General features: G+C 33.2%; 1 non-coding gene across 1 annotated transcript; it reads right to left on the reverse strand.

The window, feature by feature from the left end:
• Positions 1 to 71,257: 71,257 nt before the first annotated feature.
• Positions 71,258 to 71,330, reverse strand: LOC149537438 (small nucleolar RNA SNORD36). The gene has a single exon (XR_016356609.1). It is a non-coding gene; the product is annotated as a small nucleolar RNA SNORD36 (small nucleolar RNA).
• Between the last annotated feature and the right edge of the window lie 759 nt (positions 71,331 to 72,089).

Consider the following 72,089-nt stretch of genomic DNA (forward strand, 5'->3'; position numbering starts at 1 on the left):
GGTTTTCTTTTCTAGTTCAGCTTGACCTAGGGTTTTGGTCATTTTAGCTTTGGCTAAAATTGAGGGACTAGTGATTCAATGAATCATCTTCTTTTTGAGTGATAAACATAATCTATTTTACTTGGAATTCATGGGGCATGTGAGTGATGTGAGTTAACCCTTTAGTTTCTAGGTGTTGGTGCTTGAGTTTCAAGACTCTATTTACCCATTGTTTACATAGGGCATCATCCATTTCCAAAGTTCCAATCTCTTAAATAACACATTTAAAGTGACTCCAAATATCATTGATCAATTATACCTTTGGAGGGATTTGAGATTGCGCTCCACTCGGATCTAGGGTCTTGACGATTACAAGGGTGAGCTTGAAGTCTGGTGCCTTCCATTCACCACAAACCAAAATATCTAATGCTTGCTTTGCCTTGCTACTCATAGATGCCATCTTCACTTGGTAGGGTTTGAGAGAATTTGAAATCTTTCACTAACAATTTGCTCAAATTGCTTGGATGCTTTGAAGATTGCACTTTGCAATAGCTCTCAAGAATTTCATGGTAAGAAAATGACTTTGATTCCATTCCTTTTATCAAAATTTTCCATAAATTCTTAGTATGAAAGGTAGATTGATTCACATCACATTGATAGTCTGTCATCCACTTCTTTGAATTGAACACTCATCAAAGTCTTCATGACTTGGTAACCATATGCATCTTTATTTCTCTTGACCTCGCTCGGTAAAGTCTATGACTTGACCTCAATTAGTAAGGAAAGTAACTCAGTAGACACTAGTACCCCTTTTCACTTAGTGATCCCTTTGTATCTTGAATACATATATGGATCTTTTTGACTTTTCAACTGGAACTGATTTGGATGTCTTCTTTGATAGCTTAGTTCTAGTTCTCCTTTATGAACTTAAGTAGAAATGGTAGAGTCATCCAATTCTTGAGTGACTTGATCACCATTGGTTAGACTTGTATTCTTCGTAGACTTTGGAACCCATTGCTGTCTTATTTGTTTTTAGATGTTATTAGCTTTTGCCTTCTTTTCATCTTCTATTATACTAATATTCATACAGTTCTTGGCAAGATGACCAAGTCTTGAACAAATGAAACATCTTTTAGTAGTTTCTCTTTTCTTCAAATGATGCTTTACACAATTCATTCCTATGTGTCCAAATTATCCACAATAATGACATCTACACTAGGTGTTGTAGTCCCAACCAAATATGGCTTTCACAATCTGCTCTACTAGATTCAATATCTTGGTTTTGCATTCTGATGACTTGTGTCCATGTTTCTTACATTTGTGACATTTGCCTTTAAATCTTGGTTTCTTTTTACATACATTAGCCTTATGACCATGCTGATTGCAATTGTAGCATTTTCCATTGATTTTTTTTTTCCATTGCTCCAACTTTTTTTGATGTATGACCTATCTTACCAGAGTGATTGCAAGTAGGTCTTTGATTCTTTTGAGCTCCTTGCTTCAATGATTCTCCTTCTTTTTTATATCCAATTCTTTCTTTTCCCTTTTTTCTATAGAGATTTTTCTCATTCAATTGATTCATGGTGGCTTGGGATTTCATCTTTCTTTCATTGACTTGCCTTTCAAAGTTTAGATCATTTTGAAATCTTTCATTTTTAGATCTTAGGCTCATGATTTCTTCATTTGCATTAGAGAGCTGATCAATGAGGTCTACTTGATGAAGGGATTGGTACTAGATTTTATTGTTCTTTCCTTCTATTTCTTCTTTTATCTTGTTCTTCTGCTCCATGACTTCATACAACCTTACTAAATTTCCTATTCTCTTCTTAGTTTTCTTACTTCTTCTTGAAAGGAACCATTATTTTCTAGGAGTTCCTTGATTGCTTCATTGGCTTCATCTTGATTTCTTGAGTGAAGATCTTCAATTCTTTCTTCAATGTAGAGCTGATCATTCATTTGAATTACAAGTTCTTTTCTTCTTTTTAGGGATTGAGAGAGTTTCTCCTTTGCTTTCTTGATTTGAGAAATAGCTATTTCCAAATCTAACTTTTTTAAAGAACCACATTACTTTGATACCAATTGTTGGAAATATTCAGAAAGGCTAGGTTACTGGGAGGTGGGGGGGGGGGGGGGGGGGTGTAAATCAGTAACCCTACAAAACTTTTAACTTCAATTATCCAATTAGCATTTAATCCTTCTCATAAAATCTGATCTAATTACATGTATAAGAAACTAAAAATATGAAAGCATTTATAACACTTTGACACATATATTTGGTGACCCAGAAGCCTTCCAAATAGAAAGTAAAACTGGGGTGGGGATGATACCCACAAGCTTTAGTAATACACTATAAATTTTTCCTATTAAGCCTTACATTGATCACTTTTGATGATCTACCCTATTAGAAGCAATAAGTACTATGAGGTCCACCTTGTGAGAGGATTTACAAATATACAATGAAGTATGCACTTAGTAAAGAGATTTACAAAAGACTGTTAGGTCTACCTTGTTAAAGGATTTGACTGATCCATCTATTAGAATGAAGCAATAGCTAATCTCTAATCTACAACTTGGTTTGCTGTATGAGATTCCTTTATGTACTAATCACCTTGCTGTGATACATATGTCTTTGCTGCTCCTTATACTATTGTAGACTTTGTAATTAACTTTTTTCTACTCCTCTATGATTATATTCTATTATATTGAATTCACATTCATACACTTGGATATGATGGTATACATTATGTATACACTAATCCAATTGTACAATTGCAAAGTTAGCCACTATACAACTTTACACAAATATTACAAAGTTTGCTTAAGTGTAGACACTCAGGCTCTGAAGACTGACTCGATGAAGTTTTGATACTTGGCATCCACTATCAATGGTTGGCATCATCATGCACTCAGTAGACATAGAAGCTTGGTCTATACTGATCATTTTAAATAGTCTTGAACTTGGTCTACAATGGTGACTCAGTAGAAACTGTGAAACTTGTCATAAAAATTGAGTCTCTTGTTTTACATTGTATGACTCAGTAAACACTATCTCATCGAGTTTGGTATAAACTAAGTCACTTGGTTTACACTGAGTAGCTCAGTTAACACTAGACTTGCATCACATAAACTGTGAGCTCGATAAGCACTGAATAACTTAGTTTGTAATGCTAAACTTGGCATACAATTAGATGCATGGTTTATACTACTGATCTTCATGGTAACTATAACTACTCAGTAAACACTAGAATTTGTCCAAAGGACTCGGTAGCAACTATAGAACTTGGCAACAACTAAAATTCTTGGAAAACACTATTAACTATGCAATAAGCTTAGTAGCTATTTATAATTTGAATAAGTGTATGCCACTAGTAACAAATTTGACTGATATGTCAACAAACAAATCGCTAATAGTGAGGTCGTTACACTAGGACCATGGTTTGGGCTATGTGTATAGATAGATTGCCAACTGTGAAGTATTTTGCACTAGGGTTTCAATGGATTCATGAAGATACCTCAACAAAGAGAGAATGATGAAAGAGTTATAAGTTTTTTTAGACCTAAGGGTTTTAGAGCCCTCTAAAGGAAAATACAAGCATTACAAGAATAAATGAGTAGAGGAATGAATCTTTCCATAGGAGATATGAAAGTGAGGATGAAAGAGAAGAAGAAGGAAATGCTAATCAAGTGGTAGTAGATCAAGTTCTTAACTAAGAGGAGGAAAATATTTTTACAGCCATTTTCAAGATTGGATAAAGACCTAAGTTTGATGTTCCCACATTTTTGGGAAATCTTAACCCAAAGGAATTGATCAATTCGATCAATGAATTGGAAGAGTACTTTGAATATGAAGATATTTAAGATCTAGATAGGGCCAAGTTTTTAAAGGATAAATTGAAGGGACATACAAGGATATAGTGGTAAGAGATTTAGTTCGAGTAAAATAGAAGAGGGAAGGAAAAAATCACTAGATAGGATAAGATGATAGCTAAATTGAAGTGACAATTCATTCCCATGGATTATAAGCTTGATCTAATAAAGAAAATGCAAGAATTGAAGCAAGCAGGAAGATATGTCTAGGAGTATACCAAGGATTTATACCAAGTTCTCCTTAGAACTGACCATGCTGAAGATGATAAGGAGAAAGTTTTAGGTTATGTTAATGGGTTAAGGCCAAGCTTTTAGGAGGAGCTAAGTTTGCATGACTAGTATTGAAGAGGCATACTAGTTTACCCTAAGAGTTGAGGAGAAGCTAAGGCAAAATTTTGATAACAAAAATTGTGGTAGAGATCACAGTGGAAGATTTGGTGGACAATCTTACAAAGGCCAACACTTGTAGTTAGAACCAAAGCGGAAATAATTCCAATTGTTTCCATGATCAAATCAATAGACATTAGAGAGGAAGAGGTAGAGGGCAAGGATATAGAAGAGGAGATTTTCATGGGAAATATTTTCACTATGGAGAAGAAAGGCAGAGAATTTGAATATTCCCAACACCAAGGAAGGATAGATCAAATAACTAAAGGCTAGGCCAGAGTTGTGCATGTTGACAAAGATGCCAAATCATCCCATTCTAAAGATGCTAAAAGAGGAGATGTCCTAGTTAGTTGAAGAGTTCTTGAGTGGTGAGAATGAACCTGATCAAAGGAGGAGCTTGTTTTTAACAAGGTAAAAATATGGAGATGAATAATGTGATGTGATCATTAATGGTGGAAAAATTGAATATATGGTGTTAAGAAAGATGGTCATGAAGTTAAATCTCAAGAGCTAGAAACACCTATGTCCATACCCTATTGCCTAGGTGCAAGCTGAACACAAGGTCATGCTTAATGAGTAGTGCCTAGTGAAGTTCAAGATTGGAAGCTATCATGATGAGATGCTTTGTGATATTATAGCTATGGACACATGTCATATGTTTTTAGGTAGACTATGGAATTTTGACATGCATGTTGTACATGATGGGAGGGAAAATACCTACACTCTAACAAAGGATAGAGTGAGCATAAGTTTAAGCCATTGAAGGAGAAAGAAGAAAAGGTATGTATTGCTACTAGAATATGTTTTATTGATGGAAACAAATTTATCAAAGGTATGAAATTGGAGCATATGTTTTTTTTTTCTGTAATCCCAAAATATGGTAAAGAAGAAGTAGAGGAAGTACTTGTAGAAGTTGTAGATTTTCTGGGAGAGTTTCCTAACATTATGCCAAATAATGTACTTGATGGATTACCCCTAGTGAGGAAGACTAGTCACTAGATGGAATTGATTCTAGGAGCCAGTTTTCCAAAAAAGGAAGTGTAAAGAATGACACAAAGAGAAAGTGATGAGTTGAATAGACAAGTGCATGAGTTGTTGTAGAAGGGGTTGATTCAAGATAGTTTGAGTCCATGTGCCTTACTACCAGTATAAGCACCAAAGAAAAAAGGAGAATGGAGGATGTGTACAGATTCTCAAGCTATCAATAAGATAAAAATCAAGTACAGGTTTCCATTTCTATAGACAGATGATATTATGGAATGCTTGAGTGGAGATGTGTATTTTACAAAGATAGATCTAAAGAGTGGTTACCATCATATTCACATTAGAGAAGGAGATGAGTGGAGGACCATATTCAAGGCAAGTGAAGGATTGTACAAGTGGTTAGTCAAGCCTCTTGGGCTAACCAATGGACTAAGAAATTTCACAAGGCTCATGAATGAGGTACTAAAGGAGTTTCTAGCTAAGTTTGTCATTGTTTACCTAGATGATATATTGCTATTTAGTAAGACATTGGAGGAGCATTTGATGCATATTTATAAGGAATTTGATAAATTAAAGGAATAAAAGATGCTAATAAATCTAAATAAGTTTAGTTTTGTGAAGGATTTGGTGTATCAACAAAAGGTCTGAAAATGGACCCTGAGAAAGTGAAGGTTATCCTTGAATGGCCTACTACAAGGAGTGTGACTAAGGTAAGATCTTTCTATGAACTAACTAGTTTTAACAAAAATTTTAGCAGAGGTTTTAGCAGTATTTGCATACCATTGACTAAAACAATGAGAGGAGATAGGAAAGAATTTAAGTGGACTATAAGAGTAGATAATAGTTTTAATCTGTTAAAATAAAAAGTGATAGAGAAACTCATTTTAGCACTTCCACATTTTAACAAGGTGTTTCAAGTAGACTACAATGCTAGTGGTACTACAATAGGAGCTATTTTGAAACAAGAAGGTATACCTATTGCTTATTTTAGTGAGAAGTTGAATGACCCCAAAAGAAAATATTATGTTTATGATCAAGAATTTTGTGCTATAGTTTAGGCATTGAAGAAGTGGGGACACTATCTTCTTCTGAAGGAGTTTGTTTTGTATATTGATCATCAAGATTTGTAATATTTGAATAATCAAGGAAAATTGAACAAAGGCATTTGAAGCTGGGTTGAGCTTTTTTAGAGTTACACATTTTTTTTGAAACACATGAGTAGGAAATCCAACAGAGTTGTCAATGCTCTTAGTAGAAGATAACTTTTACTGATAGAGATGCATATTAAGGTTGTTGAGTTCAAGGAACTCAAGAATTTGTATCCGAAGGATCATAATTTTGGTGAATCTTGGAAGGCTTATACAAAACCTATTAAAATCTATAGGAAAAAGTGGTTGGATTTCATAATCTAAGATGGTATGGTTTTCAAAGGAAGTCAATTGTGAATTCCCAAAATTTTTATGAGAGAGAATCTTACCAAGGAGAAGCATAGTAGAGGGTTGAAAAGAAACTTTGGTAGAGATAAGACCATTGATTTGGTTGTGAAGAATTATTACTAGCCATAGTTGCAGCAATATGTAAAGAAGCTTGTGTAGAGTTAAAGATTATGTTAGATGGAAAAAGGAGTGAAGTAGAATACTAGGTTTTATTAGCCATTACTTGTACCAAAAAAGTTATGGGAGGATGTTAGCATGGATTTTGTTCTTGGCATCCAAGGACACAACGAGGGTATGATTCCATATTTGTGGTGGTTGATATATTTTTAAGAATGACACATATCATTCCTTGCAAGAATACTAGTAATATTCATGTGGCAGATTTATTTTTCATAGAAGTGGTGAGACTACATGGTATGCCAAAGAGTATAGTTTTTGATCAAGATACCAAGCTTGTTAGGTATTTTTGGTGTACATTTTGGAAGAAATTGAAGATAAATTTAAGGGTCGGTTTATCATATCATACACAGATTGATGGACAAACAAAAGTTGTGAATCATATTTTGAGAATTTTTTTAGGATGTTTGGTTTGAGATAAACCAAAAGGTTGGGATATGATTTTACCATAGGTGAAATTTTCATATAGCAATTCTATTAGTAGGAGTACTAGTAAATCGCTATTCTAGATTGTATATGGGAGTAGTTAGAGAAGTGCTTCTAAACTGAGTCAGTTGGATAAAGGAGAAATAAGTAGTGCTAAAGAAAAAGATTTTGTTGAACATTTAACGAACATCCATGAGGTGAGGAAGCACATTACATAGATGAATAAATGGTATAAGACTAAGGAAGATGTGAAAAGGAGGTATAAGGAATTTTATATTGGAGATGAAGTCATTGTTGAATTGAGAAAAGAGCATTTTCTAGTGGATACATATAATAAGCTAAAAATGAAGAAGTTTAGACCATGCAAGATTGTTCAACTATAAGGGAGATTGAGGAGATACTTAATAGTCAAGTTGGTAAAATTAAAAGGAATATAACTTATGAAGAGTACCTCTTCAAATGAAAATGGAGGCTAGTAGAAGATTCATAATGGCCAGAAAGTGAGGTGAGTATCTGGGTTTTCCTCTGAACACTAGAAATGTGATGGGGTCACTTCTCAAATTACCCTAAGTGTTTGATGCAGAAGTTGTTGACATATCAGTCAAGTTTTTTATTAGTGACACACACACTTATTTAGATTGTGTATAGCTACTAAGCTTATTGTTCAACTTATAATGTTTTCCATGTAATTTAGTAGCCACCGAGTTCTAGATCTTCTATTGAGCCCTTTGGACAAATCCCAGTGGTTACTGAGCAGATTCAGTCAGTATGAAGTCCACCAATTTAAATTGTGCATTTTTGTATACACCAATTTTATTAGTGGTTACCAAGCATTGCAATATCCACCGAGTTCGCAATTCATGTGATGTGAAGACAGTGTTAACTGAGCTACTCTATGCTAACCAAGTGTTTTAGCATTTGCTGAGTTGTGCAATATCTACCGAGTCACCAGTGCAAACTGAGTTCAAAACTACTTGAAAGTGATCAGTATGGACCAAGATTCTACATCTACTAAGTGCATGACAATGCTGAGCATTGATAGTGGATTCTGAGTATCAAAAACTCACCAAGTCAATCTTTAGAACCTGAGTGTCTTCATGTGGGCTGACTTTGTAATATTTGTGTTAACTTGTATCATGGACAACTTTGTAGTTATATAATTTGGATTGGTATATATATGTAATGTAATGTACCATATCATTGGTAGTTATGAATTATTGCAATAGAAAAGAGAAAATTGTAAAGGCCATAACAACAAAAGGTGTAATAGGGACATATCTATCACAGAAAGGTGATTAGTGCACAAAGGAATCTCTTTCAACAAACCTAGTTGCAAATCAGAGATGTACTATTGATTCATCCTAATAGGTGAACCAATCAAAATTATTTAACAAGGTATACCTAATAGTCTTTCATAAATCTCTTTACAAAGTGCATACTTCATTGTATATTTTTAAATCCTCTCACAAGGTGGGCCTAGTAGTCCTAATTACTCCTAATAGGACAGATCATGAGAAGTGATCAATATAAGCCTCAACAAGCCAACTTTATGCTGTAGTACTAAAGTTTGTGGGTATCATCCCAACCCCAGTTTTACTTTCTATTTGGAAGGTTTCTAGGTCACCAAATTAGGAGAAAGTTTAATAGTTTGAGAAAAGATCAAGAATATGGAGATATTTTGACTTGACAAAGCTATTAATAATAAAAAGCTGGATCTGGAAATGGCCATTGCATAACTCAAGAAAGCTAAGGAGCAACTTTCCCAATCCCTAAAAAGAATAAAGGAACTTGCAAATCAAATCAATGATCATCTCTACATTGAAGAAAGAATTGAATACTTTCACCCTTCAAGCACCTTAGATGAAGCAAATGATGCAATCAAAGAACTCTTAGAGAAAAATGGTTCCCTGCAAGAAGAAGTAAGAAATCTAAGAAGAGAGCAAGAGATTTAGTTAGTAAGGTTATGTGAAGTCTTTGAATAGAGAAACAAGATAAAAGAAGAAATGGATGGAATGAACAATGAAATCAAGAACCAATCCCTTCAGCAAGAAGACCTTATTGATTAGTCCTCCAATGTAAATGAGAAAATCATGAGTCTAAGATTTAAAAATGAAAGAATGAGGAATGATCTAAACTTTGAAAGGAAAATCAATGAAAGAATGAAAAATGATATGAAATCTACAAAGAAAATCAATGAAAGATTGTGGAATAATCTAAACTCTAAGAAGCAAATCAATGAGAGAATGATGAAATCTCAAGCAGGCACGAATCAATTGAATGAGAAAAACCTTTATAGGAAAAAAAGAAAAGTAGAAATTGGATAGAAAGAAGAAGGTGAATCCTCCAAACAAGGTGTTGAAAAGAATCAAAGACCTACTTGCAATTAGTATGGTAAGATAGGTCATACATCAAACAAATGTTGGAGCAATGGAAAAGAAAAAATCAATGGAAAATTCTACAATTGTAATCAACATGGTCAAAGGGCTAATGAATGCAAAGAGAAACCAAGATTTGAAGGCAATTGTCATAAATGTAAGAAACATGGACAGAAGGCATCATCATGCAAAACAATGCCATTAAATCTTGTAGAGCAAATTATGAATGCAATATTTGGTCGGGACTACAATACCTAGTGTAGATGTCATTACTATGCAGAATTTGGACACATTGGTATGAATTGTGTTAAACATCACATGAGGAAAAGAAATACAACCAAAAGATGTTTCATTTGTACATAATTTGGTCATCTTGCCAAGATTTGTATGAATACTGGTAGAATTGAAGATGAGAAGAAGGAGAACGCTGATAACATCTAATGGAAAATAAAACAACAATGGATTCCTAAGTCTACTAAGGATACTAGAGTGAGCAATGATGGTCAAGTCACTCAAGAATTGGGTGACTCTACAATTTGTAATTAAGTTCTCAAGGAAGAACTAGAACCAAGCTATCAAAGATGACATCCAAATTGGTTCCAGTTGAAAGGTGACAAAGATCCAAATCTATATACAAGATACAAAGGGATCACTAAGCAAGACTGGTATCAATTATTATTGAGTTACCTTCTCTATTGAGTAAGGTTGGGTCATAGACTCTACCGAGCAAGGTTAGGAATAACAAAGACACTTATGGTTACCAAGTCATAAAGATGTTACCGAGTATTCAGTGCCATATAGTGGATGATAGTCTGTCAACATATCTACCTTTTTACTGAGCATTAAAGGTGAAATTTTATCAAAAGGCATGGAATCAAATTGATTTCTTACCATGAATTTTCAAGTGCTATTATGAAGAGTGATTTTCAGTGCAATCAAAGCAACTTGAGAAAATTTCCAGCAAAATTTTTTCGAAGTTCTCTCATTCTACCAAGTGAAAATGACATCCAATAGTAGCAAGGTCAAGTGAGGATCTGACATGTTGGTTCAAGGAGTTGAATGAAAAATGCTAGATTTCAAACTCATTCCTGCAATTGTTGAAACCTTAGACCCAAGCAGAGCTCACTCCCAAATTCCCCTAAGGTACTTCTTGTTAATGACATTCATACTCATTTCAAATGTGCTATTCAATAAATTGGTACTCTATAAATGGATGATTCCCTAGGTCAATTATGTGTAAATGGAGCCCTAAAACCTGAGCATCAACATCTGGAAGCCAAAGGGTTGACACATATCCCTCATATGCCCTGAGAATTTAAAATTAAATGGATTAGGTTTATCCTTAGCCAGGTGCATAATAGGCAACAATGGTTAGAAAAACCAATTCTAATAACAAAGAAGATGATTCATTGAATCACTAGCCTCCCTATGCTAGCCAAAGCTAAAATGATGAAAATCATAGGTTGGACAACATTGGAAAAGAAAACCCTAGCTAAATGGGATGGCAGAGGTGTGAAAATTAGTAGTGTCACAAATGCAGAGTTGAAATTTGGAATTCATATTATTGTGTATAAGATATATAGCTCAAGCCTTCTTAATAGTGTGTCATGTGAAGTCATGGATTTGGCATTCAAAGTGGTTAAGAACAACTTGTCATATGACCTTGCTGACCTATTGTTGAGGTAGTTCAACAAAAACATGGAACTAGAACATCAAGGAGCAACCCGTGCAAGTTTGGTTTACTGTTAACCTACCTATTCTTTTATATACAAAATTTCTTCCCTTCTAAAGGCACTGTAGTCTAGAGAAAATATGTGCCTATGATTTACCAAATAAATGAGTATAATGCTGAAATGGGTGAAAACTACAACAACATCATGGAAAACTAATTTGATGTATTCAAGGAGAAAATGAACAATAGGTTTAGGATTCTGAAGAAGTTAGTTGAAGATTATAAGGATGATGTATGCTTCAAGGTGGGTAGTGACAAAGTGTATATCTAGGTAGTTAAGCCTAGAGCTATGCAGGTGAAACCTCTTGGTTATGAGGTGAAAATTGATGAGACAAAGGACATCATTGAAGCTCTTGCCAGTGAACCTGTTGATCCCAAGGCCCTAATTTTGAAACTTATGATGAAGCTAAGGCTAGAATTGAATTATAAATAAAGCTCCCATAGGTGGTTGACAAAGGAAAGAGAAGGATAACAAAGCTAAAATAAAGTGCACCTCTCTTGTTAATTGAGGGAAAAAGTGAGGATGTGGAGGAAGTAGAGGATGAGGAAGAATCTAAGAAAAAAGAAGAACCTTTGAAGAAAAAAGGCAAGGTGATCATCACCAAGCTTGAAAAGCCATCCATTGCAGTCTTCAGAAGGAGGTTACGAAAGAAAGGAGGTAACATTGTATTCAATAGACCTCCACCCACCTTCAAGGATAGGCTAAAGCAATTGGAAGAAGGAGCAGGGATAGCAATTTTTAAATCATTGAAATATGAGATTAGGATTGAGGCTGAGTAGAAGCAATTTGAAGACTTGGTGCTAAATAAAATAGGTAAATGGAAATACTCACAAGATCATATTGCTTATCAAGTTCCTAGTGAATTATTAGAGAAGATAAAGCCAAGATGGGATTTTTCTATGCAAACAGTCAAAGACATATATGAAAAAACCCTAAGGCAATTATTATTGAGCATATTAGATGCTGATGTGAAAGAGTCATTAAAGAAAAATGAAGAAAAATTGACTCTAAATTTTAATACTTCTTTGGTTTTGATCAAAGAGATAAAGCATGTTGTTAGGAATACTACAAATACTTGGAAAAAATGTCTATGATCTTCATAAACCAAGTGAATTTCTAGATGAAGTAAAGGATGATGATGATGAAGAAGAAGATAAGGAAAAAGATGAGGAAGAAAATGTTGAAGAAGTGACTCACTTTGATAATGAAGAAGATGAAGAGGATCAAGAGGCTACTAAGGAAGAAAAGTAAGATGATGAGGAGACTAACCCAGTCAAGATAGCTGCAACAATCATTGCCTCACTTCCTCACTCCCCGAGCAAGCCATTGACTACATTAAGTATGGAGACAACTTTAGCAAGGTTGATTGTGACTACTAGTAATACATCAAATGTCCAATCACTCTTTGCCCCAACTCAGGTCAACACAACACTAATAGAAGTGACTTTTACTACATCCACCAAGTTGCAGATTCCTTCTTCATCTACTGTGTTGAGTACTTTAGTTTTAACTTCGCCAATTTTGACTTCTTTAGTTTTGAGTATATTAGTGGTAAGCTCTCCAATTTTGACTACTTCTGTTTGGGTTCTACAATTTTGACTTCATCAATTTTGGATCCTTCAAATATTTCTATAAGTATTCTATTAGTTACTACAGTATTAGTTCTTACTACAAGCCCAAGTATGTCTACTATTGTTTCCATTCTGGGTACAAAAGCAATAAGGGCAAGGACATTTGAGCCTAAGGTTCCACCAAGCACAAAATTCTTGAGGAAAGGAAAAGAGATAGAGGAAGACATAGATTTAGATGAGGAAATAGTAATCCCCAATTGGGATATTTATAAGCTTACTCTAGACCAAATATAGATATTTGGTGAACTCCTCTAGAAAAAGGCTAAATAGCAAAGACTAAGAGAGGAAAGAGATAAGGAGTATAAGATAATTGAAGATGCTAAGAACATTTTGATAAAGGCAATAGGAATTAAGGTTAACTCTTCTCAACCTATTTTGTATCAGCTAGTAGAAGCAATCCAAAAATTCAAAGAGGGAATTAATGGTCAAGATAAGCTATTTGAAAAGGCTAAAAAGAAATTTAATAATAAAGTGCTAGAGCACATTGCTCAACAAATAGCCATTTATCAAGTTGAGCTTTTTAGAATTTTGGTTAATCTTGAAGCATCTTGTTCAAATGTGTCATCACTTTTTGGGAAGCTATGTGATGTCCCTAAGTATACAAAAGAACTAAAGGAAAAATTTTCCAAAATAGATATAGATCTGAAGGCTAGTGCTCAACAACTACAACTTGAACCTAGTTCAAGCTCTGTACATTTCAAGAAAATCAGATTTTTGTTAGACATGCAAGTTGAATTGCTATGAGACAAAGCAAGGATTTGATCAACATTGATTGACATACAAAATATGATCCTTCCAATCATGGATGTAATGTAAAAACATATTCTATATTCAAAAACTTTGATCCATGATAATAACTTCTCTATTGCGGACCATATGATTAAACTATCAATAGAGGTGCAAATTGCATTGCATACACATAACGTCCTACAAGAAAATTGTGATAAAACCTTTGCAATCAATCTTAAGGTATATTCTGAATTCTTATCCCATTTTGGTGTTTCTATGTAAATAAATTAGAATAAATCTTTGGCATTACTGTCAAAAAGGGGGAGAAAAGTTATATTGGAGAAAGCCATATGTTATGAGGAAGTAAGACATGTACATAGAAAGACAAATAGATGAGAAATATGCTATGGGGGAAAATTTGTAACAAGTGTGAAATGATTAGTAAGAGATGCTGTATATAGAAAAAGATGTATAGTATATTGTATATATCTTACAAAGATCAATTTTGAAAAATATCAAAAAAAATATAGTATACTATACCAAGCTAGTATCACGTGGTGATGAATACAAGGTATTCAATTTTGGATAATAAGTGTTTTTGTCACTAATGCCAAAGGGGGAGATTTTTGACATATTAGTCAAGTTTGTTATTAGTGACACACACTTATTTAAATTGTGTATAGCTATCGAGCTTATTGTTCATCTTATAGTGGTTCCCATGTAATTTAGTAGCCACTAAGTTCTATAGTTTCTACTGAGCCCTTTAGACAAATCCTAGTGGTTGCTGATTAGATTTAGTTAGTGTGAAGTCCAATAGTTTAAACTGTGCATTTCAATATATGCTAAGTTTATTAGTGGTTACTGAGCATTGCAATATCTACCAAGTTCACAGTTCATGTGATGCGAAGCTAGCATTAAATGAGCTACTCTATGCTAACCAAGGGTTTTAGTGTTTGCTGAGTTGCACAATATCCACTGAGTCACTAGTGTAGACTGAGTTCAAGACTACTTGAAAGTGATCAGTATGGACCGAGCTTCTACATCTACCGAGTGCATGATGATGCTAAGTATTGATAGTGGATGCTGAGTATCAGAACCTCATCGAGTTAGTCTTCAAAACTTGAGTGTCTTCATGTGGGCCAACTTTGTAATATTTGTGTTAACTTGTACCATGGCCAACTTTGTAATTATTTAATTTGGATTGGGATATATATGTAATGATTTGTACCATATCATTGTGTATGTATAGATGTAATATGAATGTCAATGTGAAAGTTGAAGTTATGAATGCAACAGAAAAGAGCAAATTGTAAAGGCCATAATAGCATAATGGCCAACAGAGACATATCTATCATAGAAAAGTGATCAATACATAAAGGAATCTCTTTTACCAAAACTAGTTGCACATCAAAGATCTACTACTACTTCATTCTAACAAGTGAACCAATCAAAATTCTTTAATAAGGTAGACCTAAAACTCTTTCATAAATTTCTTTACTGAGTGCATACTTCATTGTATGTTTGTAAATCCTCTCACAAGGTGGACCTAGCAGTCTTGATTGCTCCTAACATGGAAGATCATGAAAAGTGATCAATGTAAGCCTTAATAGGCCAACTTTATGTTGTAGTACTAAAGTTTGTGGGTATCATCCCCACCCTAGTTTTACTTTCTATTTGGAAGGTTTATGTGTCATCAAATCTTCATATCAATGTGTTATGGATGCTTTCTTGTTTTCAGTTTCTCATGCATGCAATTAGATCAGATGTGATGAATTAAGTGCTAATTGGATTATTGGATTAAGAATTGAAATTGCTAAAGCTTTAGAAGTTATTGATTCACCCCTCCCCTCTCAGTAACTTAGCATAGTCTTGAATATTTCCAACAGGAGTATCGTGGGTGTAAGAGCAATCTTATATCACTATAAAATATTTCCTTTTTATTTCTTGAATAAGGGTTTACTCAGTGCATAGTGGTTTTTTCTAGAGGCTTGCTACTTATTAAGTCAGCCATAAAATCTTGAAATATCCTAATTTCAAAGGTGGATGTTCATCTTGGATATATCAACCTACTAGTTGAGGCTCATTGCTATATCACAAGTATTCATGGATTTATTACAGATTTTTGGTGTACCATTTTTGTATAAAAACTTTAGGATCATCGTTGAACATCTTAGAGGCCATGGATTAGCTCCAAAATGGTGTTGACAAGAGCTTATGCAAGTCAAGCTTTGTAGATCAGAAACCAAGGTTTCTAAAATGTGGTTGTAATAACCAATTAGAGCAACATTTCGAAAGTTATGGTCTTCCAAAGTTGAACCAACCAATATTTCTAAAATAAGTTTCAAAGGTGTATCGGGCTGAATTTATATATAATTTTACAGTTAATTAATCTCAAGGGTTAGGGTTTGATGTCTGAAAACTTCTTGGGTAGTGGAAAAATTCCTATTTAAGAAATGCCTATGACTTGTCTAGGACAACTTTTGGTGATAGTTCACAACTATGTGTTGCAAATTATTGTAAGGAAGGAATGACTGTGGGTTTTCATATTGTATTTCAAAATTCTATAATTCTACATTTGCAATGACAATAAGAAGCTCATATTATGTTCTTGCAAATTATTGTTATTTCTTTGTTTTTTTTTATGTGTTTGTTGTATTAAGGGGAGCACGCTTCATCACATTTTCTCCACTTGGTGGGGGCTTAATAGGTTGCTCAATTTTAGGTTGGTGGTGCTCAATGAATTTTAGGTATTTAACTTGGTGCTCCTTCTTATACATAGATAAATCTTTGATAGTCTCAAGCTCTCTCTTACTTTCTTCATTTTTCTTGTATGCAAACTCTTCAACTCTTGCATTTGCACTTCCACCATTTGTTTAGTAACCTTGTTCAAACATTTATAAGCCTTGATAGTGGAATAATTTATGAATATACCTTCATCACCTTTATAATAAAATTTTATATTATTATCATTTTTTAGAATATAACATCCACTTCCTAATATTTTAGAGTAGCTAACATTTGGTGTATGCCCATACCAAAGTTCATAAGGTATTTTTTTTGTACCTTTCTTCAATTATACTTAGTTAAGGGTATAGATAGTAGTGTTGATATGCTCTCTCTAGTATATCTATGCAACCTCATTTTCAATCAATAGTGTTCTAGATTAATCAACAATTTATTTGTTTCTTCTTTCAACAATGTCATTCTATTATGGTATCCTTGGTGTAGAGAGTTGTCTCTTGATTCCATTCTCTTTGTGAAAGATAATAAACTCATTAGAAATGAATTCACCTTCTCTATTAGACCTTAAATGCTTTAATATCTTACCTATTTTTTTATCAACTCTTGTCTTATACCATTTGAACATTTGAAATGCATCATATTTTTCTTTCAATAACATCATAGACACCATTATTAAGAAATCATCATTAAATAAAATGAAGTATTCATCAGCATAATAAATTTGTACTTTCATAGGACTGCATATATTAGTATGAACCAATTCTAATAAATCATTAGAAAATTAAGCTTTTCTTTAGTCATTTTCCCAATCTTATGTTTCTTATACATAACTTTATTAAGTTTTCATAAGCTCGATAAACTGCTCACTCTTCTCTTTCTACTAACCTTGATTATGTTATCAAAATTTATATGACATAACCTTTTGTGCCATAACTAAACATCTTAAGTCCTTTCAATCAAACATATATTCTTAGTAGAATCCATATAGAATAGGTTTCTTCTTTTTTTTCTCTAGTACTGATCAAATTCCCAACATCATCATAGATCTTCACCTTCCAACTTGAAACTCTAGTCAGTGACCTATGTTATTCTGTTATCCACACTCAATAAATTGTATTTTAGTCCTTGTATCTAGTATGAATTATCACATATAATCTTATCATTTAACATAATAGATCCTTTTCCTTTCACAGAACATGGGGTATACTTTCCAAGTTGAAGAAATCCTCCATCATAATGTTCTATATTATCAAACTTTCCAATATCACCAGTCATCTGATGTGAATAACTACTATCAATAATCAATCTATCATTTTTACTAACTTGACAAATGAGATTTTTTCTTCTTCATACCTTTACTCTCCACTAGATTCATCCTTCATTACAACATAAGAAAACTTCCTCACTTTCTTCTCGATGATTAGTTTCATACTCAGTTTCATCTTCCTCTACTAGGTAACGAGCCTTCAAGCCTTCTTTCCTTTGTCTCTGTAGTCTCTATTTTTTCTGGTATCTATTCTCCCTTTTCTCATTCCTTTCAAACCTATTCCTATTATGATATCTATATGAAATATGACCAACCTTGTTACATTTAAAATAAATCAAAGTTAGTTTACCTTTTTACTTTCCCTTTGCTCTTGGTATCCTCTTTTCTAGTAGTGCTTCAAGCTCTTCTTGATCTTTGTCCTCTAATTCATAGTCACTATCATTCTAACTATAATGAGTGCTCTTTCATTTCCTCAAACTTCAAATAGTTAGAGATGACTTGTAAGAGTTTCAATCTTAGGTAAAAAATTACCAAGATTATTAACCTAAAAAGTAGTCAGCCTACTGACCAAAGCATCAAGAGTAATATTATTTCCATGTATAGATTTCAACTCCTTAAAAACATAAACTCTAAAAGGTACACATATATGTAATAGAGCTATAAGAACTTGCCACAACTTCTTCACTGATGACTCCATCAATGCCTTTGATATCATTAACCACTTCCTTGATTCTGTTACTATATTCTACAATATTCTCACCTTCTTTCATTCTCATGTCACTAAATTTTCCTCTAATAATTTTTGTTTTTCCCTTAGCACATTCTAATCTCCTCCATGAACAAGTTTAAGTTTGTCCCACATTTCCTTTGTAGTAGCACAATCTTTGATACCATCAAATTCAACTCTAGTCAAGGAAGAAGTTATTTCTATCATTAGGGAGTTGTGTATTAGACCCAACTGATAATGTTGTTAATGTATGTGAAAGAGTCATATAAGTTTTTATGTTGTCATTGATGTAAAGCCTTAATTGGTTAGATATTATGCGAATTTAGTAAAGTGTCATATCATTTTATTGATGAAGAGGATTCAAAGAAAGTATGTTGATATAAGTATATAATAACCAATGGGAAGTTGAATGAGTTTGATACTAATAGTTTAATGTTGGTTGAATTTTTTTACATGATTTGATCAAGTGTTGGAATCATGTATGTTCAAGTTATGTTATACCAAGCTAGTCAAGTTACACTGACCAAACATGGTGAATCAAAGGAATACAATATTAACCAAGATACTACAATTGTCACCAAACACCTGATAGAGAAGTGAATAAGATTACTGTTAACCAAGTAATTTTAGTGCTAATCATGTCAAGCATTGAACAAGAAAGTTGTTTTGTTCACTGAGCTTGAATAGGATGTTAGCTCTAACTGATAATGTTAATATTTGTAAAAGTTTCATATTAGTTGTTATCTTGTCATTGATGTCAAACCTTAACTAGTAATACATTATGCCAATTCAATAGAGTTCTATATCATTTAATTGATGAAGAGTATTTGACGAAAGTATGATAAGTTAGAGGGATGATAAGTATGGTATTCAATGGGAACTTGAATGAGTTGGATCTTGATAGTTTAATATCAATTTAATTATTTTAAAATCTTATAATTTTTGTAAGAAAGTATTAAATATAATTAATGTTCAAGTTACACCAATTGAACTACATAGTGAATGAAGAAACATTGTATTAAGTGAGGTACTGTAGTTATCACTGAGTGCATGGAAAAGAAGTGTTGAAGTTTAGTGTTAACCAATTGATGTATTTCTTGAGTAAAGTTGTAGTGTTTACTGAGCCTGAACAAGAAGAACAAGTTAAGAAATGATTAAATATGAGGTTGACATTTTTTGAAAATCAAGAATGTTTGAGAAGGAAAAAAGATAAGGAAATTTTTTTTTTATGAGATCAACATTTGGAATAATTCAAAGGAGATATAATGAAAGGGAATTACCAATCTAAAATAGAGAACAAATTTCAAGAAGGAACTCTATTGTCTGAGTGATTAAATGCAATGAATATGAGAACTATGATCATGGTTAAACAAAAAAAATGGAAGATTCTAGAAAGGTAGAAGTTAGCTATTTAAGGGGATGATCTAGATTCTTTTTGTTTCTCATCGTGTGCTGATCATTGGAGAATTGTTTTTGACATGGATTGAAGAAGATAGAAGGTGAACTAAGTAGATAAGAATTGAGAAGATCAAGCAAAAAGAAGTGTTAAGTGAAAGAGATAGTGTGTGAATTATCTAGAAAGAGATCAGAAAGAAGAGATAGAGAAAAGTAAAAATTTGAACAAGCAAGGTAGTGCTAAAACCTAATAGATAACTTGACTGCTACTTTATTACCATTGTAGTAGATAAAATCTCTTAACTGAGTGGACCTAACAAGTCTTTGAAATCTTATATGGTAGCATCCAATAGTGATGTTTTCAAAGTCCTTTAGAGAAAGCCACTCTTTATAAATTTTAAGGAGTGATAAGGTCTTGATGATCTTTGGTGAAAACCCTCTAATGAGGGCACACTAAAAATTTTCATGTAACCTTTAATAAGGTTGGCTCCTAATAGAGCTCACTTTAGAAGAGTGAAATTATTTGGGTTGTCAGTTCCTAGGTTTTTTTTCTCTTTACAAGTTTTCCACATTAAGTATCTCTGCCAAATGTGTGAATGCTATTGTATTGCAAGTTTATTTTCATGATAGTTACTTAATGTTGCAACATGGTATATTCCAAGAATAATTTGGTATATTATGGAACAATGGGATAAAATTTAGAAGTATAGTGCTACAAGATTGATTTGAGATGTTGGATGTGAGTACCGAGTTATAGATATGAAAATATATGAAGTTTGAATTAGTACTAAAGTGTTTTAAAGCTTGTAGGATAAATAGATATGATTTAATCCAAGGCTGACATTTGGTGAAAATTAAAAATATTTTTAGTTTCAAAGATAAGGAAAAAGTTATTTATGAGATCAATGGTCAAAAAATTCAAACTTGGTATAAGATAGATGATTCCTATGATACTCAATATAGTAAGAAACAATAAGATGACAATTCAATGCAAAGTTTTAAAAGTTTGAATTGTGATGATTTATCTAATGATCGAGTTATTAATCTAAAAGTTTAAGGATATTGAATTGGTACAAGAGTGTTTTAGGGCATGTAGGATAATTGGTTATAATTGATTTACCCTCCCCTCTCAGTTATCTAACAATTGGTATAAGAGTTGAGTGCTTAAAGGAAGAAGTTTGAAGGGACTTGAGCTAAAGATCCAAAAATTCTTAAGAGAGAGGTACCAAATCCAAATAAGGAGAATTTATCTTCATGGAATAACAAGATGAGGCTACATTTATCTAGGATTGGAGACAATTCCATATATTATGTGTACAACCACTAGAAATAACATAATAGATTGATGATTGACATTTCTTCTACATTCAATTATGTTGAATTTGATGATGTCAAAAAATGTGCTACTACTAAAGAAATGTGGGACAAGATGGTACTTGTTCATGGTGGAGATCAAAATATATTGAGAGCTAAAGCTAAAAGTTTGAGAGGCAAATATGATGACATGAGGATGAAAGAAGGAGAAACATAGTTTAGTATGTGAACCACATCAAAGAAATTGTGAGTGCTATCAAATATGCTAGAGGAGTCACCAATAATGAAGAATTTGCAAGTAAAGTCCTCATGACTCTCTTGCCTATTTATGTTATAAGAATGTTTGCAATTCAAGAATTCAAGCTATGCCTACTAGTGATCTTAGTCTTGATGGTTTAGTTGGTCATTTGACTATATTTGAATTAAGTATCTTTGATAATAGTGTGCCTATAATTGGGAATGTTTTCAATACTTGACTAGCCATTGTTAGTTTAAAGAAAGAAAATGTCAGTAAGGATGAAAGCGATTTAGATTTAGAGGATGATATAGATTAAATAGAAGCATTGCTTGCAAGTAGGTTCCCAATAGGTAAAGGTAAATTCAAAGGTAAACTACCTCTTATATGTTTTAAATGCAATGAGATTTGTAATATTGTTGCTAGATGCCCTAACAAGAATAGGAGTGACAAAAATGACAAAAAGGAGCACAAATACAAAAAGAAAAAGGACTACAATGAGAAAGGAAATAAATCATGCTACATTATTGAGGAGGAGCACACTAAGTCAAGCATTGATTATGCAAAAGTAGTAGAAGTGGTATCTATTGTAATTAAAGAAGACACTAAAGCAGAAAGGTACAAGGAAGGACAAGCTCTTATTTCTAATGTTAGTGAAAATGATGCATGGATTATTGATAGTGGATGTTCATATCACATTACTAGTGATATTAGTAAGTTTGATAAACTTGAGGAATATGGTGGTGGAACCGCTAAACTTGGAAATTATGTTCCATGTCCTGTGAAAGGTAAATGTTCATTAGTGTTGAATGATAAAATTAGATGTGAAGATGCATATTGGGTTCAAGGACTAAAGTGTAGTCTATTGAGTGTTGCTTAATTTAATATTAGAGTTCATAATTTGGAATTTTAGAATAGAAAAGTAAAGATCTATGATGATGATGAAGATCTTATTGGTACTGGAGAGCAAATAAAAGGTAATCTATATTACCTAGATCCTACAATTGATACATGTCTATTTACAAAATTAGAAGATATATGGTTGTGACATAAGAGACTGTGTCGTGTTAACTTTGAGAATATGCTCAAGATAAGTAGAAAGAAAAGAGTGAGAGACTTCCCAAAACTACATAAATCTAAGAATACTTTGTGTAAATAATGTCAACTTGGTAAGATGACCAACTCTAGTTTTTTGAGCAAGATTCATACTTCTAATGATATTATAGAATTAGTTTATACTAATTTGTGTGGACCAATGAGATTTTAAAGCTATTATGGAGATAGATATTTCATACTATTTGATGATGATTATTCTAGGATGATGATTGGTATGTTAATTAAGTTGAAGTCACATGTATTTGATATGTTCAAATGGCATAAAAATAGAGTTGAAAATGAAAGTGGCAAACAACTAAAATATTTGAGATCTTTTAGAGATGGTGAGTTAATGTTTGTTAGATTCACCAAATTTTGTATTGACAATGGAAATACGAGATAATTATCTATGTTGAGGACACCACAATATAATAGGATTACTAAGGGAAGAAGCATGTCAATTGTTTATTGTGCTAGCACATTGCTAATTAAAAAGGAAGTTGTAGAAATGTTGTGGCGAGAATCCATAAGTACTGTAGTATTTACTCTCAACCAAGTTTAGTTGAAGAAAGGAACCAACAAGACACCATATGAGCTCTTGTATGGCCATGCACTGAATGTAAATGATTTCAAAATAATTAGAAGTAGGTTTTATATTCATAAAGATGAAAGGAATGGGAAACTTGATTCTAAAGGCAATCAAGGTATATTCTTAGGGTAATCTACTCATAGAAAGGCTCACAAATGTTTGAAAAAAGTAATTGACAAAATCATTAAAAGTACCAATGTTAGAATTGATGAGTTTACAGATAAGAATGATGGGGGAGAGAAAAAAGGAAATTGATGATTATAAAAAGGTTTTTTTATGTATATGAAGATACACCTGGTGTAGTACATGAGTAATAGAATAAGGCTACCATGCAACAACATGTATTACCCAAGCCACAAATAGAATAACCCAAGCAAGATGTTGAGCCCTAACAAAGTGAATATGTTGCTCAAGATCACATAGAAGAACATGTCCTAGAAAAGTATGTGAGAAGCAACCATTCACCTTAAAAAATAATTGGATACAAAAGTGCTGGAGTGATGACAAAAAGTAAGTTGAAGGATAGCACATGTTTGATTGTTGTATTTGAGTCAAGAATTGTGAAAGATGCACTTTAAAATAAAGATTGGATAAATTATATAAATGGAGAGATAGATCAGATTGATAAGAACAATACATGGACAATGGTGTTGAGACTTGAAAACAAGAATGTAATTGAATCAAGTAGATTTTCACAATTTTTTTTAATGAGAATGGAAAATTTGTGAGAGAACAAGCTTGATTAGTCTCTAAAGGTTATGTCCAAGAGGAAGGAATTAATTATGGTGAGACCTGTGGACCTGTTGCAATATTTGAAGGAGTCAAAACTTTTCTATCATATGCAACTTATAAGAAATTCAAGGTATATCAAATGGATGTTAAGTCTACATTTATGAATTGAATAATGAAAGAATATGGTATATATGTGACTCAATCTAAATACATCAAGGATATTTTGAAGATATTTAGCATGGATGAGTCAAGGCTAGTTGATACACCAATGGTAACTAGATGCAAAGTACCTAAGGAGGATACTACTACTAAAGCGAATGAAACACTATATAGATCAATGATTGGGTAGTAACAATATTTTGTGCATAATAAACCTAATATTTCACATGTAGTTGGTATAGTTGCAAGGTTTTCCACTAACCCTAAGGAAACACACATGCTTGTTGTTAAAATGATATTCAAATACCTAAAAGAACATAAGTGATAGGAAGATATTTCTAGTTGAGCCCTACTCTCTTGAGGAATCCCATAAGGTGCTTATCTTGACCTTTCTAGGGTTCTCTCTAACACCCTACACTACAAGAACTCTTCTCCAACTCCTCTTTCCCTAAAGATCTCTCTACCAAGTAGATACTCTAACTCATTCACTCTCCTCCTTTGGACTTAACTCACAAAGTCCCACAATCAACACACCATGGACATGATTATAATAAATTTGGTTGGGTAGGCTTCTAAAATACACATTCAACTAGGTTTGATGTCAATTTGTTTCTACCTTTCATGGTTTCCTTTTCGATCTCTTGAAACCCTTTGAATTAGGACTAGTAGCCTTATTGGTCTAATTAGGCTTGTTGATTGAGTTTTTGAGAAATTTCCAAAAAAGGCCTCAAAAAAGTAACCATTCTTGATATTATTTTCAAATAAATCAAATATTTTTAGGGTTCTAGGGTTCCAATATGTCCATACACTTCCTTCCTAGACATATGCCTAAATTTAAGGGTTTCAAACTTGTTTGTGCTATATTGAACTTAAGGGTCCTAAACATCCCACAAATGGACTACTTGTTATTTTTCCTATTGCAAGAAGTTTATCTACACATCCCTCTATAATTACAAAAATTATATTGGTCCTACCAATCCATTAAGCCTTCCATCCTTGCTTTGCAACTTCCAAGAATCCTAGTTGGGTACACCTTATCTAACCTAGGGCCTAGTGTTAAAAATAGAAAACCTACAATTTATTACTAAAAAATCCATATGTAAAAAGTATATATAGTGTCCTAGTATATTCAAAGAGCTCATAGAGTTCTTACCATTGGAATGCATTCTAGGGCCATTTGAAGTCTTCTAGCTTTGTATTAATTTGTGAACTAGTCATAGCGGAAATATTTTTATTACACCTAAAAAAAAAAAAGATACAAACAAAAAATGCACAAAAAGTTATTATATTTAGTTCTTTATCTAACAATGAAAATAAGTATCTCTAGTCAATCCATTATCATGTGGATGCTCAAGCTGCAAAGTGATTGTGACTGAATATGCCATAAAATTGTTAGCTTTTATTACTCAACTTGATATTTACAAACTTCCAACCATGTTCTTAGACCTTAGATGGTATTATGTATCTTCTTGGATCATGTCTCAATTTTTCAACCTAACCCACAATCACTTCTTACCTTTAAAAATTCTTGTGAAATGCTCTCATGATAACATTGCAAAGTTGCAATGTTATTATTGATAACTTTTGCAAATTTTGCAAATTTACTTTTCTAACACTCATGAATACCTCAAATGAGCATGGAATAAATTAATAAGCATATTGAATCTTAGTTAATTTATTTCCACTCAAATCCATGCAATTTTGAGGTTAGTTTGACTTTTTACCAAAGTTGCATTATCTTGACAACTTATGGTAGCTTTTTAGCATACCTTGTAAATTTTTTTGCCAAAAAACTACTTGATCATGTAGGACTTGTTTGATACAATTGTTCAACTGTGTGTTGTCTTTAATGTTACAAAAATGTCATATCAGTTATTAGATAGAGTCTACCGAGCTTAGATGGCCAGCAAAGTGAATTACAGAGTCTACCAAGCTCACTCAGGCATTGAAGGATTTTGTGACAGAAGACAGAGTCTACCGAGCTCACATGAGCATCAAAGGATTTTGTGGAAAAAGTTAATTTCTACCAAGCTCACAAGGTTAGAAAAGGAAAGTTAGTGTCTACCAAATTCACTCAGTCTCCAAAGGATTTTGTAGAGTTCGCAATGTTTACTGAGCAGGGTCGGCCAATGAAGGATTTCTTTGTTTTGGGAAATAAAGTTTAATTGTTTCATGTAATGATTATTGGTAAATGTAACTTGTAAATGAGCTGACTTGATAATTTGTATGGTATAAATAAAAGGTCAAGTTGTGAATTTTAAATATGTGTATGAATGAGTGAGCATGCAAGTGAATTAATTGTGAAGAGGAAAGTGTGAGCAAATTTTGAAGAAGGATCTGATATCCTTGAGGAGTAGAAAAGGTGTATTTGATCAGAGAGGATCTAGTGAAGTAGAATAGAGATCTGTATTAGCAAATATCAGTTGCATCTCATTCAAGTCACTCATTGTTACTTTCTCAAAATTGTAGCAATGATTTCTATATCTCCTAATAGAGTTGGTTTAATAGCCATATTGTAAATCCTCTAACAAGGCAGACAATTCCATTGAATTGTTCTAAAGTCCTCTAGCAAGGCCACTCCTACTAGGGCGAATAAATCCTCTAACATGGTCACACCTAATAGTGTGTTTTGTAACCTTTAATAGGGTTGGCTCCTAATAGGGTTCACTTTAGAAGAGCGAAAATCAGTAGCTAATTACTTGGTGGTATTTCCATATTGGGTTTCCACATTAAATCTGGTGTCTCTTGTGTTGATGTTATTTCTTTTATGCATGCATGTTAAATTTTTGTGAATTCTTAAAGATCAATAATAAGTTTACATTCTACATCTACCGAGTTATATCATTTTTCAGTGTAGTAACCAAGTGACAACAGTAACTAGTTTTATAAGACATCTAAGGTATCTATGGATTTGTTTTTGTGGTAACTAATTCAACCCCCCCTCTCAGTTTGTCCATCTATATTTCCAACAATTGGTATCAGAGCTTTTGGTGCTTGCAGGACAAGAGGGAAATTCCAAGGCTTAACAGGCATAAATTTTTAGCATGGCAAGGTCTCTTGAGACTCCATCTGGCTTCCATTGGAGATACAAGATTGAAATATCTTGATGAAGCATATGTAACTCCTTTAGGTACACTATTAGTTAATGACATTGTGAAGAAGAAGACTCATAACACCATGATGATAGACATTGCATCTACGCTAAGCAATGAAGAATTTGATGATGTCAAGGACTGCAAAACTGACTTTGAAATGTGAAACAAGCTAAAAGATACCTATGAAGGTGATGATAATGTGAGAAGAGCGAAAGTAGAAAGTCTTAGAGGACAATTTGATCAGATGAGGATGAGAGAGGATGAAAACATTGCCAAATATGTTGAAAGAGTCAAAGTAGTTGTCAGTGCAATCAAAGCTTCTGGAGGAGACATGGAGAAGCAAACAGTTGTAAGTAAAGTTCTTAGAACATTACTTCCCATTTATGCAGTTAGAGTTTCTACAATTCAAGAAAAAAGATGTGAAGTAAATCATAAGATAAATTTAGAGGCCATAGTAGGAAGATTGACTAAATTTGAGCTAGATAACTATGATAACTATGTTCCAGCTTCCAAGAACATTGAATCAGCATTTGAAGCCAAGCTTTCACTCGAAGAGAAGGGAAAGAATATGAAATATTCTCAGTCAGAAAGTGAATCAGAATCAGAACATATTTCTAACAATGATCTTTAGGTGGTTGAAGCTCTGCTAGCAACGAAATATTCTAGAGGCATAGGAAAATACAAATGTAAGGTTCCTCTAATCTATTTTTCATGTGAGGAAAGTGGTCATATTGCTGCTAGGTGCCCAAACAAACAAAATAAGGATGAGAAGAAAGGTCACAAGTGCAATGGTAAGAAATTTTTTAGATCATTCAAGGACAAAGGCAAGATGTTTCATGGCTAAGGATTCTAATGATTTTGATGATGAAGAAGATGAAATTATTTACATTGCTGTGAAAGATGAATTTGACAATGATGAGGAAATGGCACTTATCTCTCATGTGAGTAAAAATGATACATGGATCATAGGTAGTAGTTGTTCTCATCATATGACTGGTGATAAAACAAAGTTTGTACATTTTGAAGGCTATGATGGTGGTAGTGTGAGTTTTGATAATAATGAACCTTGTTGTATAAAAGGAAGAGGAAGAATCTTACTAACCAAAGAGCTTGTATGTGATAATGCCTATTGGGTTGAAGGACAAAAGAACAATCTATTGAGTGTGGAATTACTAGTCAATATTGGATTCAAAGTGGAATTCATGCATGGAAAAGCTAGACTACTAGATGACAAAGGAAAGCTGATTGGATTTGGCATACAAACAAAAGATAACTTGTTCTATCTTAAACTTGGTGAATGTTCATGTTTTATTGCTTAAGTTGAAGAAAGTTGGTTATGGCACATAACATTATGTCATGTGAATTTTGATAACCTAGTGAAAATAAGAAAATTTAGAAAAGTAAGAGGCATTCCCAGTATAAAGAAACCTGATGTTGGTCTATGAAAGAATTGTTAGATTGGTAAGATGGGAAAAACTAGCTTTAAAAATAAGAACTATCAGTCTGAAGAAGTTTTGGAAATTGTGCACACTAATTTGTGTGGACCTATTGGAATTGAGAGCTATACTGGAGAAAAGTTCTTCATTCTTTTTGTTGACGATTACTAAAAAATGATGACTGTCATGTATCTGAGAGAGAAATCAGAAGCATTTGAGAAGTTCAAATGGTATTTGGCTAGAGTAGAAAAAGAAATAGACAAAAGATTGAAATTCTTGAGGTCAGAAAGAGATGGTGAATTCATCTCCCATGAGTTCAATAACTTTTGCATTGAAAGGGGAATCAAAAGACAAGTATCAACACTTGGAACTCCCGAGCAAAATGGAATAGCTAAAAAGAGGAACATATCTATCATGGACTGTGCAAGAACTTTAATGATTGTGAAGAACATTGCTATCAAATACTAGAAGGAAGCTATCAGCACTGCAGTTCATACCTTGAACTGAGTACAACTAAAGAAGGACTCATTCAAAACCCCCTATGAGTTATGGTATGGCTATAAAACCAATGTAAGTTATCTAAAAGTATTTGGAAGAAAATGTTACATTTTGAAAGAATCTAGGAAAGGTAAATTTGATGTGAAGGGTGATGAAGGCATATTTTTGGGATATTCTTGCAAGAGTAAAGCATATAGATGTTTGAATTTGTCTACTCACAAAGTCGTAGAAAGTATACATGTGAAAGTTGATGAGTTTGCAAAAAGGAACTAGAAGACTACAAGAGATTTGTTTTCATTGAACTTGATATATTGCTAGATACATTTTTCAATTAGAAATCCTCTACTCCTTAGTCTTTAGTAACTAAGTCCCAAGAAGTTCAAACTGACCTAAAGGAACTCGAGTCATAGTTAGATGCTACCAAGCCAATGCCTACCGAGTTTAAAGGACCCAAGCAATAGACATAATAGCTAGAAGCTAATTTTGAAGTGCAAGAGGATGAAAATGCAATTCTTTAAAAAGGCAAGGAACATGTATTAACCAAGTATGTCAAGAGACATCATGCACTAGATTAGATTATTGGAGACAAATTTGAAGGTACTATGACAAAAAGTAAGCTAAAAGGTACTTATTTACTTGCTGATTTTGAATCTAGAAATGTCAAAGATGGATTAGAAAATAAAAGTTGGATTGAAGCTATGAATGAGGAGATAGAACAAATAGAGAAGAAAAAAACATGGACTTTTGTACCCAGGCCTAAAGATAAAAATGTAATTGGAACTAAGTGGGTATTCAAAAATAAGTTCAATGAAGATGGTAAGGTATCAAGAAACAAAGCTAGACTGGTATGTAAAGGATACTCTCAGGAAGAAGGAATAGACTATGGAGAGACTTTTGCTCCTGTTGCAAGATTGGAAGGTGTCAAGACCTTACTTGCATATGTTCCATACAAAGGATTTACGGTTTATTAGATGGATGTCAAGTCAGCATTTCTCAATGGTATATTGGATGAAGAAGTCTATATTGAGCGGCTTGAAGGTTTTGTTGATCCAGATAAGAAGGACATGGTTTGCAAGTTACACAAAGCATTGCATGGTCTAAACCAAGCCCCTAGAGCATGGTATGAAAGATTGTGTAACTATCTTATTCAAATTGGTTTTCAAAGAATTAATGATAATAGTAGCTTGTATATCAAGGAAGGACTAGATAAAAAAATTGTTTTGGTAGAAATATTGTGGATGATACTTTGTTTATAGTAAATGATGATTTGTGCAAAGAATTTTCAAAATAAATGAACAAGGAATTTGAGATGTCTATGTTTGGTGAAATAAAATTCTTTTTTGGTCTTCAAATTTAGTAGAGTAAGAATGGTATCTACATCACTTAGTCTAAATACATCAAGAAGATACTCAAAAAATTTGGTATGGAGGATTGTAAACTAGTAGGAACTCCTATGTGTTCTAGACTAAAACTTACCAAGGATGATGAATCAAAAGAGGTAGATCAAACATTATATAGATCAATTATTGGAAAGCTTTAGTATGTAGTTCATACAAGGCCAGATATTGCTCTTGTAGTTGGTATTGTAGTAAGATTTTGGGTAAAACCAAGAGAAAATCACATGATGGAAATCAAAGGGATCATGAGATACTTGAAATGCATTGAAGAATATGGATTGTGGTACAAATTTGGAGGTAATCTAGATTTGAAAGTGTTTACTAATGCAGATTGGGTAGGAAACATTGATGACAGAAAGAGTACAAGTGGAGAAGCATTCTTTCTTGGAAAGAGGTTGGTTTCTTGGACAAGTAAAAAGAAAAATTGTACATCCCAATCTATATCTGAAGTAGAGTATGTTGCAGCAGTAGTGAACTATTCTAATATTGTTTGGTTCAAGCAGTTATTGGAAGGCATGAAGATGGAAATCAAAGAACCTATTGCTATGTTTTGTGACAATACAAGTGTAATCAACATATCTAAAAATTTAGTGATGCATTAAAAAACCAAGCACATTGCAATAAAATATCATTTTGTCAAAGAATTGGTGCAGGATAAGGAGATCAAATTGGAATATGTCCATACAAGGGAACAAATTGCTGACATATTCACAAAGCTATTACCTAAGGATGCATTCTTGTATCTAAGACATAAGCTAGGTGTCATTCCCCTATCTGAACCTCACTAAAATGAAGTTTTAATGATGCATCCATAGGTACCAAGTTGAAGATCCTTCAGTTGATGTAGTATAGTAATGGAAACATTGCGTATGAATCAATACATAAGGTACATTGTTATTCATTTGGTTTGTGTTGTCTTTGGAACGTGTTTTCAAACACTAAGATTATACTGTCATATCTTTCTGAAATTTGAATTTGATTGTGGAGAGTTTGCTATTTGAAAAGAAGCTATTTCGAGAAGTTTATGGCATACAATCTAAGAGGGAGAAATGTTTTTTTAGAAGAAAATTTTTTCTCAAATTTCATTTTTCTATGACATGTTGTGTTGCCATCAATACCAAAGAGGGAGATTGTTGGATACAATTGTTCAATTGTGTGTTGTCTTTGATATTACACAAATGTCATATTAGTTATCAAATAGAGTCTACCGAGCTCATATGGTTAGCAAAGTGAATTACAAAGTCTACCAAGCTCACTCGAACATTGAAGGATTCTATGATAGAAGACAGAGTCTACTGAGCGCACTCAGGCATCGAGGGATTCTGTGGTAGAAGTTAGTTTCTACCAAGCTCACAATGTCAGCAAAGGAAAGTTAGCATCTATCGAGTTTTCTCGGTCTGCAAAGGATTTTGTAGAGTTCATAGTTTTTATCGAGCTGTAGTTGGTTAACACTGGAAATCATTTTTGTAGTAGTGTTTAATAAGAAAGGTCGACCAACAAAGGATTTTATTGTTTTGGGAAATAAAGTTTAATTGTTTCATGTAATGTTTGTAGTTGACTGATGTAATGATTATTGGTAAATGTAACTTGTAAATGAGCTGACGTGACAATTTGTATGGTATAAATAAAAGGTCAAGTTGTTAATTCTAAATATGTGTATGAATGAGTGAGCATGCAAGTTAATTAATTGTGAAAAGGAAAGTGTGAGCAAATTTTGAAGAAGGATCTGATATCCTTGAGGAGTAAAAAAGGTGTATTCAATTAGAGAGGATCTACTAAAGTAGAATAGAGATCTGTATCAACAAAGATCAATTGCATCTCATTTAGTTCACTCATTGTTACTTTCTCACAATTGTAGTAGTGATTTCTAAATCTCCTAATAGAGTTGGTTTAATAGCCATTTTGTAAATCCTCTAACAAGGTGGACAGTTCCATTGAATTATTCTAAAGTCCTCTAGCAAGGCCACTCCTAGTAGAGTGAATAAATCCTCTAACAAGATCACACCTAATAGTTTGTTTTGTAACCTTTAGCAGGGCTGGCTCCTAATAGGGCTCATTTCAGAAGAGTGAAAATTAGTAGCTAGTTACTTGGTGGTGTTTCCCATATTGAGTTTCCACATTAAATCTAGTGTCTCTTGTGTTGATGTTATTTCTTTTATACATGCATGTTAAATTTCTGTGAATGCTTAAAGATTGGTAATAAGTTAACATTCTACATCTACTGAGTTACAACATTTTTCTTCGTAGTTAATGAGTGACAGCAATAACTAGTTTTATAAGACATCTATAGGATCTATGGATTTTTTTTTGTGGTAACTGATTCACCCCGCTCTTAGTTACTCCATCTATATTTCCAAAAAGACTATCAAATCCAAATGGGACTCTTTTATAGTCCTTTTTTTGTAGTGACTTGGCTAAGGTCACTACATGCCAAAATTTGTTTAGGGTTTAGCCTTAAACCCTAGGTGCTCTTGCACTATTCTCCCCTTGTAACAAAGAGATCAAGTTACCCCTAGAGATATGAGTTCGATATTGATATAAATTTTCTTTAAGTAACTATCTTCTAACCAAGTAGCCTTTGATTTAGGTTGGTGTCTCCATTTAATAAGATGCTCCATCCAGATGTAATTTATTATCTTCTTCTTAACCCTTGAATCTAGGATCTTCTAAGCTTGTGACTTTACTTGGATAGGTATTTGGAGCTGCTTTACATCACTACAAAAATCTATACTATATTATTTATTTGCTACATAAGAACCTTTTTTATTGACTAGATCTTGCACATTGAATATGGGGGAGATAGACAGTTCCTTAGGAAGGTCTATTTAACATGCATTTTCCCCATATTTTGCTAGGACTTTGCATGGTCCTACTCTCCTCATTTGTAACTTACTACGATTCCTTTTTGAAGCCTATATTTGTTGACATGTACCTTCACCAAATCTCCTACCTCAAATTGCAAATCCTTCTTTTTTTCATTCACCTTAGACTTGATTTTTTGGTTTTCTTCTATCAAAGTCCTTCTCACCTATTCATGAATTTATTTCATTGACTAAGAAAATTCTTCAACTTGTCCACTTCTCTAATCATGACTCCTCAACTCTCTAATTTCACATACTCCCCTTGGATGGATGCCATGGACCACCTCAAATGGAATTTTTTTGGTATATCTCTTTACACTATCATTATAGGAAAACTTAGCTTGAGGAATCACTTGTTCTCAAATTTGGAAATAGTCTTTAATCAAGCACCTAAGAAGGTTTTCAAGTGCTATATTTATCACTTCTGTCAGACCATCTCTTCAGGATGGTATGCTGAACCAAATGCCACTTTGTGCCTAGTCTTTTCCACAAATTTTTTCTAGAAATACCCCTTGAATTTCACATCTCTATTTGAGACTATACTAATTGGAAATCCATGAATCCTCGCTATCTCCTAGAAAAATTGGTTATCAATATAGCTAGCATCATGAATTATTTTACAAGGTATAAAATGACTCATTTTTCTAAATCTATTGACTACTACAAAGGCACTATGAAAACTAGTATTTGTTCTTGGTAAACCTACTCTAAAATCCATACTAAGGCACTCTCATGGTTTACCAAGAGTAGGAAAAGTTTGGTATAACCATGCAATGGAAGATGTTCCTTTTGATTTTTGACAAAATTTACACTACTCAACATACCTCTTTACATCTCTTTGAAATTTTGGCTAGTAATAGGGCCTTTGACTAGGTATAATGCCTTGTTCAAGCCAAAATGGCCACTAAGACTCCCATTATGCTTCTCTTGGATGAGGTTTTCCCTTGTAGACCCCTTAGGTACACATAACTAGTTTCCTTTAAACAAAAATCTATTCTTCAAAGTATAGTCGACAAACTAACTATGAAAATGATTATTGTAATCAAAACATACCTTGTAGGTTTCTAAGAAGTCTTGATCTCCCTTAGATAGGTCATTAAATCCTTCAATACCAATTCTTTGGAGCTAGATTTCTTGAATAGTGAGCAACCTTCTATGGAGTGCATCTACCACCTTGTTATTTTGACCCTTCTTATGTTTTATAGTGAATGTATATGATTGAAGGAACTCCATCCATTTGATATGTATATGACTCATCTTCACTTGTGTATTTATTAAGCTTAGAGCTTGATTATTAGTGTAGACTACAAATTCCTTGGGATAAAGGTAGTGTGCCCACTCATAAGAGCTGGAACCAATGCATAAAGCTGTAGAACATAATATGAGTACCTTGAATTTTTCACATTCAACTTCTCATTAAAAAATGCTACATATCTCCCCTCTTGTCTTAGGACTTCTCCCACAACTACATTGCTTGCATCACATTCCATATGAATAGTTCTTGAAAGCCTTGTAACACTAAGATATGTTGTATAGCCAATGTTTGTTTCAACTCTTCAAATCCTTCATTAGCCTCCTTTGTCCACTTAATCTTGGTCTCAATTCCACCTTTGATAGTGTCTTGTATAGGTGCACATATATCACTAAATCCTCTAATAAACTTTCTATAAAATTGAGCCAATCCATGGAAAATCCTCCTATGAGTCCCTATTTTTTGAGTGGACTAGTTAAGGATGGATTCTACCTTACTTGGGTCCATTTTCAAGTCACCTTGAGAGATTAAAAAACCTAAGAACACAAGCTCTTATTTTAAGAACTCACTCTTTTCTACATTAATGTCTAGATTATCTTCATGTTATCTCCTTAACACAATCTCTAGGTGCTTCATGTGTTCTTGTTTTTTCTTGTTAAAAATGAGGATATCATCAAGGTAAACTACCACAAACCTGCCTATGTAATCCTTAAACACCACATTCATTAACCTCATAAATGTGCTAGGTACATTTGTTAGACCAAATGACATAACTAACCACTCATAAAGCCCTTCTATAGTTTTTAAGGTTGCCATCCATTAATCCCCTCTTTCATCATAATTTTATGATATCCACTCTTAAGGTCAATTTTAGTAAAGTACTTAGCTCCTCCTAGGCAATCCATCAATTCTTCTATTCTAGGAATAGGAAAACTATATCTTATAGTTATCCTATTAATTATCCTAGAATTACTACATAATCTCCACTTACCTCCCTTCTTTGGTGCCAAGACAACTAGAGCTACACATAGGCTTATACTCTTCTTGATTAATGCTCTATCAAGCAACTCTTGTACTTGTCTTACTATTTATTTGTTTTGGTTTGGTGTAATCTTGTAAGCAATTTGTTAGGAAAAGATGTATGCAGTTTTGTTAGGAAAAGATGTCCCTCATATGAAGTCTATCTAATGAGTAATGACCCTTTGAGGAGATAAGGTTTCTAGTGTCCCATTAATTATGATGTCACTAAATTGATCCAATAGTTGCTTTACCTTTGTAAACAATGTTGGCTTTGGTTTGTCCTCTTATTTTTTCTTTACTACAATTGCAAACCCAAATGCTTCTTGCTATTTGAGATCATGCAAGAACTCTTTACCACTCATTAGGAGTACATTAGAGTCTACTAAGGCATCTGCTCCTTCTTTAACCAATGAATGGATTTGATAAGTGACCCCACTCTTCTTGAAAGTGTACATATTCTTATTTTGATGATGGAATGCATCTTTCTCATATTTTCATGGTCTACCTAATAGTAGATGGAAAACATCCATGGGAAAGACATCACAAAAAATCTTGTTTTGGTATTCTCCTATAGAAAACCCAACCTACATTTCCTCATTCACTAGGACATTCTCCCCTTTGTTCAACCAAGTGACCTTGTTTGGATGGGTATGGGGTATCTTGATGAGATTCAACTTTTGAGTTGCATCCTTTGATATGATGTTATCTATTGTGCCTAGATCTGTGATGACCATACAGACCTTACCAATAATCTTACACTTCACTCTGAATAATGCCCTTATTTATTTGGGTTCCTCGTTAATAGGTTCTTTGATCAAAACTCTCCTAAACATTAGGTTTTCACCACTTTTTGAATCAATATTTACTTCAAGAGTCCTTTCAATACTATCCTCTTCTTGAGCATATGCAACCTTCTTCTCCCCTTGTGAAGATGATTCCTTATTAGGACACCTTGTATGCAGGGTGACCTAATTGACCATAATTATAGCACTTCATATTTGTAAAGTGAGAATATCTTCTAAATCCTCCAAATCTACCACTTCCACCATTGTTAAGGCCTCTTCCTTAGCTAGAACTACCTATGTTACTTATATCATTGCTTTGTCCAGTCAACTTAGATTCAGATTTGTTCTTGTTTTCATTTCTTATGCCACCAAATCCACCTCTATGACTCCCTGTAGAGTCTTTTACTCTTCCTCTACACCTTAACCTAGTGTCTTGTTTATTTTTTCTCCTCTCTTCCACCTTAAGGGATAATTGATAACACTTTTGGAAAGTAGTAGGGTTTAAGAGATTGTTTCCCTCTTGGATACTCTATTTGAGTCCAATCAAATATCTAGTCACCTTGATGCTATCCTCTTCTTTAAATTTGGATGTAAGACATACTTTTTAGAAATCCTCTATATAAGCATAAACATCCATATCTCTCTATTTGAGATTTTTTTTATCTCTTTATGCAATTATATCTCATAATCCTCTGGTAAATAGTTCTCCTTTATCTTAACCACCATATCCTTCTAGTTAGCTATTGTTTCTTTCCCTCCTTTCCTCTTTCTTGTTGAAGAAACTTCTACCAAGTTAGGGATAGTCTCCTCAATCTAGAATTGGCTAATTTTACCTTCTAGGCCTCAACAATCTCTTCACACTCAAAGTTGATTTCCATGCCTTCTACCATTTCATCACCACCTTAGGATCTCTCTTGCCACTAAACAAGGGTATCCCTTCAAAAGAATTTCCACCCAATTCTTTGATGGCCTTAAGGAATAGTTCCTCATGTAGAGGTGGGTTAGGTTTAGCGATATTATCCTCTTCATCTATTGCCTTACCTTTATCTTCACTATCCTTCAGTTTCTCTTTGAACATATCAGTGTTCTCTGCCACTTCATATAGTCTATTTTTCATAGCCTCTAGGGATTCCTTTAGGAGCTTATTCTCCTTATTTTTCTTTATCATTTCCTTGGCTAACTCCCACTAGTTCACTACCAAAATCTCACATATACATAGCTCAAATCTTTTAGACTCTAATACCAATTTGATAGGGAGATCTTTCCACTTGAACTCTACTCTCTTGAGGACTCCAAGAAAGTCCTTATCTTGACATTTATAGGGTTATTTATAATACCCTACACTAGAGGAACTCTTACTCCATATTATATTTCCCTATAGATCTCTCTACCAAGGAGATATTCTAACTTGATCACTCTCCTCCTTAGGACTCAACTAACTGGGTCCCACAATCAATAGACCGTGGCCATTCTTCTCAAAAATTTGGTTGGGAAGGCTTCTAAACTAAACATTAAATTAGGTTTGATGTCAATTTTTTCCTACCTTTGATTGTTTCCTTACCAATCTCTTAAAATCCTTGGAATTAGGGCTAGAAGCCTTCTAAGTCTAATTAGGCTTCCTGATTGAGTTTTTGAGCAATATTTATGGAACTTGAAAAATAGGGCCCCAAATAAATCATTATTCTTTATACCATTTTGAGATAATTCAAATATTTTTAGGGTTCTAGGGTTCCAAACTATCCATACAACTCCTTCCTAGAAATAGGCCTAAATTTAAGGGTTTCAAACTTGTTTGTGCTATATTGAAGTCAAGGGTCCTAAACACCAGACAAATAGACTCAATATGCCTTTTCCTATTCCACATAGGTCCTCTATGAATCCCTCTATACTTCTAAAACTTAGATTGATCCTACCAATTCATTAGGCCTTCCATCATTTCTTTGCAACTTCCAAGACTCCTATCCGAATACACCTTGTCTCACTTAGGGATTGGTGTTATAGTAGAAAACCTACAAATAATGACTCCAAACCCCACATGTAAAAAGTATATATAGTTCCTTGATATTACAAAAGGTCCTACAATTCCTACCATTGGAATTCATTCTAGGGCCATTTGAAGTCTTCTAGCTCTGTATTGACTAGTGAACTAGTCATAGAGGAAAGATTTTTATTACACCTATAAAAAAAATATAAACCTCAAAATAAATTTAAAGTGAGTATATTAAATTATCTATCTAACCATTAAAAGAAATACCTCAATTAAATCTATTAACATGTGGATGCTCGAGTTGCAAAGTGATTGTGATTGAATATGCATGAAAAATGTTAGATTTTATTACTCAACTTGATATTTAAATTTTTTTAACCTTGATAATAGACCTTAGATGGTATTAGATAACTCCTTTACTTTTTCCTCAAGTGCTCAAACCAACCCACAACTTCTTCTTACCTTCTTTGCACATGCTTTTGAAATGTTGTCATGACAACACCTTTTGTAATTTTTATAATTTTACTCTTCTAACACTCAGGAACCCCTCAAATGAGTGTGGAATAAATTATTAAGAATATTGAAGCTTATTTAATTCCTTTCCACTAAAATCCATGAAAATTTTAGGTTATTTTGACTTTATTTTACTTTTTGCCAAAGTTGCACTATCTTCACAATTTATGGTAGCTCTTTTGCATGCCTTGGAAAACTTTTTTCCCACACATTGACTCATACCTTGGGACTCTCAAAATTACATGGGACTCTTTTATATTAATTATTCTCTAGTGACTTTGCTAAGGTCACTATAAGACAACATTTTCTTAGGGTTTAACTTAAAACCCTAGGTGCTCTTGCACCAATAAGACTATGGATTATGGTACAAACATGAAGGTGATTTTGAACTTATAGTCTACACTCATGCTGATTGGAATAAAAGTGTTAATGATAGGAAAGGTACAAGTGGTGGATCTTTATTTTTAGGATAAATAATGATTACATATTTGAGTAAAAAATAAATTTACATATCACAATATACATCTGAAGCTGAGTATGTTGTTGTTGCTATTAGTTGTTCAAATATTGTTTGGACTAAGCAAGTATTGAAAGGAATGCAAGAGGAAGTAACTGAGTCTATTAATTTTTTTTGTGATAACACAAGTGCAATAAACATATCCAATAATCTTGTGATGCATACAAAAACCAAGCATACATCAACAAGTATCTCTACTTAAGGTAGCAAGTACAATAGAAGCAAGTGAGGTTGGAGTATGTCAAATTTAAGGAATAATCAAAAGAACTATTCACAGAATGATTTCCTTAGGATGCTTTTAAATATATAAGAGGTGTACCCAAAAATTGGTCTAATAAACCAATTTCTCCTAATTTCAAATATCAATTAAAAATCATTAAAGTCCTAACTCAATATACATTTCTAGTCCCATTTCTCTATTTAATCAGAGTATCAATTGCATAAAACCATTAATGTGAAATAATATTTAAACATTGATAAATTCCTAAATATTAAATTAACATTGTCTATTAAACCCTTCATTTAATTAATTTAATTTAAAGTTCTAACACTTTTAATTAAATTAATCCCCTTTTTTCTCCAATAAATACATGAAAAAGGAATTTATTATTTATTTGAATCAAATGTCTTAGCATATCTAATTATTTGAATTTAAATATTCAAACATGAGACAAATATTTAATTAATATTTCCAAAATCTCCTCTTAAGTTAGAAAATGGAAATAATGAGTTAACTTGAAACAAAGAAGGAAATAAGCTACTTAACCAATTCTCAAATGAGTAGTTAACTACTCAAAACTCTCAAAAAATCCCTCTTTGATAGAAACTTTCTCTATGATGTCAAATCCAAATAAACCTTAGGCTTTCATTCAAATTAATCTTGACCATTGATTTATCTAGATTTTTATAAAAGGAAGTTTTCTACCTCTCATTTGGTGTGTATAATTTAAAGTAAAGGGATTCTCCTAAATTCATGCTAGAGTATTATGCATAAGATTTCTTAGATTGTTATTTTCTTTTCTCTCATTTTAGCTTTTACTTGCATTCTTTCTCAACTAGTATTCTATTTACTTATCTAGATCAATACTTATTTTTAATATCATCTATACTAGTTTCATTCTTACTGCATATACTATTAGAAAATATAGATGCTTTCATGCTCTTAAATCCTTCATTCTAGTACAGTCTCTAGTTATTGAATGCCTTGGTTTTGCGAGCATTTAAACTCTTACTATATAGAAGGAAACATGTCAACATGTCTAGATTTTGCATGATGAATGATATTCATTCATTCATGGATAATCTAGCATATAATGACTATGTTGAAGTTTGTGTCCAACCAAATTTACACATATAAGAGGTAAGTTAGGAGTCTTTCCCCTATTCAAGATTCACTAAGAAAGGATGCATTTTGCATCAATTCAAGGATAATCTTGTATATTTTTTCTGGACTTGATGCAAGAGTTCACTCTTTAGGGACTATTTCTTGAAGTTGTGAGAGTGACTGTAATTAAACTAATGTAATAAGTACATGCAAGGTACACAGTATTGCTACAAGGTTTTATAAGTTTCTCATTGGAACTTATGCATTACATTTGTCATTGTTATCAAAGGGGGAGATAAGTAATAAGGGATAAAATGTAATAAGAGGAAGAAGTATGATAAGATAAATGATATCCTAAGGGAGGGTTCTACAAATTGGTGGAGATATTGCTAAAAAAGTGAAGTACAGCCAAAGGGGGAGACTTTGTCAAATTAAAGAAGTTGAAGTTGCAAAGCAAGTGAGTATAATAAGTTGAAGCACATAATATTGAACCTATTGCAAAGAACTTGAATGATGTCAGAGAGATGGAATATATGTGTTTTTTTCAACACATGCATTTGATTATCTTATGATGTAATGCTATGTAATGTAAAATCTTATGTTATATGTTTCCATCAATGCCAAAGGGGGATATTGTTAGCCCTAACTAATAATGTTATTAATGTATAGAAAAGAGCCATATCAATTGTTATGTTATCATTGATGTCAAGCCTTAATTGGTTAAACATTATGTTAATTCAATAAACTACCACATCATTTGATTAATGAAGAGGATTTGAAGAAAGTGTGTCAATGTAAGTGTTGATAAGTGTATGGTATTGAATGAGCACTTGAATGATTTAGATTCTTACAATTTAATGTTGGCTTAATTATTTCAAATAGTTTGATTAAGTGTTAGGATCATGTAGGTTGAAGTTACATTGTACCATGCTAGTCAAGTTACACCAACCAAACACTGTGAAGAAAATAAATACACTATTAACTAAGCTACTACAATTTTTAGTGAGCACCTGAGAAATAAGTGAAGAATTTTAGTGTTAACTAAGTCAAGTATTGATCGAGAAAGTTATTTTTTTCACTGAGCATGAACATGAAGATTGTTTTTTGAAAATATTTAATCTGAGGCTAATAATTGGTGAAAATTAAGAATGTTAAAGAAGTGTCAAAGATAAGGATGAAGTTAGTTATGAGATCAATGACTGAATAAATTCAACGAAGACTTGATGAAGGAGAATTATCAATTTGAAATGAAGCACAAAGTGCAAGGTGGAAGTCTAGAATTTAATGTCTAGATTCAATGAATTTGAAGTTGATTTAGATCTATGATCATGATTTAGAGGAAAAGTCTAGAAGATTCTAGAATGACATAAATTTTCTACTTAAAGGGATCAAAAAGATATTTTTGTTGCTATTTTTGCTGATGCAAATATTGTTGAAGTGGAAGAAGAAGAAAGAAGGTGAATTGAGCAAAAAAATATTGAGAAGATCAAGCAGAGGAAGTGATAAGTGGAAGTGTGAAGTGTGAGAATTAGGTAGAAAGGGACCAAAAGAAAGAGATTGAGTGAAGCATGGGTCTAAACAAGAAAGATAGTGCTAAAATCTAACAAATCATTTCATTGTTACTTTTTAAACATTGTAGTAGCAAAATATCTTAATTGAGTGGACCTAACAAGTATTTGAAATCCTATATGGTAACATTCAATAGTAATAATTGCAATTCCTTTAGAACAAGTCACTCTTTAGAAATGCCAAGGATTAATAAGGTTTAGGTGATCTTTGGTAAAAACCCTCTAAAAGGATCATATTCAAAATATGTATGTAACCTTTAACAAGGCTGGCTCCTAACATAGCTCACTTCAGAAGAGTAAACATATTTGGGTTGCTAGTTCCTAGGTAGTTTTTCTCTTTATAGGGTTCCCATGTTAAATACTTGTGTCAACTGTGTGAATGGTTATCGTCTTGCAAGTTTGTTTCATGTTTTCTTTTTTTTGATACACATAAATATAATTTAGATGATTACTCTAATACTTGGTATAATAAGGAATAATAAGATGATAATTTGATGCAAATTTTTATAAGTTTGAATTGTGATGATAGATTTGATTAGTGAGATATTAAACTAAAAGTTTAAGGAGTTTGAATTGGTACAAAAGTGTTATAAAGGCCTGTAGGATAACTAGTTATAAATAATTCAACCCTCCCCCACCCCCAAATTATCTAACATCATATTGTTATTTTTATGTCATTTGTACAACTATCATAGGTTCAGGGGGTGGCAGTCTGTATTGATTATCCAGGCAGTATAATAAAGAGTCTCAAATTTCATATAGATGCAACCTCATCCTACTTTTCCATGATGGAAAGTTTTTTGTGTTCAAATTTAGTATCTCTCTCTTATACATCTTCAAATCTTTATCTTAATTGCTTGATTCTTTGAAAATTATTCCTCCAATAACCTTCTCTCTAATACCAATTGTTATATAAATGAGAGAGGAATAGGGGTGGGGGAGAGGGGGGTGTTGAATTAGTTATCCTAAAGCCCTTCTAAACAATTTACCATCTTTTATGAACTTAAACTTATCAATAAATCAACTTAGTAAACATATGATCCTTAATTAACCTTAAGTTTTCAAACATATTTAAACTTTGTACTGAGTATCACAAATGAATAAGAATATGCATATGATAAACATTAAATATCTTGCAAGAATTAAATAACACATTCACACTATTATTTTTAACATGTAAGCCTAATTAGGGTAAAAACCACTTGGGAATTTTCACAAAAAAATATTTCACTCTTTTGAAGTGAGCTTGGTTAAGATCCAACCTTGTTAAAGGTTATATACATATTTTCTAGATGTGACCCTAGTAGGGAATTTTCACCAAATATCATCTAGAACTTGTCACCCTTCAATGAGTGAGTGGTCTATCTAAAGGGCTTACAAACATTCAATGGAATGTCACCTTACAAAAGGATTTACAAATATAAATATTAAGATATTTTTTCTACAATTGTAAGAGAGTAATAATGAGATGATCTAATAAATATGCAACTACCTTTTCTTGGTCATTCATATCTTTCCTTACTGACTAACCATCACACCAAATCTTCATTCCAACTCAATTATCACTTCAAATATTCTAGGAATCAACTCCTTCAACAACTTTTCCAATGTTTTCCCTCTTGTCTCTTATATAGATATTTTTTCCCACTTATCTCATTCCTTATCCACATGACTAATAACCAACTTAGATTCATTGTATCAGACACTAGGTAAAATATTTTTTGAATCTTGCCAGTTGTATCTCCACCTTGAAAATTGAAGTTCTCTTGGATCTCAAAATATTTCTTAAATCTTTACCATAAGATCTTACCTATTTAATTACATCTATTGATCTTTTTCTTTGATTGCATCCTTATCTTGGAATCTTCTTGAATAGTCCAGATATTTTCTTGATGTTGTTCTTTACTCAATCTTACATAAACTGTTGTTCTTTATTGAACTATTTTCTTCCTTCACCAAACACCTCCATTACTTGGTTAAAATTTTTCTCGCTTAGGTATAGCATCTTAATTGGTAATACTTGGATTTCTTAACCTTCCTTCCTCTTCATTATAATCTATCATTTCTAGCTCTGTGCAACTTAATGATTCCTTATCTTTTCACTTTCCAAGTTTGCTCTTTCCTATGGAAGGGTAAAATGGTATCAATCACCCTTACACATTTAAAATAGGAAGACCGAGATCCATCCATTTGATTTGGCTAGATAGAAATAAGAGTAATTATTAATTCAAACCTAATGGACAAAATACTAAATAACTCATATTTATTTCCTTCTCACCTGTCTACCTCAAGAGAGTTTAAGCAAGAAGATATGCAATATAGAGATGAGATATAAAGATGTGACAAAATGGTAAAGTATATGAAAATGATAGGGAGGAAAAAATAATTCATTTTGAAATAAAAACTTGAGAACTGGTTGGAAAATGACGTTTGAAAGGATCGATTCTTGCTGACTAGATTAAAAATTACACTATGGACAAAACCCATAAATCATTCGGCAAATTGTTAGGGAAAACCTAGATCATCAAGAGAGAAATGAAGTATCAAGGGTGCAATAAAACCCCAATGATTAGGGGTGTAGTGTGACCCAAATAAAATGTGTGTGGTGATGATTATGATTTTGTAGTTTTGTTAATAGACAAAAATGGTATCTATATCTGCAACTTGTTCTCTAAGTTGAGATTTGAAACCTAAAAAAAAGAGATTGTGTATTATTTTGTTTGGGGTGTATGGGGGAGAGTAGCTTGCCTTAGTCAAACCCCATATTATAAATTAAGCTTGAGTTGAAATAATATTAATAGAATGCTAGAAATTAGTAGTGATAGTTCTACCATAAAAATAATGCAAATCTATGAATATGTTCTTGAATTTGCATTATAATCAAGTATTTAGATCTAACAACTTTGATTCAATTTTAAAACCCTAGAAAATAAATCAAAGTGACATCAAAAAATTCATGAATGAATGTTCTTGAAATATTCCTTAGGAATGCATGTAGATAAATGTAGATCTTAAGAGAATGGATGTAGAAGATGCAACAAAGGATCTTGAATGTATGAAAGGAGATCTTGAATGTTGTAATGATAGATCTTGGATAAACTTCAACAATACATGAATCCTTGATCTTGAATGCCTTGAATTATCAAAGAATTCTTAAGAATTTGAAAGATTGAGTGTGAGTGCATGGATTGAAAAATTGATGGATGAGAAATGGAGCAAATGAAAGATCTTATATAGAGTTCAAAATTGACTAACCCGAATGGGCTAAGTATCCTAGAAATTAACACCCGAACATCCTAGAATATGGGACCTCTAGGGATGAGACAAGTAACCTTATTAAGGCCACATTGTACTCCTAATTGATCCATCAGGGGTGTAGTACACCTTTTTAGTACACCCTTGATTATCAGGTGCACAAACCCTCATGACAATCTTGGGAGCCCAAAACAAGTTCCTTAATCTAGAAATCATGTCCAAATTTTGAGGAAACCCTATTTTAGTGCTAGGAAAAGATTCCATGTAGAAAGATGGAAAAAAGGAAGGACGTGGTGGAAATATATCCTACCTCAAGCTTAAAAACTTGAAAATAAGAGCTTCAAAGAGGATATGTTAGGTTTTATCCCAATTCCACCTAGGAGAAAGGATGGAAAAGGGAAGAAGAGATGAAAGAGAGAGGGATATTTATTATCTCACATTAACTAGGTTCTAAACCTTTATTAAATTGGAGTGCTTCCAATTTAAGTTGGTACGTTTAGCCCCCACTTTAGAAAAAGTGTGGATCAACCCACACTTGTGGTAAATTAGAGAGACAAAGAGAAGAAGAATCCAATAAATCATGATGAGATAAAAAATCAATTAGTAGAAGAGTACAAATCCCTAAACCAAGGGTTCTAACTCCATATACATGCATGAGGGTGAAAAGACAAAACCAAAGGATGAAAACAATCCCAAATCAATTAGTGAGATAAATCTTAGGTACAGAAACATCTCTCCCACTAAAATCAAATTTGGAAAGCCATTACAAGAGCACAAGTGATGGCATAAGAAATGAAAGGGAAACATCATTAATAACATAGCTTCAAGATCTATCTCTACTATCATGAAAGAAAAAGAGAGAGAAGGGAGATAAAATGATAACCTTGCCTAGTAGAGGACCCACCACATTGTAAATCACCAAGGGTTCTATTGTAAAAGATGGCATTGAAATAGCCTAATAGGGTGGTAACTTGCTAGGCAACCTACACAATTTCCATCCATCAATCAATATCCATCATATCACCATGGAAAGGTTCTATGTAAAGGATGTGTTACCCATGTATGAGACTTAGAATGTCATGTTTCAATGCATTACCTATATTGGGACTTAGCAAATTGCTATGCATTATCCAAATATAACTACATACACAACAAGGAGATATCCATTTAATAAAAATGAAGATTATGCTCATAGAGAAGAGTAGTTACTCTTACAATCTAAGAATATAGAAAATTGTGAAAAAGATATATCGATTATCAAAAAGGATCCTCAAAAGGGATGAATATTAATAAAAAGACATCCACCTAAGAGGAGTTCTTGATTAATATAATGTCTTTGAGAAGAAGGGAAGAAGAACAATAATACACCTATTTGACCCCCTGTATAGGTGGCACAGGGATCCTTGGATGAAGGATAATAATCTCCAAGGAAGGGAAATTGTATATAATAGACATTGCTTTACTTGATAAAGAAGGGGTGATGACCAAGGAAATTCAACTCTATTTTTGAAGAGAGAATCCATAGTCAAGACACAAGTGTTGATAAAGAAATAACAATGTCACATAATAAAAAGTTCCACATAAACTTAAAGAAAGTTCCACATATCTATGGTGGATTATATTAAAAAATCTTTCAAAATATAAGGATGGGTCATAAGCATGCACAAAAGAAAAGCACTCAATATATAATAAGAAGGATATAATGCTACACCATAGAGGGGATAAAAGAAAGAAACACCATAGGAAAATCAATTAAAAAAAATGCAAGGAGATATAAAATAATATCACATATGAATTAGAATAAATATGATCATTAAATTCTAATGTATGGCAAGACACAGGCAAAAACTGCAACCATGCATGTAACAAAGAAATGCATACTATATACAAGAATGTACAATAGAAAAATAGAAAGCTATACAGAAATGAGGTAGAGATGAAGGGATACCACAATATTCCTACATAGTCATCATGAAATTAGCAACAAAGGAATAGAATATCCTAGAGAGAGAAGAGAAAGAAAATCCAATTGAATCCCTAAATGATGCATGTAAGATATAATCAACAAAATGAATGCAAATTAATAAAGAATATTAGATGCATTGAAGAGAGGGAGAAGTCCATACATTATGCTTCCCAAAAAATTCAAAAAATGGAGATAATGGATCCAATGATAAGATGAGGAAATAGGGCCCTTGCACCCCCAAGTGACAAGACAAGGTAATGACTATTATGTTACCCACAAGGTAGCACAGTGGCCCCCCAAAGGAAGAGCTAACAATGTCATGAACCTAGGAGCAACATAATAGGGATATAAGTGTCAAGTAAAGTGATCATGAAAGAGATATCATTCACCATTGAAATTCATATCAAAACATAACATAATAATTTATTGATAATAATAATAAAGCATAGAAAAATATCTCTTATATATAACTAAATGGAAATGTAAAGAGAAGAGATCATTATGTGTGGGATCCTTAGAATCTAATGATATATTTTCTAAAAAGGTCATAATGATCATCATTCTCAATAGGATCTAATTTGAATTGAGATATTACTTGAAAGAAAGAAGAAGGAGAATCAAGGGTGCAGTATTCCATGACTAAGGCATTCATAGGAGAAGGAAAAACCAATCTCATCAAGGCCTCCTCTATAGAAGGAATATCAATGAAATGTAGAGAAAGAGGTTGATAAGTAGGAGAAAAAACCATGAAGTCACCCAAAGGTGTTAAGGAGAATCAAGGGTGCGATATTCTATGACTAAGGCATTCATAGGAGAAGGAAAAACCAATCTCATCAAGGCCTCCTCTATAGAAGGAATATCAATGAAATGTAGAGAAAGAGGTTGATAAGTAGGAGAAAAAACCATAAAGTCATCCAAAGGTGTCTCAAAAGGAAGAGAGTAATCCATATCTTTATCTAAGACGTCATCTCAAATAGTAGAATTATCCATAGTGAGAAGAAAACATATATTAGAGAATGAATTATCATTAAGAAAATAAGTTTCAAGAAGGAGAGAATAATAAACATTCCTATCAAAGGGCTCATGCCAAATAGTATCACCATAAAATATAGGGACATCATAAATCACTAAAGGTTGATCAAAATTATATTAAAAAATATTACCATTTGAAGGGGAATGAGAATCAATGAGAGGAAAAAATAGGTTTTCATCATATGCATGAAATGTAAGATCTTGAATATCGTGAATGAAACTTGAGAGCAAAGATAAAAATACAAATGAAATGAGATATAGTCTAAAATAAAATAGATGTAATTTTTTATTATTATGAAAATGCAAATATATAAAATGTAATCTATTTGTAAATAATGAAAAAGGAGATCTAAAGACCACTAATGCTAGAAGTAGATCTAGATAAACCAAAATAAAATCTAACTACAAATTTGAACAAAGGATACAAATCTAACATCGTAAATCAAAGATTTGATGTAATAAGGTTCACCAAAGTGTGCAAGGGTAAAATTAGATCAATCACCCTAACACATTTTGAAGGGGGAAGATTGAGATGCACCCTTGCATTAGGTTAGATTGATACAAGAGGAGGTATAAATGAAAACCTAATGGAAAAAAGGTCAAATAACTTGGATTTATTTCCTTCTCATCTCCACTTTAGGAGGGTTTAAGAAAGAAGATATAAAATATAGAGCTGAGATGTAAATATATGTTAAAATAATAAAGCATATAGAAATAAAAGAGAGGAAGATGAAACACTTTGTGAAATACAAACCTAAAAATGGGTTGCCAAATGACCTTTGAAAGGGTTGAATCTTGCATTGTGGATTGAAAATTGTACTACAGACAAAACTCATAAATTTCTTGGAGAGTTTTTAGGGGTGACCTAGATCATCAGGGAACAAATGGAGTATCAAGGGTATAGTGCAACTCTAATGATCAGGAATGCAGTGCAACCTTGATGGAATGTGTGCAATGTTAATTTTGATCTTAAAATTTTATTAAACCACAAAAATGGTATCCAAATATACAATCTATTCTCTGATCCAACACTTCAAAGCAACAAAACAAGAGTTCATTTGTTTGTTATTTGGGGGGGGGAGGGTGGGGGTTCCTTAGTCAAACCCTAGTTTAGGAATTAACCTTCAATTGAAATAGAATGCTAGCAAGTAGTAGTGATATATATATATATATATATATATATATATATATATATATATATATATATATATATATATATATATATATATATATATATATATATAAAATTTAAATCTATGAGAATGCCCTTGAATTTGGAATGTGATAAAGTATGTAGATGTAATAGCTTTGACTTAACTTCTAAACTCTAGAAAGGAAATTAAAGTGATATCAAAACCTTCATAAATGAATGCACTTGAGATCCATGTTAGGAATGCACATAGATGAGTGTAGATATTGAGAGGATGGATGTAGAATATGAAACAAATGATCTTGAATGTATGAAGGAAGATATATTGAATGTTGTAATGATAGATCTTGCATAAACTCCTTCAATAACTTGAATACATAAATCCTTCATCTTCAATGGAGAGATAGCTTGAATGCCTTGAATACTTGAATAATTCTTCAAAATTTGAGAGCTTGAGTGTGAGTGATTGGATTGTAAACTTGATGGATGAGAAATAGATAAAATTGAAGAGATTATATAGACCTTGGAATCAACTGGCTCCCAAAGGTCAACTATCCTATAAGTTAACACTTAAACATATTGTAACATGGGTCCCAAAAAAAGAGGCCAAAATAGGGCCTCACCAGGGGTAGATTGTGCCCTTGATTATCCCTTCAAGGGTAAAATATTCCCTTGAAGCATTAGGGGTGCATTGAACCTCTAATTATTAGGTACACAAACCTCAAGGACAATCTTGAGACCCCAAACTAGGTCCCAAAATCCAATAATCATGTCTTGATTATGAGGAAACCCTATTTCAATGCCAAAAGAAGGTTTCAAGTAAAAATATGGATGAAAAGGAAGGACATAGGGGAAATAAATCCTACCTTGAGCTTAACACCACAAAAATAGGAGCTTTAAAGATGATATGTTAAGTTTTACCAAATTCCACCTAGGAGAAAGGGAAAAAAAGAGAAGAAGAGATGAAAGAAAGAGGGAAGTTGATGATCTTCAATTAAATAGGTGCTAAAAATTCATTAAACTTGAGTGGTTCCAATTTAGGATGGCACATTTTCTTATTGACCAAAATAACTTTCTTGTGCATGATCTCAACACTTCATGAAATATTGTAAAACAATGAAACCAATATTATCCCACTAGACACCAACTCATTAGTTTCCTAATTAAGTTCACTTTCTTAAAATAAATTATACATCTGATATTATATTTTAACAATTCATCCTCTATTCATTACCGCATCCTTCAAATGATTTGAAACTTTCATGAATTTGTATTGTCATTGAGTTTGACATCAATGACAACATAAAAAGTGATCTAACTCTTCAAGATACACTTCATAGCTCAGTTTTGACCTTTTTCTCATCAAAATCAGTTGTGTCTAACATAAGATTAAGAATTCCAACATGAATCAATTTAGTCATCATCTTGTGTAAAGGTTTAGATAATTGAGTGTACTCACAATTAGGATGAAACATGGATGAAAAACTAGTTGTACCTTAAGATTTAGTAGGCACTTAACCAATAACTATGTTGGATGAATTTATTGTATTGAAGTTATTAGGTTTAGGAAACTTATTTTTATTACTAATGACATCACTCTTAACACTAATAATAAGAACCATCAGAGTAGAGCTCTCAAGTTGACTCACTGTAACTAGTAATGGTGAAGCGTTGCACAAAGTTGTAAGAAGGAGGTATACTTAGTAAAGAGAATCGTATCTCTAATTTTTTTAAATGTAAATTATAAATAAATATATATTGAATAACATGATAAGACAAGATAAGATATTTGAGTATACAAGTGTTTAAATCTACTAATAAAATTAGTAAAATTTTCCTTAATATTTTATTTGCAATGCATTAAATTAGGCAAAGAAATTTGTGGACTATTATTATATTGAAATTATTGAGTGAAAGAATTAGAAATTATTTGAAAAGAATCAATAGAATAAGATGTATTACCATGGCAAGGGTCTATCCATAAAAGTGCACAAGAAAAAAATAGCCATATGTCTGTAGTCATGAGGAAAATCACTACATATAGTCTAGAAAGTCTTAACATGAATCACATGAGCACCCTTATCATTGTAAGTCTCAATACAAGGTACTTCAACATGTAATGGTGTTACAAAATGAAGGATATCTAAGGAAAGGGATTAGCAATGTGACATATAGGAATGTTTTACTTAAGTTGAGTGAACCAAGCCACTTGTTGTTGAAACATAGTGACAATTTGAATCAATCTACTAATGGTAGGATTAGAAGATGCAATAGTGGGCATAGATCTATGTTAGGAAAAGTGTAGGAATTAGAAAGAAGGTACATAAATGTTAGTATTGGATTTGAAGAAATAGGTAAAGGATGGGAATATGTGAAAGGAACTACATTATTTGAAGGTAAAGAAGAATTTACATAAATAGGAGGAACACTCATGGGAAGTGAAAGCTTAGGAAGAATGACACTTATATGAGTGAAGAATTGTGTAGAATTTTTCATAATAGGTGGAGCATACACAAGAATTCTAGAAAGAGTAACTACAGTGGAAATCAAAATAAAGGATTTAACGGTTGTGGAAAGAGGATGATATCTTAACTCTCAATCATAGTCCATAAAAGGATTAGCATGCATATTGATAACGTAAGATATACCAAATACAATAGATATTTTTTTATCATTACTTAAAAACTTCTTCATGCTCTCAATATAAGGATCACTATGAAGATTTTGATGTTCTCACACATCAGAGAACTTATCAACTTGTGAAGGAGGAATTGTTAAAGATTCATCCTTATCATGGGGTGTGTGCACCAAGTTTGTGTACAAAAAAGTTGATTGAGTTATTTAAAACTCAAAAAAGTCGATTGAGTTATTTAAAACTAAGTGTGCACCAAGTTGGTGTACATTTTAGTTTTAAATAACTCAATCAAAGTTATTCAAAACCCAATTAGGTTATTGAAAATTTTGCACACCAACTTGGTGCACACCTAATTGGGTTTTGAATAACTTTATTGAGTTATTTAAAACTAAAATGTCGACTAGGCCTGGTATCCAAGCCTGACCATTATACTTTTGAAAACCTGATCGGGTTTTGTAAATATACAATTTGACTATTGCCCAAAATTTAGGGTACTTTTTGAACCCTCAAATAGCAACAATAACATCGATTATAGAGGAGAACACTAAAAGCTAATCTGGTTTAGCATAAAAACAAATTTTGATCGCATCTCCATCCATGGTGCCCCACAAATGAGGTAAGTCTTTATTGTATTCATCATTTATGCATTTTTTGTATCAAATATTCTAATGTGGTTTTGTAATTTATATTTTTTATAATTATTTTAATTTTTTAAAATATAGATGTACCAAAGAATCCAAGAAAACAAGGGACCCTCCTATACAATCAAACCCTCCACCCATCATGACACAACCACAAAATACTGCACCCATACAACCAAAAAACCCTGCACCCTTACAACTACAAAACCGTCCACTCAATGTTCTTGTTCAACAACCACCACCTCCTATAAACCCTCTACACATAAAATTACAACATTTAAGTACTACACAAGAGGACCTCATAAACTACCTCTCACAAAATAGTGCTAACAATACCCAAATGGTCAATAGGTTTTGGCCATCTTCACTTTCTCACCCCTCAACCCTAGCAAATACACTTGAACAAATGTCCCAAAATGAAAATGAGGTGTCTAGGGAGGTTATGAAATGGAGTACATAGAGGGATAGGTGTCATGTATTTTATTCCAATGGGTTATCATATTAGCAAGTGAAAGATAAAGACTTAAAGAAAGGCACTATATGTTCTCTTTTCACCGATCTTATGTTTGGCAACTCCCTATTACACACAACCAAAACTTTTCCTATTCATTAGTGCACTCATGGTAGGATGAGATCATTTTTTTGGATAGGTGGTATATGGTATTTGATCTATCACTGTGTAATAATTATGAGGTGCCTCTATATTTTTTGAGAAAGCTATATTGTGAGTTCATCCTTGGTGAGAAGCCAAATTACTTTGACATCCATTAGTTACAAGGTAGAGGGAGAGGTTCTGTGTAGGATAGACCTAGGCATCATAGGGTGGTACCACAAAATTAAAGGATACATACAACACAGAAAATGATGCCTCATGTTGTGCTCCCATCAATTGTAAAGGAGTCTATTGAATTAAAGACTCTTCATATGGCTATATCATTAATAGATGTTATCATTCAACATGGCTCATAGGTGGTTTCCCTTCACCTATGACATCGTGACCATCATCAAATACACCTTTAGGGTCATCCAAACATTTGAAAACTCCATCACCATCACTTATAGCACTAGGGTCATCACATCATGTGATAACTCCATCATTATTACCTATGGCACCTTGGTCATCACAGCCTATGACAGGTCCATTAGCATCATGTGCACCGCTAGTGTCATCTCTACTTGTGTCACCTACACCACTAGTGTCATGTTCACTTGTGTCACCTACACCAACAATGTCATCCTTACTTGTGCCACTTGCATCATCATCACATGCAACATTATAGTGTTCGGAGCCCAATCAAAATTTTTGTTTTTAGCTATCAGTACATGTGTGATGGGATAGATATGGAGGCATCTGAGGGCAGCGTGTCATCTCATCAATGTGTACATTGTGGGCACAATTGTTAGTAATATGGAGGTGGGGATTTCACACTCACAGGTGATTTTATGGTGATGGTCTTTGATGGCTAGGATACACAGGTTTGTTTGTTTGAGTTTTGACATGATATTATTAAATCACCTAAATATTGTAAAAGTAATTTTTTTTATAGATCAGTCTATATTGATATATAAACAATAAGAAATGCAGGATGCAACAAGTAATTCAAGAACACCACAAAGTACTCATTTTTCTAGAGGTGAGAGGGTAAGAGCAAGAACACCTAAGGTAAAGTTTTTTAAATATTCTTAAAAGTACAATAATACATTAGCTTTAAACTATTGTTTCTTAATCAATATGACACTAAGAACTCGCTTATAGATCCTCTTCAATATCCTATCAATGTTGAAATCCTCCCATTCATCAAATCCATCCAATTCCCATTCACATCTCTTTCTCCTAGTTCTATCCAAACCCCATCTAATGAACCTCATGAATTTTGACATGATATTACTTGATCACCTAGATATTGTAAAAGAAAATTTTAAAAATTTTTATAGAGCACTTTAGATTGATAAGTTCAAACAATATGCAATGCAGGGTGTAACAAGCAGTACAAGAATACCACATAGTACTTATTCTGTTAGAGGTGTGAGGCTAGGAGAAAGAACACTTTAGGTAAAGTTTTTAAAATATTCTTAGAATTATGATAATACATTGGCTATGAAATAATACATTTCCAATATCATCATTCAAGTCCTTCTTATGTCTTCTTGCCCTCCTATGATCTTCTTATTGTTATTGTGCCTTGTTTCCATTTACAACATTATCTCATATTTATAGTAATACTCGTTACTATTTTATAGGGCTTGTCATGGGCTGAAATTTCTCAAATTGATGATACCACACATTGTACCATTAACTTTGGCCTTGAGAGCTATGCTGAATCATAGTTTGCACACCTATTAAGTTTATGATTTGAGTTGAAAAAATAACATGCCCTATTGATTCCTCTTGTGTTATATGTGTTTCTTCCTTAGGGTACTCCACATAGCTTGAGGTATGGAGGAAAGTGAACTAAATTAGCAAGAACACCAAAACAAAAAAAGGTATTAAATACAAGTCAACTTTATATTTTGAAATTTATTATGAATGAATGTATATTAATGTACTCAATATTGATGAATACATGTTGACTTGTTTTTTGTATATATCTAGAAATAATTTATTTTTGTAGAATTGATGAATGCACTCGAGAGTATTGATGTTGAGGTAATGGAAGAGGTAAAATCTTATATATTTATTCTCATAAATTTTAGGTTATAGTATGCATTTGTTCTATTTATATTAAACAATTGTATTTAAAAATGAGTACATGTTTTTTCTTCAATTTTATAGTAACTATCAAAAATTTGTCTTATTAACATGTGATATTTATCTTTTACCTATTACAAAACTCATTGATACTTCATGCAAATTCTTTCCCATTTCATTTTTTTAGGAATCGTGAGCATCAAAGATAGGGTCTAACACAATAGAGGCTAGAGGTATGTATGTAGAGTCTTAGTTGAAGCCATCTTGTGATCTCAACTTAGATTGCTTGTGTGTGTGATAAAAATTCCTAATGCCTACTCTAAAATTCTAATATTTTAACGCTTACCATATAGGTTGTGCCTCATACTAGCATTGATTCATCAATGGTTGTGCCTCTTGCAAGCACGATATATCCAACTCAAGCTACAATATGTTTTTTGTTATTCTACTCTATTTGGAATCCCTAATGTCACTCTATAATGCTAACATTTAATCGCTTACCATACATGTTGTGCCGCTTGCTAGTATGGGATATCCAACTCAGGCTACAATATGTTTTTCATTTTTTTACTCTATTTGGAATCCATAATGCCACTCTATAATGCTAGCATTTTATCATTGATGCAGGAGCATCCTAGGTGTAAGAGCAATCTTGCATCACCCAAAAATAGTTTTCATTTCAGTCTTTTCTATTTTAATAAGGACTAGTAGGGAGGGTGGTTACTATTTATGGGAACTTACTATTTTTAGTAAGTTTGTCATACGAGCTTAGAATGTTCTCATTTTCTACAGGAAGGTTCATTTTAGAGTTGTAAGCCTACCATAAAAAATCTCATTGCTCAAGCATTAGGATTAGAAAAGTAATTACAGACTATTGGTGGTAAAATTTGTAGAAAAATCTTTAGGCTCACTGTTGGAGGCCTTAGAGTGCCTGGATGAGGTCTAAAAATTTGACAAAAGGGTGCTAGCACCATTCTAAGCATGTAAATCAGGAGATGGCATTTCCAAAAAGTGGTTATAATAGCCAATCAGAGCAACAATTTGTGAGCAATGGTCTCCGAAAATTGGGCTACCAAAATTTCTAAAATAATTTGTCAAAGATGTATTTGGCTAAATCTATGTGTATTGTTAGGGTCTGTTGGCCCTAGGTATTAAGTTTGAGCATCTAGAACCTTCTCAGGTGGCATAAAACTTCCCATTTAAGAAAGACCTGAACATTGTCAAAGATAGCTCTGGGTAATAGTTTGCCGCATTGTCTTGAAGGTGCCCATTTGGGTTAGCATATTGTAATTGAGAATTCCATAATTCCACATTTGTGGCAATAATAAGAAGTTCATATTTTTTTCTCACATTTGCTATTGTTTCTTTGTTTCTATTATGAGTTTATGGTATTAAGGGGAGTCCCCTACATGAAGTTGTATCAGATCTAGAGTTCTTGAATGTGTTAATAGATTGCTGATTATGAGGCAGTTTGCACTAGGATTGTGGTTTTGGCTGAGTAGATAGATCACTGATTGTGAGGTATTTTACACTAGGGTTTTAGAGGAAGCACAAAAATGCCTCCATAAAGAGAGCATAGTGGAAGAGCTATAGGTCTTACACCTGAGGGTTTCTAAGCCCTCCAAAGGAAAATGCAAGCATTTTAAGAACAAATGTGAAGAGGAATAAATCTTCCTATAAGAGATGAAAATGAGGATGAGGATGAAGTAGAAGAAAATGTCAAAGTAGAGGTAGTTCTAAATCTAGAGGAAGAGAGGCTTTTTAGGGCCATGTACAAGATTGGAAAAAGACCTAATTTTAAGGTTCCCACGTTTTTGGGAAATCTTAAACTAGAGGAACTGATCAATTGGATCAATGAACCATAGGAGTACTTTGATTATGAAGATACTGAAGATCCTAATAGGGTCAAGTTTGCAAAGGCAAAACTGAAGGGACATGCAAAGATCTAGTGGTAGGAGGTTCAATTGGAGAGAAATAGAAAGGGAAAGGACAAAATCACTAGATGGGATAGGATGATAGCTAAAATGAAGCGATAATTTATTCCTATGGATTATAAGCTTGATCTGTTGAAGAAGATGCAAGGAATGAAGCAAGTGGGAAAATCTATTCAAGAGTATACCGAAGAGTTCTATAGTGTTCTCATTAAAACTGACCATGTGGAAGCTGATAAGGAGAAAGTCACCTATTATCTTAATGGGTTAAGGCCAAGCATTCAAGATTAGTTGAGTCTAGTTCGAGTAGTATTGAAGAGGCATACCAGTTTTCCCTAAGAGTTGAGGGGAAATTGAGCAAGAAGTATGATAGTAAGAATAGTGGAAGAGGTCATGGTGGAAGATCTAGCAGATGATGTTATGGAGGCTATAATAATGATTAGAAGAACAAGGATGAGGCTAGAAGTAGCAACTAGAACCAAAGGGGAAACAATTACAATCAATTCCATGATCAGAACAATAGAGATTAGAGAGGAAGAAGTAGAGGATAAGGATCTGGAAGAGGATACTTTTGTGGGAAATGTTTTCATTGTGAAGAAGAAGGGTATAGAGCATTTGAATATATGTAGTGCCAAGGAAGCACATATTGAAGAACTGAATGCCTGACTAGAGTTGCACAAGATGATGAAGATGCTAGATCCTCACATTCTAAAGATGCTAAAATAGGAGAAGTCCTAGTTAATAGAAGAGTCCTACTAAGTGGTGAGAATGAACTTGATCAAAGAAGGAGTTTTTTTTGCACAAGGTGTAGATGTGAAATTAAGTGTTATGATGTGATTATTTTTGGTGGAAGTACTAAAAATCTAGTGTCAAAATTGATGGCCACCAAGTTGAAGCTAAAGAGGTAGAAACACCCACATCCATAATGTATTTCTTGGGTGCAAGCTAACCGTAAGGTTACGATCAATAAGCAATGCTTAGTGAAGTTTAAAATTGGAAGCTACTAGGATGAGGTACTATGTGATATCATACCTATGGACATATGTCATATATTATTGGGTAGGCTATGGTAGTTTAATAGGCATGCTACACATGATGGGAAAGAAAATACATACACTCTAAGGATGGAGTGAAATATAAGTTAAAGCCATTGAAGGATAAAGAAGAAAAGGCATGTAGTGTTGCCAGAATATGTTTTGTTGATGGAAAGGAGTTTCTTAAAGGTATGAAGCATGAGCATACGTGATTTTTTATAATTCCTAAAGAGAGTAAAGAAGAAGTAGAGGAGGTAACTATAGAACTTGTAGATATGTTGGAAGAGTTTTCTAATATTGTATTAGATAATGTACCTCATGGATTACCCCCAGTGAGGAAGATCAGTCAACAGATGTATTTGGTTCCAGGAGCTAGTTTGCCAAATAAAGCAATGCATAGAATGAAACTAATAGAAAGTGAAGAGTTAAATAGACAAGTTCACGAGTTGTTACAGAAGGGGTTGATTCGAGAGAGTTTACGTCCATGTGTTTTACTAGAAGTATTAGCACCAAAGAAGAATAGAGAATGGAGGATGTGCATAGATTCTCATGCTATCAACAAGATAAAAAAAAATATAGATTTCTATTGGCAAGGATGGATGATATTATGGACTGTTTGAGTGGAGCTTAATATTTCACAATGATAGATCTAAAGAGTGGGTACCATTAGATTTGTATCAAAGAAGGTGATGAGTGGAAAACTACTTTCAAGATAAGGGAAGGACTCTATGAGTGGTTAGTCCTACCTTTTGGGCTAACCAATGCACCAAGCACTTTCATGAGGCTTATGAATGAGGTGCTAAAGGAGTTTCTACATAAGTTTGTCATTATTTACCTAGATGATATATTGATCTTTAGTAAGACATTAGAGGAGTATTTGATTCATATTCAAGGTGTTTGATAAGTTGAGGGAAGAAAAGTTGTTAATAAACCTGAAGAAGTGTAGTTTTGTAAAGAAGGAGTTGGTGTACCTAGGATTTGTAGTCTTAGGAGAAGGTTTGAAAATGGACCCAGAGAAAGTGAAGGCTATCCTTGAATGACCTACTCCGAGGAGTGCGATAGAGGTAACATCTTTTCATAAACTAACTATATTTTATAGAAAGTTCATAAGAAGTTTTAGCAGTATTTGTGGACCCTTGAATGAAACAATGAGGGGATAGGAAATAGTTTAAGTGGAATATAGGAGTAGATAAGAGTTTTGATATGTTGAAATAGAAAGTTATTGAGCAACTTGTTTTAGCACTTCCTGATTTTAACAAGGTGTATCAAGTAGACTGTGATGCTAGTGGTAATACAATAGGAGCTATTTTGAGCCAGGAAGGTAGACTAGTTGCTTATTTAGTGAGAAGCTGAATAATGCAAAAAGAAAATATTATGTTTATGATTAGGAATTTTATGCTATAGTTCAAGCATTGAAGAAGTGGAGACACTATAGTTCAAGCTTTGCAATATTTAAATAGTCAAGGAAAACTAAACCAAAGGCATTTAAAGTGGGTTGAGTTTATGCAGAGTTATACATTTATTTTGAAACACAGGAGTGGAAAGTCTAACAAGGTTACAGATGCTCTTAGTAGAAGACAACTTTTGATGATAGAAATGTAGATAGAGGTTGTTGGGTTTAAGGAACTTAGTACATTGTATCTAGATGATCCTAATTTTGGTGAACTGTGGAAGGCTTGTATAGAACCTATTACACTTGATAGGACAAAGTGGTTGGATTTTATGATCCAAGATGATATGTTGTTCAAAGGAAGCTAGTTGTGCATTCCAATAATTTTAATGAGAGAGAACCTCATCAAGGACAAGCATAGTGGAGGATTGGCTGGACATTTTGGCAGAGATAAAACCATAGCTTTGGTTGCTGATAATTATTACTGGCCACAATTGCAGTAAGATGTGAAGAAGTTTATATAGAGTTGCAAAATATGTTAGATGGCAAAAGGAGTGACACAGAATATAGGGTTGTATTAGTCATTACCTGTACCAGAGAAGCTGTGGGAGGATGTTAGCATTGATTTTGTTCTTGGATTATTGAGGACACAATGTGGACATGATTCTATTTTTTTGGTGGTTGACAGGTTTTCAAAGATGGCACATTTTATTCCTTGCAAGAAGACTAGTGATGTTGTTCATGTAGCAGAGTTATTTTTCAGAGAAGTAGGGAGATTACATGGTCTACCAAAGAGTATAGTTTTAGATAGAGATACCAAATTTGTTGGGTTTTTCTAGCATACATTATGGAAGAAGTTGAAGACAAATTTAAAGTTTAGTTCATCAAATCATCCATAGACTGATGGATAGAAAAAAGTTGTGAATCATAGTTTGGGAAACTTGCTGAGATGCTTGGTTAGGGATAAACCAAAAGGATGGGATATAATTTTACCATAGGTAGAATTTTCATATAATAATTCTGTCAATAAGAGTACTGGTAAATCACCATTCTAGATTTTATATGGGAGCAGTCCCAAAAATGCTTCAAAATTGATAAAGTTGGATAAGGGAGAGATAAGTAGTGTTGAAGCAAAAGATTTTGCTAAACATTTGAAGAACATCCATTAGGAGGTGAGGAAGCACATCATAAAGATGAATACATAGTATAAGGCTAAGACATATTCGAAAAGGAGATACAAGGAATTTCAGATTGTAAATGAAGTCGTGGTTCATTTGAGCAAGGAGCATTTTCTAGTATGTACATATAATAAGCTGAAGATGAAGAAGTTTGGACAGTGAAAGATAGTGAAGAGGCATGATTCTAGAAATGTGTATGAAGTGGAGTTGCCTCCTGAATTGAATAGTTCACCAGTATTTAATATTTTAGATTTGATAGAGTGTTATGAAGGTGGTGATGGAGATGAAGTAGCAAAAGTGTAGTAGAGCATTCCAATAGCTAGTTCGGCTACCAAGGAGTGAGGAGAGACCAGATAATCATGTTGGAAAAAGTAATAGAAACAAAAGTTATGAAGAGTATCTAGTCAAATGGAAAGGAAGACTTGTTGAGGATTCATCATGGCTAGCAAAGGAGGAGGTCAACCATCTTGGTTTTACTCTAAACACCTAAGACGTGATGGGGTCACTTCTCAAATTACCCCAAGTGTTTGATGTAGGAGCATCTTGGGTGTAAGAGCAATCTTGTATCCTCCAAAAATATTTTTCATTTCAATCTTTTCTATTTTAATAAGGACTAGTAGGCAGCGTGGTTACTATTTATGGGAACTTACTATTTTTAGTAAGTTTTTCATACGAGATCAGAAGGTTCTCATTTTCTATACAAAGGTTCATTTTAGAGTTGTAAGCCTGCCATAAAAATCTCCTTGGTCAAGAATTAGTATCAAAGAATTTATTGTGGATTTTTGGTGGAAAAATTTGCAAAAAAATCTTTAGGCTCATCATTGGACACCTTAGAGTGCTTGAATGAGGTCTGAAAACTCGACGCTTGTAGATCAGGAGGTGACAATTCTAAAAAGTGGTTATAATAGCCAATCAGAGCAATGGTTTGTGAGTTATGGTCTTTGGAAGTTGGGCTACCAAAATTTCTAAAATAATTTGTCAAAGATGTATTTGGCCAAATCTATCTGTATTGTTAGGATTTGTCGGCCCTAGATATTAAGTTTGAGCATCTAGAACCTTCTCGGGTGACATAAAACTTCCTATTTAAGAAAGGCTCAAACATTGTCTAAGATAGCTCCACGTGATAGTTCACAACACTATCTTGCAGGCGCCCATTTGTGTTAGCATATTGTAATTGAGAATTCTATAATTCTACATTTGCGGCAATAATAAGAAGTTCATATTCTATTCTCGTATCTGTTGTTGTTTCTCTGTTTCTATAATGAGTTTATGGTATAAAGGGGAGTCCCCTGCCTCAATCACTTACCATATAGGTTGTGCCTCATACCAGCACTACTTCATCAATGGCTATACCTCTTGCTAGCATGAGATATTCAACTTAAGGTGTAGTATGTTTTTTTTTAAATTTACTTTATTATGTTTTTTATTTATTTACTCTATTTGTAATCCCTAATTCCACTCTATAATGCTAACATTTTATCACTTACCATACAGGTTGTGCCTCATACCAACACTGCTCCATCAGTGGTTGTACCTCATGCTACCATAGGAGATCTAGCTTAGGATGTAGTTCATTTTTAAATTTTTTTTTCTATTTGGAATCTTGAATGCCACTATATAATGCCAACATTTTATCATTTACCATACAGGTTATGCCTCATACCAAAACTAATTCATTGGTGGTTGTGCCTCCTGTGAGCATTGATTCATCGATAGTTGTGTCTCCCATTGTCACTCCACCTCATCATTTTGTTAGGATTCCTACCCATTGATGATGGAGCCCATTATCATTATCAATTAGTCCAACTATGGGACAAAGGGATGAGGTAATGAACAACTCAACTATCCATAATTTAGAACCCAATTTCTAGTAATCTTCATATTACTTATAGATAATATATTTGATAGTGTATTTTAATTTTTCTTTTGTAGACACCTAGAAAGCCACAAACTATATGAAAGAGGTTCAATTTTGATTATCATGCACAATCATAGATATTGTTAGTGATATATATATGTAGTTTTGGTCATCACATGACATTGACATATATTTGACCTTTTTATTGTATGTATTCAAGATTTGTATTGTGCACATTCGACATTTCTATTGTACACATTTAAAATTTGTTGGGTATTCATCTTTTTTATTGTATAGATGAGACATAATATAATTTTGTAACTATATTATTGATATAACATAATATATAGTGCATTATGATATACATTAAACTTTTATTTCCATAGAAACTTTTATTTTAGCTTACTTTCTTGCAATTAACCAAACACGCGAACATTCATTATTTTATACAAAAAATGTAACATGTTTATCAAATTCATTATAAAATGCAATCATATGTCACTTATTTTGACGTAAGAAGACATGAAAAGTAAAAATATGTCATGATTTTTGTATTTGTGTCAAAGATCGCAGCTTGATAGTACTTAGAGACCCTTAGGGACACTTCCATTCAATGTGGTCAATACCATCAGAGGGATGTTTTGGCTAAAATGAGGTTATTCCTAGGCTAAACTTGACTAACCAGAGCCAATAGAGAAAATGATTTGATTCTAGGACCAACAATTTGAAATATACACAACCTTGATCATTTTAACTAAGCAACATTGCAATTGGCAATAGGTGAGATACATATACCAAATCCAAACAAAGTTGAATCTATAAAAGCCAAGTAGGTTTTTGTAGGCGTAGATAATGTTATCTTGTAGCACCTAATATTTTTTAGATATCTTGCATGAGCTCATAAAAATGTACAATCAAATATCACATCCCGATGGTGTTTTGAGACCCTTAGGGATGCTTCCGTTTAGTGTGCTCGATATTGTTGGAGGGAGGTTGTGGCTAGAATGAGGTTGGTCCTAGGCTAAACTTGACCAATCAGAGCTTACAGAGTACACAATTGGATCCTAGGATGAATGGTTTGAAATATACACAACCTTGATCATTTTAACTAAGCAACATTGCAACTTTTGAAAATAGGTGAGATACTGATGCCAAATCCAAATAGAGTTGAATCTCTAAAAAATGAGGTAGGTTTTGTAGACCTAGATAAAACAATCCTATAGTATCTAATAGTTTGTCAATATCTCACAAGAGCTCATATAAATGGATGATCAAATATCATAGCCTGATGGTGCTTAAAGACCCTTAGGGAAACTTTCGTTTAGTGTGGTTGATACCATCAAACGGATGGTGTGGCTGAGATGAGGTTAGTCCTAGGCAAAACCTATCTAACCTGAGCTAATAGAGAAAATGATTTGATCCTAGGACCAATAGTTCAAGAAATATACACAACCTTGATCATTTTAACTAAGCAACATTGTAACTTTTGGCAATAGGTGAGATACAAATGGCAAATCCAAACAAAGTAGAATCTCTAAAAACTGAGATAAGTTTTTGTAGGCTTAGATAACATGATCCTGTAGCACCTAACATTTTGTCAATATCTTGCACGAGTTCAAAGAAATGCATGATCAAATATCACAAGCTAATTGTGCTTAGAGTCCCTTAGGGATGCTTCCATTCAATGTGGTCAATATCATCAAAGGGATGTTGTGGCTAAAACAAGGTTGTTCTTAGGCTAAACCCAACTAACCAAAGCTAACGGAGTAGATGATTCAATCCTAGGATCAATGGTTTTAAATATACACAACCTTGATCATTTTACGTAAGAAACATTGCAAATTTTGGCAATAGGCAAGATATAGATGCCAAATCCAAAAAAAGTTGAATCTCTAAAAAATGAGATAATTTTTTGTAGGCCTAGATAATGCAATCCTATAGCACTTGATAGTTTTTCAATATCTTGCATGAGGTTAGAGAAATGCATGATCAAATATTGCAGCCTGATGGTGCTTAGAGACCCTTAGGAACACTTTCATTTTGTTTGATCGATACCATTGAAGGGACATTATACCTAAATCAAGGTTGATCCTAGCCTAAACTTGACCAACCAGAGCTAACAGAGAAGACAATTCGATCCTAGGAACAATGGTTTGAAATATACACAACCTTGGTCATTTTAACTAAGCAACATTACAAATTTTTGTAATAGGCAAGATACGAATGTTAAATCCAAACAAATTCAAATCTCTAAAAAATGATATAGGTTGTTGTAGGCCTAGATAACATAATTCTATAGCTCAATATCTTGCATGAGCTTAGAGAAATGCATGATCAAATATCATAGCTCAATGGTGCATAGAGACCCTTAGGGAAACTTTTGTTTAGTGTGGTTGATATCGTCAAAGGGATGTTTTGGCCAAAATAAGGTTGGTTCTAGCCAAAACTTGAGCAACCAAAGATAACAAAGTAGTCGTAGATTGCTAGGAAAATCCAAAAATGCTCATTAGGTCCTAATTTGGTTAAGAGTTGCTCAATGAGCCAAAAGTTTCTCAATAGGTTAAAATTTTTTAGGTCTGGGCAACTAAGGTATTATGTTACCTAATAGGTTGGGCATATGAGTATGGGGAACATATTTTGGAAGGTTAGAAGGTTGTAACTACCCTTTAGGACTCCTCTTCAATGCTTTGCAAATTTTCACCAATTTGGTCAAGTTAGTTGAAGAAAATTGAATATTTTGAAGTTAATCCTATTGACATTTAAATCATGTTTCTTATTAGTGACATACACTTATTTAGATTGTGAGTTCATACTGAGCAAATTATATAGTTAACAGTGTTAATCAAGCATCTTAGTTGCTACAGAGTCCTACAGTTGCTATCGAGTCCTATGGACATGTTGGTGTTTTGAAATGTTACAAGTTTCAAATTACCCTGATGAGAATATGGTACATCTAGGGGCAGCTAAATCCCATCTTTGACATATCATTTCAGACACTAGGCAAACTATAAGGCTTGACCCTTCTTTTACTTTAGGCTCTGCAAAACCTAGGTAGGTGGACCTCAGATTCAATCTATATGGTACGAGTGCAAAAACATATTCCTGAATCTATTAAGAAAATTTAACCCTTATATCTCCTAATACTTATGCAATAACACAGATCTACAGTAGAAAATTGCAATTCTATTATATTCAAAAGATGAGTAAGGGCATCCTTTTCAGCTCTTCAACATGAAAGGGAAAAGCATTTGATTAATAATGTTGAATTCAACAAAACCTAAAATATGCAGCAGTAAGAACTAATGATCCTATAGTAGATCCATGCCTTATCTATTGGGAAATTCCATGAATCAAATGCATACATCTACGATATCAAGGACATATTTCATACACCTAGACATCAGATCTATCCTATCACTTTGTGAATCAGACATCAATGTTCATTATGGTCTCATTCTCATGAAATATCCTTCTCAAATGACTAGCAACCCTGTCAAACACATCAAACATTTACTTAGTCCTTTGTTCCAATAGCAAAATATATTTGACATACAACCTTAAAGGGATGCAAATGGATCTTAGCTCTTTGTTCCTAGACCATGTAAGATTATAGATTAGTGAGATAGGAGACACAAATTATAATGAAACTAATGGAATTCTTTCTCATTTGTATTCATTTCTTTGAAAAAATACATTCAAATACATGAAAACACCTAATAGATCTAAACTTTATCTATTCTCTTCACTACTACTGTTTATACAAGAGAAATTGTTGAAAGAATGGTGTCTCAATAGTGAGAAGCTTTTCTCAAAAAACTTGAAACCACACAATGAGAAAGAAAAAGAATGATATAAACAAGAAGTGAATTCTCAGATCTAATTTAAAGATGACATTTGTCCTCTTGAAATTCCCTCCTTTGCAGTGAAAAGAATCTCTCTAATCTCTCTCTGCAACTAATAAATCAAATCCTTAATCATTTTTTTGCTTTCTAACTAAAAGTTGAAGCCAAATTATACCAAAATGGCATAATATCCTCAAAATTAATCCAATAGACCTTTTACCAAGTATTTTTACCAAGCTTGTAATTGCATTTCCAATTTTCACTCATTTCACTAAGAAGGCCCAAATTTTACATTTCTTCCTATAACTTGAACTAGTGAATTCCTGTGTTAAAACTAGCCTCATAATCACAAAGTTCATCTTCTCCTGGTTTTAGTGATATATAATATCCCTATTTTTTCCTCTTGAAAACCCCCTGAAAGTGAATTTGAAAATCTACACCCCTACATGGCTCTAGCTTGCAATTTGAATTTTCAAAAATTTAAAAACTTCTAAAGTTCAAACTTTGGAATAAACCATTTTTGCATTAAAAAAATTTTGTATGTGAGCACTTTTGAAAATATAAAATTGAAAATTATTTTTTTATATCATTTTCAATTTTTGGCCCTACCTATGCACTTGGGTCAACCCATGGTTTGACTTTTTGCCACGTGGTAGCACACCATTGGCTGATGCCTACCACGTCACCATCCACCAGTGCCACTTGTCATCTTATGACAAGCTGAAATGTAGTTTCCACATGTCACCTCTTTATTTTCCCTTGGATTTCCATATGACCTCCATGTCACCTTGTTGACTGGCCATCCATATCACCATGCACCCCGAGCCCACTGCCACGTTGTGCCCGGGCACATTCTCACATTCCTTAACTATCGAGCATTTTTGTAATGTGGTGCAATCTTGTGCCTCCTACATTTGAGCCCGCCACATCATCATATGAGCATCTTTGCTGAGAAATATGCATTTATTGCCTCCAATTTGCCATCAATAGGCCCCACCACATGCCTGCGACTTATAAAAGCCATTGTCTTTAAGACAACTTAGTGGGTGAGTGCTATTGTATTTAAACAAAATAACATCCTAAATTGTGATCAATGTGGGACAATTTTTGAAAACCTTCCTCTGTTCTCATCGAGTTTTTCAAATATTTCTTGGGCTAGGTGTGGTTCTTGCATGGTCTATATTCCATTTTTGATTGGCTCTCTTCTTTGACTATGTCTTCTTCCATGGTGCTACTTCCTAATCCTTTCTTGGTGTGTGTGGGCTTCTTGCTAAAACATGGGTTGTGCAACTCACAACGTGCCTTGCCTTTAAATTCTCTTCTCACGGCTTCCTTGCTTATGCTATTGAAGAAGTTCTTACAAACTTTAAACTTTGTAATACTGCCCATCTTCTATCTTTGCAGATGTCATCTTAGTTGCAACTACTTTGTTTGATACATGGATCTCCTCTTCAAGTGCAATCATGTGGGCTGCCCTTTTAATTGGAGAACTCGTCTACTACTTTACATGAACTACGTGCTATAGCTCATGAAGTGGCAAGAAATCCATCCTGTCTTTGAACTCTAATCAAGCTCAGTGAGTCTCAAAAGGCATTTAATCCAGAGGCCACACTCACCATCACAAAGTGTTGGAAGTTTCAACTCAAGCACTCTGGCTACAAGTATGGAAGTAAGAATTGAAATTTCACTCCACCATTCACATCTATGTACATGTCTCATTATAACTATATATAAACTATGATTAAGTATCTTATATACTCCTCTTCAACCCATCACCATTACATGTTTTTTGTTCATAGTTCATCCCTTTGATGCATGTTCTCTTTTTTGGGGTGTGGCCTTCTCTTTTCATAGCATGGACACCCCCCATTTTGTACATGTCTACTCTGACTTTCTATACACAGACGCCTTTCCCTTTTAACTACTGGATCAACTCCTTGCTTTTAAATGGGTTCCTCTACCTTTGTTTGTGGCTTCCACTTTTTTGATGCTCTTCCCTCTGCATGTGTTATTACTTACAGGTCTTTAATGTTTGCAAATTAGATTTTAGATCCCTTTTTATCTTGAATTATGCATGTGGAGGAACTATTAATATGAATGTCCATCCCTCTTGTCCATGGAGAACCATTAATTTCAGAAAATAGGTCATCATTTTCAAATATGAAAATTGACATTTGAGAAAGTTGGAAAGCAACGCCCTTGGTTTTCTCCATGTGATGGGCTCAATTTAACACCAATTAGTTTCAATTTCACCCATAGACAATTCATCTTATTCTTTTCTTCAAGATAACCACTTTCTGTATAGTTGGGCTGAGGCCAGATCTCTGATCTCTTCTGAAGTCTAAACTAGGCTCTACTCTCCCTATTAGTTCTTGCATACTCCAATCCTTTCACATGTCCTCTTGATTTATTTGTAGAGAAGTTGATGTCATTAGTTAGGTATCATGAAATAATCTACCATGCTCAATCGTTGGTCTCTTCTTCACTTCCAACAACATTTGCAAGAGTTTTTACAAAACAATCGATCTTCTCTCCTTAAAAACAAATGTGATTTTTTTCTTTTCTGCTTTTGTTCTTTGTATTTCAGCGTAGGTGGAATAAGGTTTTTCTTTCAGTTTTCAAAGCATTTCAGCATGCAAGGATGACCACATTTTAAAACACTACCACAAGTTTCATTACATTTTAGCTCTTTCCTTGTTTTCTCCCAACACTTAACAAGCTTTTTGTGTCTGCATGAATCAAATTTATAAATTAGGTTCTCCTGACATAATCTCATTTCTCCATCCTCTAAACACTACTTTGTTATTTCATGTCCAAAAACACTAAATACAAATTGTAGAAGTTCTGTACATTTTGGATGATTCCCGTAGTGGTAGGTACTTTGACAATAGTGACAACAATTTAGCCTATTGTTGCATGTCCTTTTACGCAAAAGAGGATTGAAGTTGTCAACATATTTTCTAGATATTGCAAAGTGTGGCCTAAGTAGATGTCGTGGGCAATGGAGATGTATCGTGTCACCCACACAATTCTTACTAGCCAAGTAATCAAGAAGTTATGTCTAATGTTCAGACTTCATTGTCAAACACATATCAAACATTAGTTAGAGCACAATGGTTTACACCATAAGGATTTTTCGTAACATTTCCCTTTATACCCAAATGTGTGACCAATCCCTCATGTTAATTGAATCCAATTGTTATATGTATACTGAAAAATCTACAATGATTTAAACCATTATGAATTTCCTCTTTAAAGAACATCTTTTATATTGCAATGCCTTATCAATGAGGTGAAAATAGTTGGGCCCCAAAGTGAGCCTGGCTAAAAAAAATTTTGTTTTCAAACACCTGATCATTTAAACTAATCCAATGAACATCTAAAATTGATTTGATCAAAATCAAATCATTGTTGTATAACTTAAAACTGATATTCAACCTTTCCTACAAAATGCCAACTTCATGCCAAGAGGTCCTTTGATTGGCCTTAAAAACTGAAACAAACACCTAATTAGGCTTTGAAACTTGGTAAACTGATTCTTTGTTCCAAAAACCTGCATCCTACCAAATCTCATCTCATGATGAATTCTCAGTCAAAAGATATTGACCGTTGAAGTTTCCCTTTCAGAATTGCCTACAAGAAAACATGTTAGAAAACAATAAATTACATTTAGATTTGGCTCTGAAAACCAAGCAAATTGACACTTGGAAAAATGAAAACTAGGGCATTGGTTCACTATCATGAGGAGAGTATAAATCTATGATTTTGGCTCATGAAAAATAATAGGACGTATTTGGTGAATGGTCAAAGTAGGCTACTCAAAGTTTCAGACTGGAAACACTAACAAAAAAACATTTTTTACAAATGGAGTTGACCTAGAAAAGTTTGTAGATAGATTCATAAAGACTTGAAAATTTGCACACTTGAAGAATTTTTGGAGGAGAACAAAGTGGTACAATCCATTCAATCTCACCTATCATAGATTTTGAGATATGATGTCACAAATAGGGGTTTTGACCAATCTACACTTCTTGACACTAGTAAAAAGTTACAAATTACATTTGGAGTTGTGTTTGAAAACTGATGAAATAGATTCTTCATAAGCTCAAAATTGAAACATAGCAATTCTCTGACCTCTAAAATGCAACACAAAAGGAATTTCATCATTTTGGTCAACTGGGTCAAAATTATAACAACTCAAACAAGGCTTCCCAAAATTCAAAACAATTCACATAAGCATGACAATAATAAATGACCAACTTTGAGGGATTCAAAACCTAGTCAAACAGACTCAAAATCTGAAGCATAGGCTCTCTGGTGTGGACACTAGATATTCCCAAAGTAGTGATTCATGAAACATTATTGGGTGTGAGATATTTAATTGCAAACATAGCCTCCTATCATTGTTTGACACTTAAGCAAAAATGTAGATATGGAAAATGCTCAAAATAGGACTTCATAGAATGATTCAGAATAAAAATTTATCATCATGGGACACATAGATGTACTGAATGCAAGGTGTTAGAAACATTAAACACCTCTTATGCTTCAAATGGGAAATCGGGTACATGTGCACTTAAAAGCGTTTAGAGGCCTTATTTTTTCCATGGTACTCAAAATTAGGGCTTTGATTTTGAGTCCCAATAGGACAGATTTCAATTTGAACTAAGTAGTTACTACAGAGTTGAAGATAACCAGTGTAAATTGAGCATTACAGTGTATGCCAAGTTGTACAGTGTTTACCAAGTTTGCAGTTGATGTGATGCGAGTCTAGTGTTGACCAAGCTACTCAGTGTTAACCAAGAGACTCAGTTTATACCAAGCTCGAGGTGAGAGTGTTTACCGAGCTATGCAGTGTGAATGAAGTGATTCAACTTATATGCCAAGTTTCACAATATTCACCAAGTCACTAGTGCAAACCGAGTTCAAGACTACTTGAAAGTGATTAGTATGGATCGAGCTTCTATGTCTACCAAGTGCATGATGATGCCAAGCAATGATAGTGGATGTCAAGTATCAGAATATCACCGAGTCAGTCTTTAGAGCTTGAGTTTCTACACTCTGGACAACTTTGTAATATTTGTGTAAACTTGTATTGTGGCCAACTTTGTAATTATGTAATTGGATTGATATATATGTAATGTATTATATCACATCCAAAGACATGTCAGTAATGTAATCATCAGAGAAGAGCAGAAGAGTGAATTACAAAAGCTATAATAGTATAAAGAGAAATAAAGATTCATCTATGACAAG

This window comes from Cupressus sempervirens, chromosome 9 (genome assembly GCF_028749045.1).
Source record: "Cupressus sempervirens isolate cs-2001-9-10 chromosome 9, ASM2874904v1, whole genome shotgun sequence".
NCBI lineage: Eukaryota > Viridiplantae > Streptophyta > Pinopsida > Cupressales > Cupressaceae > Cupressus > Cupressus sempervirens.